The 72,089-nt window shown below is 37.0% G+C and overlaps 1 protein-coding gene, 1 long non-coding RNA gene and 1 other non-coding gene across 3 annotated transcripts; 1 reads left to right on the top strand and 2 right to left on the bottom strand.

The window, feature by feature from the left end:
• Nucleotides 1–31,382: 31,382 nt before the first annotated feature.
• On the bottom strand, nt 31,383–42,015 carry LOC145594236 (uncharacterized). The gene is made up of 8 exons (XM_081650571.1): nt 41,992–42,015; nt 41,363–41,847; nt 36,632–36,713; nt 36,264–36,542; nt 34,867–34,943; nt 32,466–32,497; nt 32,287–32,354; nt 31,383–31,939 (listed from the first exon to the last, which is right to left on the bottom strand). Exons 1-8 carry the CDS (start codon nt 42,013–42,015, stop codon nt 31,727–31,729), a joined length of 1,260 nt encoding a protein of 419 aa, XP_081506697.1. The 3' UTR covers nt 31,383–31,726.
• Nucleotides 42,016–56,082: 14,067 nt separating this feature from the next.
• On the top strand, nt 56,083–57,595 carry LOC145595525 (uncharacterized). The gene is made up of 3 exons (XR_014102971.1): nt 56,083–56,738; nt 56,808–56,918; nt 57,033–57,595. It is a non-coding gene; the product is annotated as an uncharacterized LOC145595525 (long non-coding RNA).
• Nucleotides 57,596–60,268: 2,673 nt separating this feature from the next.
• LOC145596273 (small nucleolar RNA R71) lies at nt 60,269–60,374 on the bottom strand. Its single transcript, XR_014103128.1, has one exon. It is a non-coding gene; the product is annotated as a small nucleolar RNA R71 (small nucleolar RNA).
• Between the last annotated feature and the right edge of the window lie 11,715 nt (nt 60,375–72,089).

Raw genomic sequence — 72,089 nt, 5'->3', positions numbered from 1 at the left:
TAATTAAGTCTATACCATAGAACTTAATTCCCAACATGTACTAAGTATCGTCTTTAGCTCGGTCCATTGTCGAAAATACTCTCAAATCTAAGCATTTAGCATTTGATAGTTGTTTCACAATAGAGTTCGTAAACATCTTGTTGGACCATTACTTTTGCTCCCACTAAACTTCTTGTTCATCAGAATTTCTATGTTTCTCCATAAGTCAATCCTCTTATTAAATTTATGAGAAAACACGTTCTAATTCCTTCATGCAATGCTTCCTTTAATCCCATGACGGATTCCATGTGCTTGCTTTCAAATCTAGCATTATTTAGATTTTCAAAACCCATAGACTATTCCATAGTCACTTCCAAAATTCTATTTTGGGAAGGCGGTTTTGGTATCTATTTTGCCATATTTCATATGCGCAATTTTGCTAGATCAATCACGAAAAGACTTGAGCATTCCGATTGGTGAATGGGATTTTATTAAAATCAACTCCTTGAAATTAATTATATCCTTTACAACCAATCTAGCTTAGTATTCATATACATTTCCACATTTGTTAGTTTTCTCCTTGAAAACTTATTTGCAATCGATGGGTCTTTCACCTTTCATGCAGATTAATCAAGTTTCAAACATGATTTTCAAACATGGAGTCTATTTCGGATTTTCATGGCTTTTAACCATTATTCGGAATTTGGATTTGTCGTAGCTATCCTACAAGACATTATTCCTTTACTATCTAATAGTAAATAGTATGCTTGTAAGTCTTAGGTTTGTTTCTAACTTAATAGAAAATTTATAGGATTCAATCAAAGCCTTTGATGAATTCTAAACCTATACGGGGCAATTGCATCAAACACTGAGTTTTAAGGCGCTTTCAAAGCCCTTTTATTATGTTGATCTTACTCCAACATCTTTAATGTTTTGTGAGTAATGAATTCTCTTTTAAGGCACTTGTAAAGTCCTTTTGAGTATTCTTGATCAAACATTCTCATGAAGTCCTTTAAGGTCTTCCGAGATTCTCAGTTCTAGTTTGTTGCTAAGCTCGATGGTCATCGAGTTCATTTTCCTCCCACTTGTTGTTTTGGAAACGTGTTACTTTCCAGAAAGACACCACTTAGAGCAAAGAACAATTTTTGTTCTCAATTATGATGTGGAGGTAATATCCGTAGTCTCACTTGAATGCTTATAAAGAGACATGTATATTGTCTTTGGGTAAAAGTTCGTTGTGAAACAAACAGTTAGCTCCTACTTGAGCTATCTTAGTCTTTATTGAGCCATTCAGCTCCCACTAAGTCACCTAGCTCCCACTGAGCCACTTTGCTCCCACTGAGCTAGTGAACTCCCACTGAGACTAAGAGCCTTAGACATATACTTGAAAAGACTTTTAGAAGTTATTTCTATACATAACTAAATATGGCGTCCTTTCTTAGCTTCCACATTTTGTTTAGTGTAACATTAGTCATTTGTGCAAATCTTTAAGAACTTTATAGGAAGGGTTGTGAACCATCATCATTCGAGTCATTTTCAAAAGACACCGAGGTCTCCGTGAAGACACACCATGTTCTTTGTGGAGTTATTTATGAAAATTTCCATTCAAACCTTTGAGATAGTCACGCTTGGCTCAAGCAAACATTGCTCGATCTAATCTAGACGTTTTGATATCTTGCCAAGTCGATTCTGTACTTCACTGAACTCTTGAGCTACTCAAGTCAAGTTTGTTCACATTTGATGAATATAGCCATATCCTTTCAAATTCTTTGTGAAACGTTGAAGTAATTGAATCCTCTTTAGCCTTCGGAGTCAATTGTCTATACCAAGAACAATAGCTCTCTGCTTTGTCGGTTTTAACAAGTAAGACTTTCTTGTCTTAGAACGATTCCAATTCGAGCAACTATCAAGAGCCTATCTAATAGAGCCTTGAGTACGTTCTTGTCGACGTGACATTGCTAAAGATGTTTGGAACGCAAATCAAGCCCATGACTTGAACTTAGTGAGCTTATCATGTTAGGGAAATGTTTGTTTATAATAAAGCATTCTTGACTCAACGCTTGGATAGCCATGCCATTCAAATACATCTCGCAACTATTACTCATTACTTTGATTGTGAGTCTTTCCGTGTGTAAACGGATCAATTGCTGATTATGGAACATAATTACCATTACTTGTTCCAGCCTTTGGCTTAAAAGGTCTTTAAACAAAACATACGACCTTACAACTGATGTAGCTCTTCTTGCTTCATTCTAAGCTTGTAAGTCGATAACTTAGCTTAACTTCAATAGTTTGAGGTCACTATCATAGTGGAACACTCAAGTAGTATCCGATACTAGTGAAGATAACAAATTGCTAAGTAAACAACAATTAACATGAACTCATGAGTTGAAATGAAATCTAATTCCTTTTCTTCGTTCCTTCTTTCCTATATTTCTTATCATACACTAGCTCATAATCTTACTTTAAGAATCATTTCTTTAAGTACCTTGACTCTCATACTTTGTTAGGCATAATCAAGCACCTAGTGCGCCATTTAAAACAAAGTTCCATCTTTTCCATTAATTCTTACTCGAATTACTACATCATGAGTCCTACTCAATTATGTATGATGCGAAAAGATATGTTGGTTGTCAAACATTGACAATCTTGAGTTTGCAACTCAATACCTCATGTTTTATCAAAACTACCTAGCATTTTGAATACATGATGTCCAACCATCCTTTCGGACTTAATTATAAAAGTCATTTATGAGAATTGTATTTTAGAAATGCTTTTCCTGTCTTTGAGAACTATTCTCAAGGATTTCCTTTACCAATCATGGAAACAATATTATTGATTTAGAGTACTATGAATATAAGTGCAAATTATAACCATTTATCAAGAACATAATAAGTTTGAAATTTAATAGCATTCATGCAAACTTCAATCTTATTAAACGTCTTATTTACGCATAAAAATTGTCCCTATTTGGCGAAAATAAGGCGATTCCAAGATCCGAATAAACAAAGAGTGGTTAAGCATGCTTTGGCTTGTCTTAAACACTCAATCTTCTCGGTAAGCATTGCCTTGCTAATGGCTCTAAGCCACTCTTGGTTAGACAATCGTCGCATCTAATGCATCTTTGACGATGTGTCTCTTTTGCCACGGTATGTGAGGACTCCTCACTCATACCGATGAGTTAAACCAAAACCAGCGTGCACACCAGGTGTGCCTTATGCCCCTTATAGGAGTGATGGCACCTCGCTTTGGCGTAGCCTACCATCACCATCGTCCGGTTAGTAAGTGTTGTTTTGGAAAGGCAAGTATTACTCAATATTATTAGGGACCTAGGATTTCTATGTTGGTTGATTTAAGTGAACTTAACTAATCATCGCAACATCATGAAAACCTAAACATGCATCTAACGAATATTTCACACACATATATATAACTATAAAATATAAAGCGAAATAATAGATGTATATTGGCAACTAGCATGACCCCTTGAAATCTTCATATCGTCAAAAGGTCTTCATTTGCATTTCAAGGCTTTGTCTTCCAAGATACGCCGTCTTCAAGACTTAACCAAACGATGCAAAAACTAGTGTCTATAACTAGGAATAATCTAAATATTAAAGTACAAAAATACTTAACGGTGCGTAGACCGTATTTAGATTTACAAAAATACATAACGGCACGTAGTCCGTATTTTCTATCCTAGTCGGGTCCCACTAGTTGCCATTTCATAAAACCTGTGTGAGAGAGAGAGAATATATATATTCCATTCATCCATTCACTATTTGTGAATGGCCCATGCAATTTACAAAATTAACAACAAGTAAAATGCATTCAAACAACGCGCGCACTAGTAACTAATCTAGGTGGTTAATCCGATTAACACGCCTAATTAAAACTAGTTAAAGTTGTTTAACCGATTATATAAATTACGTCAGTAATAATTGAAGCTCCCACTAAATTCCGCATTTCCTTAATTAATCCAATTAATTAAGTCGGTAGCACCCAAACTTGTCAAAATGAAATTTTGCCAATGTCGCTCAAAAACCGAGGCCTAGCCTCCCAAAATTTTAATTAAAATAAATAAATGGCAAAATAATTAACATCAAGCCTACTACGGCTAGTCACCTCACCGTACCAAGCATACGCACATGCCAAGACCACGAACACACGACCCACGGCACACGGCCGCGAGCCGCTGCCACAGCACAGCCGCGCGTGGTTGCTGCTGCCGCGCGTGAGCTGCTGCTGAGCGTGGCTGCTGCCGCGCGTGTGGCCCACCATCAAGGCGGCGCAACCACCGTGGCAGCCACATGCGGGCTGTTGTGCAGCCCGACTCGCCATGGTGGTGCATTGCCTCGTTTTGCGTGCCACTACCTTGGGATTTGATCCCTTTTTTCCGCGAGACAAAAATAATTAATTCTAAATTAATTTTAGAACTAATTTGGTGAGCAAAATAAAATTTTAAACAAGTCTAACTTAATAAAATTTTCAAAGTGCAATAACTAAAATAATTCCAAGAACCATCTTTAATTAAATTGGTTTAGCTTGGTGCAATATAAAATTGAGGCAATTTCTCACTTTCAATTTAATCAATTTAAATTAAACTTGAGAATTTGACAAAGTAAAGGGAAGTTGGAAAAATATGAACTTTAATGTTCAAATGAAAATTCCAACATCTAAAATTTGTGAATCCTTGAAAATTATATCTTCCAACATGAAGATAACCAAATTTCTATCACAAAAATCGAAACTTTATGTTTCTAATCAACTCAAAATGATTAAAACGAAACAACAAAGTTCAACTCAAAATAACATGGAATTTAGTGTTTTTTCAATGTTTCAATCACTTATCACAAATAAAGATTGAATTTTTAACACTTAGGAAGCCTCAAAATAAAATTTTCACACTAAAAAGCTATTAGTTTGCAATTATGTGAAAATAAATCAACCTTTAAGCATCAAATACTACCAAGTAAGTGTGCTTTAAGGGGACATAAAAGTGCAGAAAATAATGCAAATAATCAACCATATAATCAACAATTTATGCCAATAATTTCAAAGTTAGAAAAGACTTAAATTTTTTCGTCAAAAATGAAAAACCCTTCGAAAAAGCCATTTCTGGTCAGAATTTGGCTAAAATCACATTCCCAACAGGATAAAAACCTTTCCAGAACACGTTTTCCACCCAAAATTCACTAGTCTTGGGCGAAAATCTGGGTTCTGTGCCAAATTCGACATTAAAAACGGGATTAAATAAATAAAACCGAGCTACTAATTTAATTAGCAACATAAACCAGAAAATTAAGCCAAAAAATAAACCTTGAAAAACATGATTATAAAAATAAACGAGCGGGCCTCCGATACCGCTATTGGGGTTTGGTGAGTCCGACTCACCGCGAAAACAACCCCTCCCGAGGAACCACTCGCAATAATTAAAATCACAAAGCATAAATAAATATTAACAAAAAAAAAAGATAACGAATCTTGCCCTCAAAGCGAGCTTCGCCCAAAACCCGGGGCTCTTACTTGAAAGCTACTAGCACTTCAAGCGCCGCGCCTCCGACGGTATCCACCCACAAATGGGCGAACACAACTTTAACGTCTACTACCTTGGGGTTAGCAAGGTACGACCTAAACCCGAGTGTTATGTGAGTTTAAGAGTTTTCCCAAAAATTATGGAATGCTCTTTTTAACTCCCACTCAAGCACTTTACTCCAAATCCCAAGCTTGGTATTTATAGAGGAAAGTATGAGTGGGAATTTCTATCCCATCAATGTGGGATCATGAAATTCCACAAATTAATTTAAAGCTAAATTAAATTAAAATTGCAAACTAATAATAAATCTACAAGTGGCATCACCATGTGAGATGGGTTGGTGAGGACCACATGGAGAGTAGGGGACCATACTTGCTCCCCACTCAATAGTCTCCTTGTGCCACATGTCCTCTCCCACTTACTCCCATATTCCAAGCTTCCCCTTATTTATGGCCCTATGGCCCGAGCCAAGCCACGAGCCAAGCCCGAGCCCGGCCCGTACCAGCTCGCACCAGACCCGAGCCCAGCCCGCACCAGCTGCTGCTGCGGTTTGGTGCGGCTGCTGCTGCGGTTTGGTGCGGCTGCGACTGCTGCCGTGGCACGGCGCGGCTGCTGCTGTGCCTAGCCGGGGCTGCTAGCACGGTGTGCTAGCTCGTCGCGCCCCTAGCATTCGGATGCTCGGGGCACTTCGATGCTAGGGGTATTTTCGGGAATATGGTCGATTTATTAATATTTTGCGCGTCTCGTCTTTTATCATTTTAGACTCGACTTCCGACGATCGGTTTCGACGCTCTAAGCTCGAATTACCGACGTCTAAATATTTAAGTCTCAGGCGACGAATTAATTTCTTCCGAATTAATTCGTCGAGTTGGTTCGCATATATTTGCTTGGGTGTGACCCGAAAGGTTCAGTCAAGATTAAGCTGTAATACTAATTATATTAATATTACTGATCAGAAGCGGCCTCCACCCAGGCATTCCGATCACTTGACCTTGCTGAATATATTAGCTTTCTAATAATTCTGAACCCGCTATCAGAATAATACACTTGTTCGAAGGACACCATTCCTTTCATAAACAAAGGACGAAATAAAACAAAACCACGACAAATAAAATAAAATAAATAAAATAGAAATAACTAAAATAAAATAGAAAATAAGAGATATAAAACTAAACTAAAAATAATTAAAACTACGCAAGCAAATAAAATAAAATAAAAATAGGAAAATAGACTAAAACTAATAAAATAAAGAAAATAAACTAAAACACGCCAAAATTACCAAAATAAACTAGAAACTTTATTAAAGAGAAAACAAGAGAATAAAAGGAAAAATAAGGGAAAAAAACACGAAAATAACCTAAACACTACCCCTAGGAGTGACATAATTGTCACTTATCAGTGGCTTTTGGAATTCATGTATACATATGCTAGGGGATATTTCTTGATATGAAATAACTAAGAAAACTCAAGAAAAAGGGAGGAGAAATCAAGTAACAACAAGTTCAAACCAACAAACCAAGATAAACCTATTTCAAATTCACAAAGATAGATGAAATAGGGTTCTAAATCAAAGCTAACACCAAGTAAAGCTAGGATTAAGGTGTAACCACAAAGATTACAAGGTAGCAATCACAAAGAAAGCAAGATAATCACAAGATTATGGTAGAGAGAGAAAGTCTCTTTGATTACAAAATCAAGCAAAGTTCAACATTAATTAATTGCAAAACGTCTTAAAAACAACAGTAATAGTGCGCTTAAACGGACAGAAAAACGGGAAAAGGTTCGGCCGAAATTAGGGTAAGTTCGGTCGAACTTGTGGGTAGGTTCGGTCGAACTTTTGGAGTTCGGCCACTCCTGCAAAGATGCAAAAATCAGGTCTGAAACTGCCTGGAAGGTTCGGGCGAACCAGCTTTGGTTCGGTCGAACTCCCCTGCTCTTGGACAGCTCAACTTCAAACGTTCATAACTTCTTTGTTTCTTGCTCAAATTTGGCATGTGACAAGTCAGTCGTTAGAAAGCTCTTGAACACTTCATTCACCTCAAACTTGAATCACCTAAAAATTCCTTGTAACGAAGTAGATATATGGCTGAATGAAGTAGTTGCATCATATATTGATAAGCTTCTTGTCTTCAAGTGTGATGATGGTTAGCCCCAAAAGGTGACCTCCAAGGAGCTTGGCCCGACTTCGTGTCACGATACGTGGCACGTCTTCCACTTCTTCCACTAAGTTCCATGAACCCGCGTTAAACTCCTCCTCTTCAAAGGAATTGACCTGAATTCCGGATCATCATCACCAATATCATCTTCAAAGAGAAAAGGAGCAAGATTACCAACATTAAAGGTAACATGAACATCAAATTCTCCCGGTAGTTAGAGCTTACAAGCATTTGGTCCAACTCTTTCCACAACTTCAAAGGGGCCTTCGGATCTTGGCATGAGCTTGTTCTTTCTCTTAGCCGGGAATATTTCCTTCCGAAGATGGAACCACAAAAGATCACCTACATTGAATTCCCTTTGCTTCTTGAATTTGTTTGCCCTTGCCTTGTAACTCTCATTTGCCTTCTCAATTCTCTTCTTGACATATTCATAAAGCTTTTCATTATTTTAACTCTATATTTTTCCTCAAAGCTCAAATCCTCTTGAGGGATACTAGGCAACAAGTGAAGTGGTAGGCGGGGATTGAAACCATACACTACTTCAAATGGTGTTTTCCCGGTAGCTATGCAACGAGACCGGTTGTAAGCTAATTCAACTTGAGGTAGCTTAAGATCCCAATCTTTCATGTGTTTGTTAATGATAGCTCGGAGAACGGTTGACATGGTATGATTGGTCACCTCGGTTTGGCCATTGATTTGAGGGTGACTAGAGGTACTAAACAAGAGCTTGGTTCCCACTAACCTCCACAAAGTTTACCAAAAGTAGCTCAAGAACTTAGGATCACGGTCCGACACAATACTTTTTGGAATGCCATGAAGCTTCCCCACTTCTCTAAAGAACAAGGTAGCCACATGAGAAGCGTCATCGGTCTTGTGGCAAGGAATGAAGTGAGCCATCTTGCTAAAACAATCAACCACAACAAACACGGAATCATTTTTCCTTTGAGTGCGAGGGAGAGCAACCAAAAAATCCATGCTAAGATCATCCCAAGGGTGACTAGGGACCTGAAGAGGAGAGTAGAGTCCTTCACGGAATTGACTCTTAGCCTTGTGACAAGCCCCACAACGAGCTATCACATCTTGCACATCACCAAACATCTTGGGCCAATAAAAATGCTCTCGAAGAATGTCATATGCTTTCGCAACCCCATAGTGTCCGGCTTATCCTCCTTGATGAGCTTCTTTAACAAGCAACCGTCGATGAGAGCATTTCGGAACACAAAGCTTGTTTCCCTTGAAAAGGAAACCCTCTTGCACCATGAAAGAGCCATCGACCCCTTCCGCACACTTCTTCATCAACCCACCAAAATCCTCATCATCATGATACAACTCTTTAAGCAACTCAAACCCTAAAAACTTCGCATCAAGAATAGTGATCATACAATCCTCCTAGAAAGAGCAACGGCAATAACGTTGCTCTTCCCTTCCTTGTACTTAGAAGAGAAAGTGAATGATTGGAGGAATTCAACCCATTTGGCATGCCTTGCATTGAGTTTATGAGGACCATTGATGTACATAAGAGATTCATTATCGGAGTGTAGTACAAATGGTCAAGGGCTCAAGTAATGTGACCAATGATCAAAAGCCCTCACAATAGCATAGAACTCCTTGTCATAGGTACTATACCTCATTCTCTCTCCATCGAGCTTCTCGCTAAAATAGGCAACCGGCCTCCCTTCTTGCACAAGAACCGCTCAACTCCAACCCCACTAGCATCACATTCAACTTCAAAGGGCTGATTAAAATTCGGAAGAGCTAAGAATGGAGCCTCACACAACTTCTTTTTTTCACGTCTTTCTTTTTCGGGAGAAAGTCGGTACCCTCCACTCATTTCATGACGAAAATGACGGAAAATTTTTTCTTTTGCATTTTCGGTTGCTTGTGTCAGTGCACACACTCACTCAATACACATATACACAAAATCACAAGTCATACACATGTCATGTCATGCTTGGTCAAGTCATTGCTCAAGTCAATTGGTCGAGTCAATCATAGTCTATACGAGTCCCTTTTAGACGAGTCCCTTGGCAAATTTTATTTTGCAGGTCTCATCTACAGCCCACGTCCGGGGACAAGCGGACCATTAACAGCCCACGTCCGGGGACAAGCGGACCATTTTCAGCCCACGTCCGGGGACAAGCGGACCAACTTCAGCCCACGTCCGGGGAAAAGCCGATCATCTACAGCCCACGTTCGGGGACAAGCGAACCAATTACATCCCACGTTCGGGGACAAGCGAACCTTTTACATCCCACGTTCGGGGACAAGCGAACCAATTACAGCCCACGTTCGGGGACAATCGAACCATCATCATTTTAGTGATCATCTCCCAAGCGAAGAGGATTCACGGCGCAAGGTTCTCGATACACAGAGACTTGCAATTTCATCATCAGACAAGTTTATCCTCAAGCGTGGAAAATTGTCATCTCTCGACTTTCCTCAAGCATCGAAAGTATCTCATCTGGTGGGTTTCTTTAAGCATAGAAAACTGCCAACATCATCTGTCAACTTTCCTCAAGCATGGAAAGTATCATTTGGTGGAATCCTTCAAGCATAGGAAGCTACCAAACTCATTGGTCACTGATACACTGGTGTCAGATATGCATTCTATCCCTTTACACTTTTATATGTGGAATTAACATTCTTCTACAGGTATTGGCGTATACAGAGTGATTTAGGATCACAGAACGTCTTAAATCATTCTCCGTCCCTTTCGACTACTTTGACTATCGTTTTTGAAACTAACGTTTCTACAAACTTAGTCAAAGTGGGGGCTTCTGTAGACACCTAAAAATGTCTCCCCAAATCCAAACCCGTTGATGAACACCTTTCACCGCCATTATTGGTCGGGTTGATTATTTAATCTTTGGAGTGCTTAAATCTATGTTCTATCCAATGCATTTCATAAACCAATCCAATTTCTAGCTCATTTCCCTAAACCATAACTTACTATCCACTTTCCGTATCCACATCTCAAAACCGAGCCGAACTGATTTTATGACTACATGATTTTGATCCAATTATTATTTTTTTAGATATGCCTTTCAATAAGCTTTCCAACCCTTTATCATAAGCCCAATTCCTATTTGAAACGAAGAAGATATGAGCCAAACACTAAACTCGGCCCAAAACCGACACCGATCTACTAAAACGGTCATATCTTAAAGTATACAAATTATTTTGACCTGTTTTTAATTGGGTTGGAAGGTAGACTTGATAAGATTTCCAATGATATATTATATGCCTTATTCCAAGTTACGGATCAAAAGTTATGATGATTTTAAAAAAGGGTAAAAACCTAGAATCACCGCGCACAGTGGAAAAGCACCGTGTCACGGGAGTTTGCCTCGTCTTACGGTGCCTTCCGCCGTCTTACGGTGCCTGGTGTTGTGACACGGTACTGTGCATCGTGTTGCGGTGCCATTTTTGAAGCTCTTTCGCGTCAAATTCCACTGTGGCACGGTACCTGTTGCCGTGACACGGTACCTGCTGCCGTGTCACGGTACCTGTGCCGTGTCACGCAATCTTCTCGTGTCTTTTTCGCGTAAACCCTTCACGCGTTTTTACTCCCGTAGGACAAATATTTCCCGCGTCACTCTAATTTTCCCCGCGTCATACCAATTTCCCCCGTGATACGGTAGAATCTGCCGTGTCACAGTAGCCTTTTTTAGGGTTTTTATCTTTTTAGGGTTCCATGTGTTCCCTGTGCTCATTTTCCCTATAAATAGAACCCCCCTTTCTGCAGTTCGGGCCATCAAATCCTTCTCTCTTCCTCTCTTTTCCACCAAAAATCATTCTCTTCTCTTTCTCTCATATTCTAAGCCTCAAACCTACATTCCTGATTATATCATTCTTCCCTTAAGCACTCCGAGGAGAACATACAACACTTGAGGTTCCGTCTTTAAACCAAGGCGTGAAAGGTACAAATAACTAAGGGTTTGGACCAAATCAACTCTACTTTTATTTAATTTAATTATTTCAATTTGATTTATTTTTATTGAAGTTATAACAATTTATTCATGATGTAGCAATTTCAAGGAGCGCGCGTAATGTGAGTAATTAATTAATTTAATTACTTATTATTATTTTATATTGCTAATATCATGATTATTATTATTATTTGATTTGACTAACGCTATTATTGTCGAATTGCTTCCAATATTAATGTTGGTTTCCATTGTTATTATGATCACCATATTGCATGTTTATAGGGAATATGTAATTGAAAATAACGCCTAATAAGATAATTTGGACAACCGGTTTATGTTCCTTTAATCTTGTTATTTAATCAAGTGGTCTCAAATATTTTAGAATTATATGTTGCATTAATATTCAACCAATTTAGCATAATAATAGTTTGGAACAAATTGAATATTTTATTTGTATGCCTTTGAGGTCGCAGGAATACTTTTCAATATAAGAATCGAGTAGAGGCCAATACGGGCGAATGCGACTCCATGACTCACTTCTTACCATCATCCCCGATCCTCCTTTCGTGGTTTCGAACCATATAGAGTTAGTAATCTCATGGATTATGAATGGGGTGTAACCTTCACGGGTCAATCGTTGTTGCCTATCGTTGTCCCTTTATCATGGTTGCCTTATAATGATCCGTGAACGGTTTACAATGAGGCGAAATATGAAGCCCTGCTAGCCGGAATCGGCATGTGTAAGGCGGCAGGGGCAACAAAAATTGACGCCTACTCTGATTCACGGTTGGTCGTTAGCCAATATGAGGGAATATTTTAGGCAAATCACCCGGCTATGATCAAATATCTTCAGGCGGTCAAAGAGGAGGCGGGGTCACTTGAGGAGTTTCATTTGAATCAAGTACCCAGGTCTGATAACAACCAGGCGGATGCACTGTCAAAGCTTGCATCCTCCGCCTGCCATGATACGTCTCGGTCAGTCTTTTGGGAAGTACTTGAAAAAAGAAGCATCTATGAAGATCCCATTGGAGTCCTAGGCCGAAGCTCTACCTGGATGGATGGCATCCGGGCATATCTCTAAGACGGGACACTTCCTGATTCGCCACAGGAGGCAGCCGTTCTGAAAAAGCGAGCCGTAAGCTTCGAGTTGAGAAATGGAGAGCTCTTCAAGGCGGGGTTTCTTAAGCCTCTTTTGAAGTGCGTAACCCCAGAAAAGGGGAAGGAAGTTCTCGAAGACTTGCACTCGGGATTCTGCGCCTCCCATATAGGCGGCAGATCTCTAGCCGTCAGAGCCAGACGGCATTATTTTTGGCCCACTCTAGAGGCAGACGCCAAGGAATTGGTGAGAAAATGTGACAAGTGCCAGAAATTTGGCAAACTTATTCACCGTCCGGCTACTGATCTGACGGCCATCCACAGCCCAATCCCGTTTGCAAAATGGGGCATGGACATTTTGGGTCCTTACACGCCTACCCCAGGCGGAAAGCGTTATATCTTGGTGGCTATGGATTACTTTACCAAGTGGGTAGAGGCTGAGGCGGTAAAGAACATCAAGACATCAGACCTCATTTCCTTCATCTGGAAGAATGTTATCACCCGGTATGGGATTCCTATGTCTATGGTGTTTGATAATGGTCCTCAGTTTGAGACGCCTCAGCTTAAAACTTGGTTGGGAGATCAGGGGATCTCAAGTTATTTTGCATCAGTCGGCCGTCCCCAAGCAAACGGCCAAGTTGAAGCCTTCAACAAACAAATCTCAGACGGTATAAAGAAGAAAATTGAAAGAGCCGGTGGCTTATGGGCTGAGGAATTAATCCATGTCCTATGGGCCATCCGGACAACAGCAAAGGGGGCAACCGGGGAAACCCCATTTCTCATGGTTTACGGTGCTGAAGCCGTCTTGCCCATTGAACACTATGAGCCGACTCTCAGAGTCATGCTATATGATGAAGAGGCAAATTGGGAGGCAATGCGCCTGGCATTGGACTCACTCCCAGAGCGCAGGGGCAATGCCGCCTTGCGTCATGTGATTTACCGTCTGAGAATGACAAGAGCCTACAACAAGAGAGTACACAGGCGTCCTTTGAAAGTGGACGACCTAGTGTTACGGAAAATGGAGGCAACCGGTAGGGCCAATGAGCTTGGAAAGCTAACTCCTAATTGGGAAGGTCCCTACCGGATTTATGAAGAAGTAAGAGACGGCACCTACCGCCTGGAAACTCCAGACGGCAGGCGCCTGCCTAGAACTTGGAATGTAGATAATTTGAAAAAAATACTACTTCTGAGATTTTGTAATAATTTTTGTAAACAAGAAGTACATTAATGAGAAGTTGCTTTCTGTTTTCATTTTTGATTGTCTTATACCCCGTCTGAATTTCAAATGGGTTACATGTTTGTTTCTTTGAGTTTGATACATGGAAATCGAATTAACGTCTGATTGACGAGAGGCCAATGGCCAGATAATTAAGCTAAGCGAAAAAATGCTTAGTGGCTATAAAGTCGGTCTCAAACAAGACCAGAGGCCAATGGCCAGACGGCTGCTTTCCCCATAAATTCGCCTGTCCCTACATGGACTAAGGCGTCCGGCGACACCCCTCCGGGTGCAATCGTCGCAGAGAGAAGCCAACTTGCTTACTCTACGTACCAATGCAGGCGGCCACAATTGGACGGCTGAATCAGCCATTCATAGCCGTCTGCCTGAACAGTCTAAGGAATGATCAAGGTTTGGAACCCGGATGTCCAAGGACATCAGTCGGCGACCGACTGCATTTCTTACTTAGCGTTTTTTCGCTTTTAAATTGTACACATCCTCGTTTGGGGCAAAAGAGTTGTGCAATGGCTATATGAACTTCACCTAGACGGACAACACCATCTAGGTAGAAGCTGAAACGCCTGTTAATGTACGGATGTGCACTTGGTTTGGGGAAATCACTACTGTGATTGATTGACTTACAAACGTACCATGCTCTTTGCAGCATCAGACGTTCCCAAGTCAATCAACCAACTCCATTTGAAACCAACCACACAGCCGTCCAGGGGCAAGGACAGCCGCGTACTTTTGATAAGATAGGCTAAAATTCGCCGGATGCTTTCGATAAGTTAGGCAAAAGTTGAAAATGCAAAAAATTTGAAAAGCGCAAAATAATAAAAACCGACTCAGTCGGTGCATTCATTAAATTACCACCCAGCCAAACGGCTGTGATGGATTAATTGTTATCCGGACCCCGTCCGGGAAAGAGAAATTATTTGACAAACACGGCTCCTCAGCCGGTAAAGATACACATATACTCGGCGCACAGGCCGAAAAAGCAACTAATGGCATACTGCCGCAGATAAAAATAAAAAAAAAAAAAAAAGAAAGTTGGCACACAGCCGCTGAAATCACTACCCTGCAGACGGCCCCTCTTGGTCTTTCCCCCCTTCTTCAGGAGCCTCAGTCTCTGGAGCTTCAGGCTCAGGATGCTCGGTTTCAGCCCAGGCGAGGAAGGATTCAGGCTCTGGCTCACCCTTCTCTCTCAAGTATATAACTTCATCAACATACTTGTGAGCCAGAGCCCAGACGCCATAATTCTTGTTGGGATACAAGGCGTCCCAAGCGATCTTCATCATCGCCTCATTATCGGTGGCCATCTCAGCAACCAGACGGTTTTGCTCCGCCTGGAGAGTTGCTCGGAAGTTCTCCTGAGCTTTGGCTGCCTCCTCTTCCAACTTAGCAATTTTGCTCTTCAGATCAGCATTCTCTGAAGAGACTCCCTGGAGCTTTTGGAGGTCTTCTTGGGCTTTCTTGAGGTCCTCCCTGAGTTTAGGAAGGTCCACCTCCGCTTGCTTCTGGGCCGTCTCGGCTTCCTCAGCCCTTTTGTTGGCCGCCTGCAGACTCGTCTCCAGCTCTGTAATCCTGGCCGCCTGTGTCATTTGGGTTGCTTTAGTTTCAAGATCGTTAACTATACATGAGTACAAAGCAACATTATCGGCGTCTGTGGCGGCCTGCTTGGACCGTCTTACTTCGTCCCGTTTGCGGGTGTAAGGACGCTTGAGCCCGTCTACCCGCAGCAAGGCCTGCAAAAACAAACAAGGTTAAAAATGCAGGCGGAGAAAGACTTGGAAAAAGTAATTGAAAAATTTTTCAAGTATACTACCTCAGCCAGGAGGGTCAGAATACGTTCAAGGTTGAACGTCTCAATCCCCGGGATAGTATCCTTATCCCGTTTGCTGACAGCATCCAGCATGGCCTTGGCATGCTTCTGGGCGTCTGGCCAACGGGGAGATTGATCTGCACCATAATCAGCGTCAGATTGAGATACTAAAGCAGCGCCTATCTGGTTTCGATCGTCTGAGGATGCCGTCTACTGGGAGTGTGATTTCACTCGCAACGGCCATCCCAGCTCAGGCGGGGATTCAAAAGGGTTCTTACCTGCAGAGCCGGCTAGACGAGAGCCGCTGGCAGGCGTAGAGAACCCCCGGTTGCAGGTAGAGGGTTGGCCAAGTCAAGGCCAAGATAGCCAGTCACTGTTTCTTTTCTCCCCCCTATCCGCATTTGTCTCCCGACTGGGGCGTTGGGAGTTGCAGTGGAGGTGGCCTTCTTTGAGGACTTGCTGGGGTTAGAGGCGGTGGTCTCCTCCCTAGCCCGTTTGAGGGTTTTCTCAAACGTCTTGTCCACTTTTCCTCCCTGAAAAATAACAACTTAATGTTAGCAGACAAAGAAAGAAAACTTTGAAAGTAAACTCACAAAATGGTCAGGCGTTTACCTTGGCCTTAAGCTCCCGCACCTGGGCCTCCGCCAAGTCACGGCGGATCTGCGCAGAGGACCGTCTGGGGGTCTTCTCTTCTGGCAACATGTTCAAAGCTTCTTCTGCAAAAACAAACGGGAAATCAATTAGTACATCATCAAAAAATATTTCCGACACAAAAGTACTACAGACGGAAGGTTTTCAGGCGCATACGTCTGTCGAACATGTGCCCTAGCCCGCAGGCGGCTAGGAAGCACTCATCCCTAAGCCAGGCACTTTTAGGGATCCAGTTCTTGGGGACTTTTATTGTCTCCCTGGTTGATAATGTGGCGTCTGTGAGGCCGAAGAAGTCAGCCTCAATTATTTTGTCATAGTCCTCATCTGGGATCCGGGGAAGACACCATTTCTAACCCAGAAGGTCAGGTTTCTTATTGTATTGACGGAGCTCGAAGTTCTCCCGCCTGGTGGGAGCCGTCAACAGATAGAATCTGTTCTTCCAGCCGTCGAATTTTGAGACCTTGTCTAAGGTCATCATGTACTGAGGAAACGTGGTTAGAGTATACCACACTCTGTACCCGCCTGGGTTTCGGCTAAGATAATGCATCTTAGCAAAGGCTTCCCAGCCGGGGTGAATCCCTTGGCATTCACAGGCGGCAACATACCCCAGAATATTTGCCCAAGAATTGGGGGTAAGTTGCCAGACTCCGAGGCCATAGCCTCTCAAAATTGCCTTCACCGCCTCGTGAAGGGGGAAGCGAAGACCCGCCTTGAACGTCGCTTCATAACAGCCGAAGTAGCCGTTTGCGTTTCGTTCAGTGTCTTCCCAGGAAAGCCAGACGTCTCTCCCTCAGGCGTTTGGCCGCCTAAGCCTTTGCTTCTATAGTTTGGGTCCTGTGCCGTCTGCATTGTCCGGGCCATTGTGTCCTGCACAGACGCGCAAATGGTCGGAATCCAAGCATGAGGGTGGTCCCAACACCCTGAGACGACACTACCAGTCCTAGACTCAGCCGTCCCTGGTGAACGGCTGGATTCTACCCTAGGTTGTGCCGTGTGTGTTGGTGATGAATCCATTTATTGCAAGTAATATGTACAAGCGGTAAAATGAAAAAAGAGCTGAGAGAGTTAGAGACGGTACCTTTAGATTTGAGATCTGAAGGTAGACGGGACCGCCTGTGTTGGGAAGACTGAGTTTCCTTTAACTTGCGCCTGACTCAGACGGATGACTTCTGCTCTCTCTTTCAAGAATCTCTCTAAGTTTATTCTGAAAATTTTTGTGAAACGTACCAAAAATATGAGGGTAAACGGCTATATAAAGAGGGTAAATGAAGGGGTATTCCCGTAATTTACCCAGAAGGTGAACAGTAAAATTTTGGCGGTAAAATTACCACCATTCAAAGAGTGACACGTGTCACAGATGCCACGTGGCGTGCCACGTCACATCTGTGAGGGGCAAATTTTTAAGGTAATTTTACCCCGCCATGTGGCCCAATCAGAGGGCGACACGTGTCAGCCCAGGGATGGTCCAAAAAGGACTTATCCCTGCTTGACACGTGTCATCCCAGATATTTGGGAAAAATGTCGGCCTTCCAGGCCCAAATCCCGAGAAAGCCGCAATGCGTTAGGGTTATGTGACCTAATCAGGGGCACAATTCCCAAGGACCCTATAAATAGGGAGATTCCCCTCTTTTGGAGGGCACGTTTTTCCATTTTATTACCAACTGTCCCTTTGATAGAGACAACTGAGCTAAAAATCCTAGCAGATCCCCACCTAAATTTCTGCACCTTTTTCTCTCCTTTCAAGTTACTAACTTGATCGTCGGAGGCGGAGCACCAACCAACAGGTGTCTCCGTTTGTCTTGCAGGTACAGGCCGCTCCGGACCAGTCTTCAAGCTGTAACTCTCTCGAGGGACAAAAACACCCAAAACAAAGTTAGTTACCGGAAAACGGATTTTTAGAGAGAGAAAGTAGAGAGAAGTAAGAGCATATTTTGGGCATTGTGCCTTTTAGAATATTGTGTGTGTGTTCCCTTCCATCATGAAATGATGGGGTATTTATAGGGAAGTGGGAGATCATGCTCCTAGGGTTTCATAACCTAGGAAGATTGGCTGCCCTATAAGTGGTTGACATGTGAATTAAGGCGGTGAATACTTAAGCCATGAATTCGATGATCATCTAAAAGAACATGGTATACTTTCAGAAGGGACACCTCCATGAACTCCACAATAATGGAACGGAGTATCCGAAAGGAGAAATCGAACCTTGTTAAACATGGTACGATCAACGATGGGTCTTAACGATCTTTTAATCTCTTTCATCTGGGGACATGCACTTCTAACTGCGGCTCTAACATTAAACCGCACTCCATCAAAAGTTGTGGAAAAGACTCTATATGAATTATGGACGTAACAAACCTCCTAGGTTGTCTCTTCTCAAGATTTGGAACGGGGTTGCGAGGCATATGTCAAAAGATTGATTTCTGACAAACTTCACCCAAAATCTAACAAGTGTTTCTTTGTGGGATATCCAAAAGAAACCAAAGGGTATTGTTTCTACAACAAATCCAAGAACAAAGTGTTTGTTACTCGCGATGGTGTCTCTTTGGAGAAGGAACATCTTTCCAAAATGACAAGTGGGAGGAAAATCAAACTCGATGAAGTTCAAGAGGACAAGCAACAAGGACAAACTGACAGTCAAAGTGTTGATATTGGTCAGAGTCAAATTTTTATTAGTGACATGCTAGGATTTGTTATTAATCATGTTAGTATCATGCTTAGGATCTTGCTAACATTATTATTATGCTCTGATGAGAATATTATATGATGATGATGATGATTGTTGTGTCAGCAATATTATTATGGTGCTTAATATATTATTGTTATTGCTTGATCATGCCTTTTCTGCGGGTTTCAAGGGAATTTGTACTTAAATCACACCTAATAAAATAATTAATAATTGATTTAGGCTTAATATGATTTTGATTCAAGTGATCGCCAATAATAGATTTATTTGTGCATTATTAATCAACTAATACAGATTAAATTAGGGCTAACCAAATGATTGTATCTTGATCGGAAAGCGCACATGAATAAAAGAAAAATAAAGTAGAGGAATATTTAGGACGGCTCAATATCTTTTAGGTTGCATTCGTACCATCATCCCCGAATATTCAGTCATAGTTCCGGACCACTATGGAGTTAGCTATCTTTGTGATCGTGAGTGGGGTGTAATCTTCACACCTGTGAACGGTTTACAAGTTCCTAAAACTTATTGGCGACTCTTTTGCTCTAGCTTCCTTCTCTTTGGACTCCATAATGCTTAAGTGTATGATCACAGTAGGGCTCAAAGTTGGGTGTTTGAAATATTCTCTATACTTGTCTTTAGGCTTGTTAAGTGATTATAAAATTTGTTTGACCTTAGGGAGGATTAGTCAACGACCTACTTTTCCCCACGTTAAAATAGTGTCGTTGCCGGAGAACGGTGTCTATGTTTTAGTATTTTTGATTGATTGAGTCTGAGTGTTTGTATATACTTTTCTTTTATTTGACTCTTGTTTATTTTGAGAAAAAAAAAAAAGCCATGTCTCTTATTTCCTCAATATGATAATGAGTCTTTTTGTGAATATTTTAATAGACTTGAGGAATTTCTTGACTATAACTGTTGTAGTCTTTGGGAGGCTTGTGAGATTTGTTTGACTTATTTTAATACCACATGTCCCTCTCTTCTTATGTCAAAGATCCTATTGGGGACCCTCCTTCCATTTATGATATTCAAGCTCATCACTCATCAATTATTGAGAAAAAGGGTGATTTTTGTAGGGTTTTATAGGTACTACGCAGCGGAAATAAACATGAATCATATTCATACAGTACCTAATCCAAAGGATCTTTGCATAACACATAAAGAACACATAATTGTACCTTTGAAGCGTGATTCCACGTGCGATCGAGCAAGAACAAAGGGAGATAAAGAACCCCAAGCGTGATTCCTCTACTTGGTCCACGGGCACAAGTTAAACCTCCACTAATGCTAGTTAGTCGTGACTGAACGCTTCAATCAACCTTCAACGGAGAAGAGAGACACGAGCTAACCATGAACCACCACGACGAACACCACGAGCCACCATGAGGGGCACCGCACGTACGGACGTGAAGGGGAGAGAAAAGGGCCGTGAGTGAGGAGAGTGTTTAGGGTTTTGGGATTAGTTGCCTTGATGTCAAAATTCACAGTGTGTGAATTATGACTGCTTGCTACAAACCCTAGGCATGGATTATAGATCTCATCTCTAAATAAGAGCCCATGTTAAAAGCCCAAAACCCTTATCCTAAACACACTACTCTAGCCCAACACTCTACATGGTATGTCATAATCTCATGAGGCCCATTAATGGGCCTCTTACTTGTTTAACCCAATACCCTTGTTGTGTGACCTCATAGGATCCATTCTATAAGGCTTTGGGCTATTTAACTAACCCAAATATCAATTATCATATCTAGCACCAGATATTGACGACCCTATAGAATGAACTTATTATCTCCATAATAGTGATCCTTGATATATCTAGTAATTGCACTTATCGAAGACATAATTCCTTCAATCTCCCACTTGTCTGAGACAAGTGCGCAATATTCAAATTCCTTAAGTCAATGTGTGTCGATTTGATAATATGATTGCATCTTATGTCGTGATCATATTAATCTACAAATCTTTCTTGAAATCTGAGTTAGAATTACAAAACAAATGGTTACAATGTAATCCATTTGAGCACGGCCATGCATTTTCTGAATTCTCCCTCTTCAAGGGGCCAAGACACATTCCTAATTAAATAGGTAGACTCTATCCAATCTTGTGGCAACCAAAGCTCCCACTCAACTCATGAAGTAACCAGGAAACATCCTTTATAATCTCCAGTTACGGCTAGACGTTTGAATGTACCACAGTTAAATCAATCATTGAATGGAATCAGTGTTCCACTCATGTCAAAGGAATCCACTAATATATCCGGAAGCTCTATACTTGAACTTCAAAGTAGGTCTATAGTTCGATCATGCATCATTCATGCATATCCATGTGATTGACCGAGCATCACTACACTCCTATAGCCAATGAAACTGCGCTATCCAATCAATCTTAACATGCTAGTCCATTATTGGAAATCATTTATGTCCAGTTTAATGATTTCGAACTAGGAACTTAAATAATATATGAATTTAGTTCACCTTGTGGGTTTCATTCAAAAGGTCATCAACCTAGTGAGCCCATCAATTCATAATTATTTTGGACATTTTATTTAATCTTGAAACCACGATTAAATAAGATTGAAACTTTGTTTCAATTGGTAGACATAATTCTGCAAGCTAATGTATTTACTTTTGTAATATGCTTTCTCAAAACATACACAACTAAAATTACATAACTTGCTTCAATCCAAAAACTTTAGTATGACTCTCATACCTTGGTCATGGAAGGGGTTCAATAAGTAGAGTTCATGAGACATTCTCATAAACATGAATTTTGCAATTTCTAAATCTTATAATCATTTTCATCTCCATACACTAAGAATTTTCCTTCGCCCTTTCGCAAGGAATGAACTTAGGAATTTCTAATTTGTATTCCAACATTACATTGGATTTCGATTGAAATCTATCATCACTTGTTCTTTAAAACACGCGAATCAAATAGACGAGTATAGTCCATGGCATGTGCATGATGCATCCTTTGCGAATTGCATAAGGATCATCACTCAAAGTCTTAATTTCATCAACCTTTCTCAAGGTATTGAATCATTAAGCAACGTGCCATGTCACATGGGATTGAAACTCTTTTCAATATAATGTTGAACCTTATAAGAATCTTATCAATATAAGCTTCTTAACCAAAAACCAAACATCGTTCGAGACCTATCTATATAGATCTTGAATCCCAAATGTACTCATCTTCTTCTTCAAGATTTTCATACAAAATGCATTACCCACCACTTGACTCTTCAAGCAATGAATAATTGCTCTTTATACTAGACCAAGAAGACTTCATAGCTCCCACTAAACATCTTGTACATACAAGACCTTTTCGTCATTTTACGAGAACATCAAACGATTTGATTAACTCATAAAATTAGGAACATAACTCCCTGATGCTAACTTCAATCCATTATGGATCTTTTATGCATCCCTAGGATTATTGGATCTCCAAACTTTTGATTGTATCATATACAAATCTTATTTCATGAACAATTTCAAGAAAGTGTTTTGAAATCCATCTACCTAATCTTATAAGGTAAAAATCACTAAAATATCTTTAATAGATCTTCGCAACATGACTAATGTAAAAGTTTCATCGCAGTCATAGTCATACTAAGAATTTGTTGAATCCCTTAACAAGTCTTTGCTTTAGTTAGAAAACATTTTTCTTTCTTGTCTGCTTTGCTTATATTGGGTTTCACCCAATTTAGGCAAATTACTCAATTGTAATACACTTGCTTACAGACTTAGGATCTATTTCAGATTCATGGTTTTTAAACCACTTGGAGTCATAACTTGTCAAATCATCTTTATTACTTGCATAATCATCATGTTCCAAAATAAATATTTTAGAACTCTTAGTCAATATGAAATCATATTTCTTTGGCTAAGTTTTACATATGCTAGTCAAAACGACAATAGAGGATTTGCACTTGGAATGTACTACCTTCGACACATGGTTATTAATCCCATTACACTTAATGAGACCACGCGTTGTCATTTGTAACATGAGGTGAATCATGCTCACATTGTTGCTTTTATTCGATAACTTCTCAAATTTCTTCGAGATTTTTGAAATCACTTTTCTTGAACTCTTTCAAGGCTCTCGAACTTTTCGAGATTCTTATGCTCCCACTTACCTTTTGAGGAGGCATTATTTAGCATAGGGTGAACCAACCATGGTTTTGAACCATGTTTGTTTGTTGCTTTTCTCGAACTCTTTTGAGATTTACACTACTCCCAGTTGACCTTTTGGAACAATTTCCATAAGGGCACCTACTTGAGCAACAAACATTTTGTGCTAAGTATGGTTTGTGTAGTAGTACCCCTTGCTGTATATAGGAATCGAGTGTGCATTAAACGTTTTAATACAACTTTTATTCCTTACTTTGTAGAAAGACTATATAAGAACTTTTCTTATCCATATCACATATGAAGCCTTTGCTACATTCTGATTTGACTTATGTAATTTTTGTGTAGTTTTGTAGCTTATCTTAAAAGTATATCCCTTGAACAATGGTTGGAAGATAGGTAATTTACATCCATTATCAAATTATATCTCATATAGATTGATGACTTCCTTCATAAACACTTCACAAGGTTTTCTTTCGGAGTTTGTTGTAAAACGATTTCACAACTCTTGGATGTTTATCAATGTCTTGGCTTAAATTCTCATTATTACGATCATATTGCAATACTTTGAATGTGTTGCCAAGTACATGTCTCGACTTAAATTTCCAATTACAATCATATTGTAGTGTAATCATTATCTTGTCAAGTTGATACTGAACTTCATACTGAACATTTTGAACTTTTCAAAATATTCATTCTTATGCTTCAACTAAGCACAAGTAGTGATCATATCACAAATGAAGTTTCATTGTCTGTCTCTAGCCTTTGAACCTTTGGTTTTCTTACATCGATATGTATTCGACCTCGAGTTCGCATCATCATTTCTCTAAATGGTGACTTAGTCATGATTTCAAATTAGAATGATAATTACATATATCAATGGATTCATAATCCGATGATATTGAAAGTCCATCCCTTTGGATCTTCCGCATGCAATTTTCATTTTCATTCGAATTAATTGACATTTTTAGAGACAACTTATATATATATATATATATAGAAATGGTTTAACTATTTCTATCATATAGAACTTTAAACCTATTTAGCAATTCAAAACACATTATGACTCAAAGAAGCATAAAATAACATTTATTCCACGTTTTGAATCTTCGATGTTTAGTCATTACTAGCATTGAATGGTGTTTTGATAATGTCAAGAATGAATAACATTTATTAAATTCTAGCCAATTATTGGCGGTGAAATACTGGTTCTACTTGTAAAGTTGCAACTTTTGCTTCCAAACTTGTAGATTCTACTTGTGAAGTAGCAACATTTGTTTCTAAACTTGTAGATTTATTTCTCCTTTAGCCATAACTTCTTCCTTTAGTTCAACCAAATTGTGCAATGAGTGATCTAAACAAGACATCATATGTCCAAGAAGTAGCAATATGCTAAATCAATTTCTATAATATAATTCTTAAATTGGAACATTTCCATTCTTTTACCTTCCAATTATATGAGGTAGTTTCTAATCAATTGGAATTGGTCCATTTAATTTGAAACATTTGTTGTTCATAACAACTTTTAGCATGTAAGTAGTTTTAGGTTTGAGAAGTAGCAACTTGTTTGCATTTCTTGGCCTATAACATCTTAATGCAATCCTCATATATTCCTAAACCTTTCCCTTTGAGCCACTTAGAACATTTCTCTTAGGTTCAAAATGATACCTTGCTCAACTACTTTAACCACTTTTCATGATTCTGCTAAGTCTATTCTATCATTATTTATATTTGAGTTTAATCAAGCATTAAACTCTATATAAAGTAGATGAAGAATACTGTCATTTGATCAACTTTTGATCATTGAGATTTCCAATCACTTTCTTATATTCAATCATATTGAAGATAAGAGATTTTATTGGACTTTTATACTTGTCTTTTGGAGGGTTTGTACCTCTCATCTCATTATATCCCTTGAAATACTTTTCAAAATGAAGATGTGTTGGTATTTTAATCAAACATTTTGAATAAAACCAACCTTAGACATGTGACATGAATTTCTAAAACTTGCCTTTTAGAACAATCTTAGCAAAATTGGAATATAGGTTTATGAATTATCTTTTAAACTTTTTGAGAACGTTTCTCAACTTTATTTTCAATCGAGGAGATTATATATAAGAATAAAATTAGAACGACATGTTACTTATAAGTAAACGCAAAATTCAAATATGTTTATTAATTTTAAAGTACCAAAAGCGAATTAAATTGGTAACTTTAAAGCATTTATTCAATGTTAATTGATCCCAATTGAATTAAATTATTCCAAGATCCTTTATTCGTGCAATAATTGACCGGACTTTGGCCCTGCCATCAACCATTACATTTTCAAGGTGAGTAAACTCTTTACTGATTACAACTCTTGTAATTCTTGGTTGAATAATTAATCATCACATGTTTAATTATTACCCTTAGCTTCAAGGTTCTAAACTTTATCTTTAGGTAACCTTGTTTAGTATAATCAATTAAAAGTGTAGAATTTGTCCTACCCCCACTCCCCAATGAAAAATATGATGCCCAGCTTTGGCATGACCCATCATAAATGTCAAAGGTTTCATCGGGTTTTTAATTGGAAAAGCTGCCTCAATATTACTAGGATCTAGATTTATTATGTTGTGATTATATAGTGAACTCTAGCGCATCATCACAAAACATCAATAAAATCTAACATGCATAAAATACTGAATGCCTAAATAAGACATAGCATGGCCCCTAATCCTAAGAAAACTAATAAAGTAAATGCTCCCACTTGAATCATCATGGATCGCATCCACCTTGCTCCTTTGGGCCTTTACTTCATGGGCTTCTTGGATTAACTGCAACCTGTACTTCTACTCTATTCTATCTACTACTTAAATAAAATAAAATAAAATTACAAAAATACTTTATCGGTACGTAGACCGTACTAAGATTACAAAAATACATCACGATGCGCAGATCGTATTTAGCAATCTACTGGGCCATACTAGTCATTATATAGCAATAAACAACCTCATATATTATAAAATTGCCACATAATAAATCACTCATCATGCTTTCCTAAACTACAACATCGAATGTTCACAATTAAGGAAACATGGTATCTAAATATCTCATATTTTAATTAAAGCAATTAGATAATATCATATATTATTCATGATCATCAATAAAATATCATATATTCTAAATTAGTCATGAGATAGAACCAAATCTTATTTTAATCTTAAAAGATAAATCATATTTATCCTCAAAGATTATCTTAACAAAGTTAGGAAATTCTATCCTAATTACTAGCTAATCACAAAATTTTAAATCAATTATATCCAAAAATAATTATGGGATAATCACATTATTTAAATCAATTATTATCCTTTTGGAATATGCTCAGAATATCCTAACAAATCTTATCCAAAATTAACAACCTTAATTAAGATAATTATCAAAATAACAACTTTAAATATGGATAATATCAAATATAACAACTTTTGAATATTTGATTTTATCCTAAAATAAAAGATTTTATCCAAATAAAACCAATTTTATCTTTTAAAATAAAAGATCATATTTTCAAAATATTTTAACTTATCCAAAATAAAACTGATTTTATCCCAAAATAATTCATAATTATCTTGAAATAAATTTTCAAAAACTGATTTTTTTTTTTTTGTGAAAATACCGCAACCACCAACGCCGGCCACCGTGGTTGGCTAGTCGAAGCTAGCCACGGTGGCTGGCTGCCGTGACAGCAGCCACTGCCTCAAAGGGCAACAGCGTGGAGCTGCTTCTGCTGGGCTGCAGGCCACCGTGCGTGGCCAGCCAAGGCTAGCCACGGTGGTTGGCTGCTTTGCAGCAGCCACTGCCGCGTAAGGCAGCAGCAGCACCAGCGGTGGCAGCCGCGGCAGCAGCCGTGCAACGGTTGCACGCTGCTGCCCACAGCCACCATGGACCGCCGCCCTCCCTAAACCTCCCTCTTGGACCACCACCTGGTCGGCAGCCGTCGTGGCTGCGCCACCCAGCCGCGATTGCCGACCAAAATTTTTTTTTTTTTTTTTTGTGTTTTAATTTAATTTAAATAACATTTATCCTAATTAAAATAAATCAGTCCATAAGATTAAAATTAAATCACATTCAACTTTAAAATTAGGGTTCATCATAAAATTAATCCCAATTTAATTCTAACATTTAAAATTAAATCTATGATCATACATAAAACATTTTTATACATAAATCAACCCAATTAAAATTATGAAACATAAAACAAATCGAATTAAATCAAAATCAAGCACAAAAATCATATTTTAGGGCTAGGATTTTCGAAAATATTCGAAATTAGGGTTCTAGGGCTCGAAATTTTCGAACATATTAGGGCTTAATTCGGTCCTCTTCATGGCTATTTGAGCATAATTAAATCGCATTTAATCTATTCCAAAAGTTTAATCACATTAAAAGTAACAATTGAACCATAATTAAATATTCTCCCTCTTAATTGAATTAAAATTGTGGATTATCAAAGAATTATTGGCAATATGCGTAAATGCAATAGGCTAACTGATACCACTGTGGGGTTTTATAGGTACTACGCAGCGGAAATAAACATGAATCATATTCATACAGTACCTAATCCAAAGGATCTTTGCATAACACATAAAGAACACATAATTGTACCTTTGAAGCGTGATTCCACGTGCGATCGAGCAAGAACAAAGGGAGATAAAGAACCCCAAGCGTGATTCCTCTACTTGGTCCACGGGCACAAGTTAAACCTCCACTAATGCTAGTTAGTCGTGACTGAACGCTTCAATCAACCTTCAACGGAGAAGAGAGACACGAGCTAACCATGAACCACCACGACGAACACCACGAGCCACCATGAGGGGCACCGCACGTACGGACGTGAAGGGGAGAGAAGAGGGCCGTGAGTGAGGAGAGTGTTTAGGGTTTTGGGATTGGTTGCCTTGATGTCAAAATTCACAGTGTGTGAATTATGACTGCTTGCTACAAACCCTATGCATGGATTTTATTTATAGATCTCATCTCTAAATAAGAGCCCATGTTAAAAGCCCAAAACCCTTATCCTAAACACACTACTTTAGCCCAACACTCTACATGGTATGTCATAATCTCATGAGGCCCATTAATGGGCCTTTTACTTGTTTAACTCAATACCCTTGTTGTGTGACCTCATAGGTAGGGCTGTCAAAAACTGACCCGACCCGAAAACACGACACGAACCCGACCTGAAAATAGCGGGTTAGGGTTGAGATTTTCGCCCCGAAAACTTAAATGGGTTGACACGAACCCGACCTGAAATTAAATGGGTTAGGTTAAGGTTGAAAATTCTAACCCGAAAACGACCCATGTAACCCGAAAATATTTTTGAACTTGGATAAGTAATGTAAAAAAAAAAAAACTCCTATAGAACCTAATGAAATCAGCCAAAGGCCCAAGCCCATATATAGCTCCATATAAAAACTAAAACCCTAAATACTCCTCTACCTCTCCTCAGCCGTAACCCGTAGGACTTGGTAGAAACTAGAAAGTCCATTTTCTCTCTCATAGTCTCATGTTTCATTCTTCTCTCATTTTTCTCTCTCTTCAATTCACAAGAAATCAATTTCTAACATCCATTGCAAGTTCAAGTGTTCTACTGTTCTTCCTTAACGTCTTCCTCTCCTTCACGCAAATCAAGTTTCAAGTTGCAAGTGTTCAACAACCTTCATCAATTTATAATGTAGTTTGCTGATTTCGATTTTTTTTTTTTTACATTATTGTATTGTTTTGCTTTTATATTTTTGTTGTTGTTCATGTTAAATTACAAGTTTGATACACTTAAAATTATATTTTTAATTTCTATTGTTGTTTCGTTGATATAAGTTATGCGGTTTACCAAATTTATACGATCTTCTTCATATAATTTATACGATTAACCTAATTAAAGCACTGAACCAAAAATCAGATTATTATTTGAAGAAAAGAATCAGATTAAAGCATCTTGTTTTAAAACCAAACAAAAAAGCAGGTCAAATAAGGTCATTTTCGGGTTGACCCGAACCCGAAAATATCAGGTTCAGGTTGGGGTTTTCAACCCGAAAAGTTAAATGGATCAGGTTCGGGTTGGGGGGTAACTGACCCGAAAGTTGACCCGAACACGAACCCGACCCGACCTGATCCATTTGCCAGCCCTACTCATAGGATCCATTCTATAAGGCTTTGGGCTATTTAACTAACCCAAAGATCAATTATCATATCTAGCACCAGATATTGACGACCCCATAGAATGAACTTATTATCTCCATAATAGTGATCCTTGATATATCTAGTAATTGCACTTATCGAAGACATAATTCCTTCAATTTTGCCACCTTAAAACATTTTGAGTAGAGTTTGCCTTAGTTTTCTTCTTCTTCTTCTTCTTCTTCTTCTTCTTCTTCTTCTTCTTCTTCTTCTTCTTCTTCTTCTTCTTCTTCTTATGTTGAATTTGCTTTTGATTCTTCTTTTTTTTGCATCTCTCCTCATTTGCGTGCACTATCTTTATTCCACGTTCTCAACCTGTCATTTGCCTACCTTCTTCCTTACGACATGTTTAGTATTTCATTTGACAAGCTCTTGCGTTTGTTGCAAAATTGTTTACTAGAGAGGTCACGCTTAGACCATAAGCAAGCCTTTCTCGGAAAGTAACACGTGTTTTATTACTTTCATTTTCTTTTCTTTTTAGTATAGATTTTCTCTCATGGGAATGTTTGTGTGCCTTTTGCTAGGTACATGACTTCTTATACTGTTTTGCATTGGTATCGGATCAAGCATCAAGGAAGTTAAAGCACGTGACACTCCGCTTTCTTAGCATATGGCATCAGAGACATCGTATTGGAGGAAATTGGCTTTGAAAAGGTTGAATAGGGTCATTTGCGGGTATTTACACCCACCTATATTCGGTATTCTATTTCCTTGCTTTTTCTCTAATAGTTGGTGACTTGTTGGATATATATTGGTTTGTTGAATTGATTTCTTTCTTTCCACTCCCATGGATTCATTGGTTTATGGTTTGAGCAAGTTGTCTAATTTAAACTTGGGGTAGGGTATTCTATCATGTTTAGTGGAATTTTAATTCTTATATGCCATGCACATTTTTATATACATTTCCATGTCTTTATTTTGAAAAAAAGAAAACTCTAAAAAAGATTTTTGTTTCCATCAAGGCAAATTTGTAATTTTATATTTTGTTCTTGCTTTGGACATAAAACTTTTGGATTTGTGTTCTTGAATGCTTTTTTTCCTAAATGGTAATGGCGTGCATGTTTTGAGAGTATGATAGGTGATTAGTGACTTTTACTCGTATATCACTTTTAGGGTATACATAGGCTCGTTATTAGGTTTGTTTTCTAATAATTTCTCTAATTTTTGCGTTTCTCTCTCTTTCTCCATCTTCCCTAATAATTTCTCTCTTTTAGGGTATACATAGACTCTTGAATATATTTTTTATCTTTTAATAGTTTTTAATTTAATTTCATAGTATTAGTAAATAAATTCTCACCTCTGTTTATTTCATATCTATTTAGTTTAGCACTTGATTTTATTTTGGTTTATTTTATATTTTAGTTTAGCATTCTCACTTCTCTCCTCGATTTTATTGGTGTGTATGTGTTCAGGTCATGGATTTTAAGATAAAATGGTTGCTCGGGACTCGAGTCAATCAAGTTCAACAAAACTTCTACTTGCTGCCCGTCACCACTCCCTCACCTATCCTCCACCACACCAAAATAGCAGCATCTCCTTCAACATTCCCCTGCTCCCTATTCCCCACCAAAAAACTACTAACCAAAACAACCTCCCTGCTTCAGTGCTTCCCCTCCAAACAGCCACGTGTCTCCCTTCACCCTGAATCAACAATCTCAACCTCCTCCTACCACAGAACTGCGCGCACCACCTCTGCCAAACATCGCTGCCTCAACCAAATTTGCACCACCAAGACAACATTCTGCAATACACCCGCAACAAACCCCATTGAATCACCCCTTGCCATCCTCGTATCAATTCCCAACAACAGCGCATCCGGCAATTTCCCAACAAAAAACCGCCACCATTACCTCGCCATTCAACCACAAACTGCCAGCAACAACCTCTAACAGCAGCAGCCCAAGAATCGCAGCAAATTAGCCCAAAGTTAAAAGTTTAACAAACTGACTTGAGCTTAGCCTTGCCCGAGTTCCAGTTGAGCCAAATCAGGTTCAATCTCAGTTCACCTCATTATCTACTTATCTCATCAAGAAGGAGCATGATGAATTATGGCCAATGAAAGCCCATGATACATACACCTTTTGAGTCATGAATCCTACAGGATAAAGAATTACATAACAGGCCTTTGGGAGTCCAAGGAGCATCATTCCAAAAGTTAATGGGGGATAAAAGTCCAGCATTACCAAAATACCAACAGTACAACTAAAATCAAAACAAACAACAAAGGAAAGTTCATAGTAAGCAAGTCGACTAAGATGGCCGAGATTCCAGTGAAAGGCCTTCTAGGTGCTTGCTGGTAACTTAGTTAACTTCCCACACCTACTTGATAATCCTCTTGACAATCCGAAGTAGAGGAGCATGAGCTCTTGCTATTGTGAAAACATTACGCGATGATGACTTCATCGGTGTGGTATTAGATTTCTGATTGACGATGTCATGGTAGATAGCTAGCCGATTAGGAGATGTATGTGTTGGAGGAACTGACATTTGTAGCGAAAATTGAAACCCAGTACCAAATGCAGGCTTCTGCACCTGAAAGGATATTGCAACCCCAACAGATTAGTGTACAGTACATAAACATCCCATTTGAGGTGAAGTTATTTTCACCGACCAGTGAATGAGTGATGGGAAGAACATCATCAGACCACTTAAACAAAATTGAATTTCAAAAACTTATTTACTAGAAGTTAAAATTAACTAGTCCTTTAAAGGTTAGCCAAAAGTAGCAAGTGTGAAATTCAAAGAAAAGAGGAAAATCAACTAAATTCCCAAATGCATAACCCAGGATGATAGGGGAGTGATTTTTCTTTTTTTTCAAAAATAAAAAATAAAAAAAAATAAAAAACATGCTATTTAATGGGCCAATTTGGAATCTTTACCCCAACATAAGAGTGTGAAGTTGATCCAGAAAGCATTTGCTTCTTAGAAAATATCTTCCTTGACAACACTAACAAAACAAAAGCTATTGCATTAGATAAGAGATTATTTATAAATTTTGTTTCATATCTCACAACTTATAACAGGTTGTTTGGAAAAGGTAGTGGACAAAGGTACATACCTTCAGACTCAGAGGTGAGCTTGAGAAGCAAACTTGACCAATCCACAATGCAGCATCATATTCACAAACAAAGTGCACAAGTTACCCACTATGTCAGATTGGCTGATCAATTTAAAATTAGACTACAGCAATTTGAGCACACAAAATCTAAATGACAGAACTGAAGATTTAATTGCAGTATTACTCCCCTTATACAGCCTATGTCCTAATTATTTATATTTTGTATCAAAAGAGTGACTAGAATGCTTAACTACCTTTATTAGCCAACAATGAATAGGAGAACTACCATGTAAATATGTAATATTTACCAAAGTTTATCCCTCAAATTCAAATTCCTTCATCAATAAGGCCAATGCTATTAAGTTTATTGAATAAAAGATTTTTTCTTTGTTTCGATGAGTAGCTGTTCGTCAAATGTGTAGAATGCAATATTGCCAAGAGAAACACACTCCAAAATTCAAATTCCCATCCTCAAAGCAGTAAAGGTGTCATTTGGATCGAGTTCAATTTGGGTTATGGCTCAGATGTAGAGTTTTACCAATATGTATAAACTCTATAATATATCAAATAAGTCACATACTCCCTCTTTTATTTATTTACCCATTTATCTTAAACTATTTCACCCACTGTCCTCTTTTTTGTTTGCAAAAATGGGGTAGTGTTACTTTTTTTAATTTTCTGATAAATGAAGTTGACAAGACAAAGGTGGTGGGACCAAATGATTTTATGTGAGAGTAAAGTTGTGGTTCCTATAAAATGGGGCAATCTTTTAAAAAACCCCAAAATGGAAAATGGGGCAATCTTTTGGGAAACCCCAAAAAGGAAATGGGGCAAACAAAAAGGTATAACATGGAGTATTTCTAAGAGGGGTGAGTGGGTGTACGAAATGAAAGGATAAGAAAGAGGTCGGGTAAAAAGTGTAACTGCAGTGGGGTAGAGGGATAAGATGGTAAAATATGTTTTCAAACAATAGATTCAATAACTATATACTAAAGGCAAAAGCAGAGAAGACACATGTCATCCTCTGGTTATATTGGTTATTTAAATTTATTATATATTTTCCTGCCATTTTTACTTTTATTTTTGTTGCCAAATCTTGATGAAAATAAATTTATATTCTGCACTCTCTCTGTTTCAGATTTAAAATTTTAAATGCAACACTGATTCATCTTCGAGTCGTTTCATAATAATTGCAACACTAATATTTTTGGCAAGGATCCACCATAATTTTATAATTTCTCTCCCCCACTACCCCACTTTCACAAATATTTAATTATTTTTTTCCTACTAACTCGACATATATAACTTCATTATTATTTCTCACGCCTAACAATATTACTTCATATTATAAAAAATCCTCTTTTGGGCCCCACCCTATTAATATTCTTAAACTTTAGGAATATTCTAATGTTGCATTTGATATGAAACAAACGGAGAAATATTTTACTTTTAATTTGGCAATTACAATCATTCTACTTCATATTTTTTTCTTTTTAAGTTTTATTTTTGCTCCAATCAGTATTAACACTTAGCTTATTGTATATAGTTATTAATTCAATTTTAATAATAATACTATTTTTCAATAACAATAGATATTTATAAAAAGTAAAAAAATAAAAAAAAAATTAAATTAAAAAAAAAAAAAGAAAGAGAAAGTTAGTTAATTTTGTATAAAACATTGCGCTAGTTAGGGACGGATGGGATACATAAGTACTTTATACGGGTAGTAATAAGCATATATTATCATTCTAATAATCACTAAAAAATATAGATATTTTTTTGCAAATTATTGTTAACATTGTAAGTCATAATTAGATTAAGTAAAATCTGAATATTAGTTAACCGGTCAAAATAAAACACAGGAATATTAGTTAACTAGTCAAAATAAAATACGGGAATATTAGATAACTGGTTATATCAATGTTAGAAAACATCAAGTTTGGATAAGACATTCACACACTTTAGTTTGGGTTACAAAAGCTCTTGTGATATTCTCTACCATTATTCAACACAGTTTAGTTTGCCGAATAGTGCAATTTCTTGTTAGATGAGAGGATATCATCATGCTAGTCTGTTAGACAGTTTGACAAGACCCAACTGCTTTGAGCTAGGTAGCCACAACTTATCTTATTAGCTCTCAAGTTACTTAGCTTAATTGCAAGAGATCGGCAAATCCAGTGTCAGCTTTCAAGCAAGAGAGGGAGAAACAGGATACTCACAAAAGGGGACAAATTTGTCAAAGCATATTTGAATAATATGCCATATTTCCAATCATGATTTTCTCTTAAATAAAGGGTTTTACCAGCTAAAACAACCAAACTATTTAGGGCAACTAAATAGTAGCAATGAATATATCCAAGAACATAAAAACTCAACAAGAATAATAATCAAATCTCTTTACCAGTCTGCAATGTCACTGCTCGCTCCCCAAGGTCCCACATATGTAATGTCACGTGACGCTTCATGCTTCAACATTATCTTTAGAGCAAGGAGAAATGCAAAATAAAATGTAGGTTGATAATCCTTAATATGCAAAATAAAATGTATATAAATGTAGGTAGATAATCCTTAATATGTTCTAAATAAATGTAGGTAGATAATTTCAGTCACATGTTCTAAATTTTAACTCGTATATTCTAAATTTTTATTCACATGTTCTAAATTTTAAATCAATTTTCATATACTCCCTCCGTGTTTTTTGAAGTGTTACAATTTGACCGTCACATAGTTTTAGGCAATTTAATTGACTTAAACATAATAAGTGGGATAGTTGGAAGATTAAAATATTGTAAAAGAAAGATAGTGAGGTTAATACTTTATTGAAAAGTAATGAATGTGAGGAAAGATATAATAAAAAAGTAGTGGGTTTGGGAGGGAATCATGAGAGGAGAAAGATATAATAAAAAAATAGCCGGAAATGAAAAATGTAACACTTAAAAAAATACGGAGGGAGTAAGTATGAATTCTCACATATGGATCTATTCTCACCGGATCCCTCCCCTACACACACACACACACATTGTGGTGTGTGTGTGTGTGTGTATATATATGTGTATATTTACTTGAAACAATTTCAAATTGCAAATTTAAACAGATGTGAAGTACACATCTCTTTTTTAAAGGGAAATCAAATACAGTACATACCACATAAATCACTTGTACGCTAAATTACTATTGAAAAATGTAACACTTAAAAAAATACGGAGGGAGTAAGTATGAATTCTCACATATGGATCTATTCTCACCGGATCCCTCCCCTACACACACACACACACATTGTGGTGTGTGTGTGTGTGTATATATATATGTGTATATTTACTTGAAACAATTTCAAATTGCAAATTTAAACAGATGTGAAGTACACATCTCTTTTTTAAAGGGAAATCAAATACAGTACATACCACATAAATCACTTGTACGCTAAATTACTATTGACTGATCATATAACCTTAAGTGCATGGGTCGCACACTCTGGTATAAATATGGACCATTCAACACTTTATCTTGCCCCAAACTTACGGAACTTTTTACAAATTGGCTAACCCAAAAACTTGGAACATATGTGCCAAAAACAAGTATTTGAATCCAAAACGACATCATCACCCATGTCAAACCATGTCTACAATTTATGTTGGATTAGTCACAATGTATTATTTTGATACTAACTTTTTTTTTTAATAATACCTAGTAATATACAATTACGGACATTAATGGTCAAAGTGCAAATGTGTCAATTAAACTGTTGCATTTATAAAAAAAGAATTAATACCATAGGTGGTGAATATTAAGAAGTTGTACCTGATGCCTTAAAATTCCAATGACATTAAATGCATTCACAAAATTCTCCTCATCATTCATGTAAAGCTCTAATTGTGGTGCCAACTCCCTCAATATAAACTGCACGATTGGGGTATTCTCTAGATCAGAAGACGGAACCAGCAGCCTATCCCAAGACACAAAGAGTAAGGCGCCTAGCTTAATGATATCTCCTAACTCAATATAACTTAGGCAAAGATCAAATATCTTCAGTTGTTCAATACGTGAAGCCAACAATTTGATAACGTTAAGAGGTTCTTCCTGACGAAACAATTAACATAAATCAGTTTTTAAAAGCCATAAAAATGTACAGTAGTCGGTATTATTGATTCAGGGACAATAATCATCACCAATTCCGGCGATCCCAATAATTCAATCAATTTGTAGTATGTTTGTTGACGATTGATCCAACGTATAACATAGTCATGAAATCTGGTAACAATGAAAGAAAAAAGAGTTGGTCACAAGCTACAACAACTTTCTATAGTAATTTCTACCTCCTTTATTAGTTTGCAATTTTTTTTATTTTTTTTTACGAATGACAAATAATACTCCTTTGTTGTAACTAATAAGAAACATAGGTTAAATATAGTATCCATCTATTTATGTATTATACTATAAGACAAGTAAATCAATGTGAGGATGACACTCTCATTCACTTGTCTTATATAGAATATTGTCCATATTTTTTTATCTACATAGTTAAGCACAATTATTATAGTAAAACTTTAAACTTAAATCTATCCATAACAAGCAAGCTTCTATACATAGAATTGATGATCTTCATAATTTCCTACCAAAAGTGTTGATTTTATTTTTAATACTACGTAAAAAAATATATACTTTTTCCTGTTTTTTTTTTTTTACTTTACCTCAAAATTTAACAATTACTCCCTTCGTTTTAAAATACTTGCTCCACTTTTCTTTTCCAGCCGTTTTTACATACTTGATCCATTACCTTATTTAGAAAGCTTTTTACAATATTTAATTAATTTCTCTCACCTAGTGGACCCAACATAAAATATTTTATTAATTTCATATTATCTTTCCTCCGATTCTCTCCACTACTTTTACTTTATACATTTTTTTTATTCTTCCACCCACTCCACTACCTCCATGTTTTATTACTTTCTCCAATTTCTCCTAAAACTCCGCGCATGAAGAAATAGAGCAAATATTTAAAAACGGAGGGAGTAAAAGTTTTAATTCTCCACAAGTATAAAAATATAAAAATCATATATTATGATAATACTTATTAAGAAATTTTGTAAATTATTACCTTAAAAATAAAGACTTTGTGAATTACTACCCCTAAACAAAAAAGTTGTGAATTACTACCCCTAAACCAATTAATTCTAATAACTACTACCTTTTTCCCTAATCAGCCTACTTAATCATTTAATGACATCATTATCCGTTAATATTGTAATTAATAGCTTTTAAACCTTTATTAGTTAGATAAACCCTTGCACCACCACACCACCTCCAAGCCTTCTTACCACATCCGACAGCTCCCTCACCGTGAATCTCGTTCCCTTTTCCATCCCCCACTGCAAAAACCACCCCTCCCATTCCCCCACTACAAAATTCAATCTAATCCCCACTCGTTCCCCCGCCACGATTACCACCTCCCTCCTACTTCTCACCACAATTTCCACCCCCACCCCTTCCCCTACCATGAAACTCTTCACTCTTCTGTTTCCCCACAACAAATTCCACGTGGCTTGGGGGAAGTGGGAAAAGGGAGGGGATGGGTTTTAAGGGTTAGGGCAAAGGGAGCGGCAAGAGGGAAGATTTCGTGGTGGATGACCAAGAGGGAGATGAATTTCGAAGAGGGTGAGGTGCCAGAGGTAGTTAAGGGGAGTTGCCGGAGGTAGTGCTAGGGTTTATATAATTAATTAAGGTTTTAAAGCTACTAATTAAAATTTCTTCAAAAAATTATGTCATTAAAATATTAAGTAGGTTGAATAGGGAAAAAGGTAGTAGTTACTAGAATTAATCGATTTTAGAAATAGTAATTAACAACTTTTTTTTAGGGTAGTAATTCACAAAGGCTCTCTTTTTTGAGATAATAATTCACAAATTTTCCTACTTATTAAAACGAATTCAAAAAGATCCCACATGAATATGTTTTTCCTTATATATTATTCACAAAAGACAGTGAAATGAGGGGTGGTAAATAGTGTAAAAATCAAAGCAGGTCAATTAAAAAATAACGGAGGATGTATATTATAATTCTTAAATGTTAATTATAGTATAATCGTTTCACAATTCTCAAAGATTACAAATAACTTTAATAGGCCATTCATAACCTATTGAATGTCTCTTACAATGACCTTCTCTTTTTGGGTTTTTATATATAATAACCCTCTTACTTTCTATTTTGTATGATGTGCCTCCCTTTTTTAGAACTCTACAATGTAACCCCAAAATACTTTTAGTTTCTATACGGTAACCTTGTCATTATATCTTACCGTTAACAAATTCCATTAGTGTGACCCACTCTCCTCTTAATAATATTACCTTCATTAAGTTTTTGGTAAGTTTTTTTTTTGTTGGAAATGTCAATATTAGTTGCAACTTCCCCAAATATTTCCCTTTTGGTAAGCTTTTTTTGTTGGCAATGTCAATATTACCCTTATTTGAAAATTAAACGTTCACTTAGATAATTAATAAATTACACTAAAAACTTAATCTGAATGTTAATCTAACAAACTCACACCAAAAATTAAACATTTTACTACCTAACACTCAATTCAAAGACCCTAGTTTGTGAACATTCTACCTCCTTTCTTACCAACTTGGCTCATTCTCTCTCATCTCAATCTCATCAACATTGTCGTCGTGGGTATGGTGGTTTTGCGGCAAGAAGGGAAGCAACACGTAGTAGTTATTGTGGGTTTCATGGATGTGATTATCATGGGTTTGTGGGTGGTGTCGGTGATTTTTAGTGGGTTTGTGGGTGAATTTGGTGCTTGTCGGTGGGTTTGTGGGTGGTTTGGGTAATTTCGTGGGTTCGTGGGTGGATTGGGTGATTTTCGTGGGTTCGGGGGTGGTTTCGATGGTGTCGGTATTGGTCTAGGTTTAGGTGGTGGCGGTTTCGGCGGTTTCGATCGATCGGTAGTTAAGTTTCGATGGTGTCAATCAGTATAGGGGGGTTTCGATGGTGGTGATCAAGGTGGTGGGTTTAGGGGGGTTTTGGTGGTGGTGGGTGGTCTGGGTTTACGGGGGTTTAGGTGGTGGTGGCCTGGTGTGGTGAGTGCCTTAGGTGGCTAATAAATCAAGTTGATTTTATATCTCTCCTCTTTAATCACATACCCTTTTATAGTTTTATCTCATTATTACCATTAAGAAATTTTAACTAGGGATCTGTGTTGCACTTCAAAGTTGCAACTAAAACTTAACAAAGGTAGTATTGTTTAATCGAATAGTGTGTTAGAAATTGTTCCATTAAAAGTTTTGGGTCTATTTTGGCCCTTAAGGGTCCAAATTAAGCTCAAATTTTGAAAAAAAAACACGTAAACGCCTCTTTTTGCGTTTTAAGAAATGTCTCGAATTTGTGTTTTAACTAAATGTATTTTTGGATTTCTCAAAAAAGGGGGCACTTCGTAGAAAACGAAAGTTAAAGGTTTACTATATAGAAAAAAACCCTTTCTTTTTTATACATAACAAAAAAAAAATGAAGCAAAAATCAGTCTTAATAGGTAGAATAAATGTTAAATTAGACTTTAGGCAGGAAAAGATAGGATCAAAATGTATTACTTAAAATTAGGATTGAAGAATGTGGTTTACTAGATATAATAAAATAAAAAATACGTGCAATAATATTAGGAAAATGCTATACATAGCCCTTAGGGCTACATATAAGCATTAAATTTACACTAGAAAATCGTAAAAAGTTAGGAAATCATGAAAATATAAACACTAATTACACTGATTTACGCATGTTTTTGTCATGAATTCCTAATTTTATACAATTTTCAAGAGTGTATTTAATGCTTATATATAGCCCTTAGGGCTACATATAGCATTACCCATAATATTATATTGTTCTATTTCTATACATTATAATATTGTTAAATAGAATATTTACTTTCTAATTTACATAATAAAATCAATAACATAATATCAAAATAGACACCAACCTTTTCCCTCCAAAACCTCTTTTTTTTACCTTCACTTAAGCAATTTTATGTATAGCTAGAATCTAACTATTTCCTATTTTTTCATTATATAATAATGCTTTCTATAATTCAAGATTTAAATTTATCCAATGTATGGTTTTACAACCAGTTCGCCTAATATATACCAAAAAATGTATATCATTGATAATATACAGTAGCAAACATGAATCATTATACTACGTATAAATAAGGAGATGGGTCGGTGGGTGAATGTATACAAAACAAAAAAAAATAAAATTGTGTAATAATAAATCAAATGCTTATAAAAAGATTTAAATTAGTTAGAGAGATAATATTTATCTAGAAAAACTTTTGTATACACCCGGTTTACACCAATAAGAGTGTGCATTAAGCAGTATAAGTTTGTCTTTTTTGGGGTAACTTTAAACATAATACTACAATTTTTATATAAATATACAACAAGAAAAGTTTTATAAAGGTAATTTAATTACATTCAATCACTAATAATTGATTTTTAGTCCTTTAAAATGTGATTCTTTACTAGTAAAGTGTATATAATTTTTATTTGTATTAGGTTACTTTTATTCATCACTTTAGGCTTTCTTTATACTATAATTATTGTACACCCAATTTAGCTATTATTTAGACAAATATATAAACTGCATTTAAAGTTAGCAGGTAACATAGTATTTGAAAATATAGTGCGAATGCTTCGAAAAAGTTATGAAAAGACTTGTGATTTTCGTTAATATTTATGCATTCAATATCAGGATAAAACATAGTATGCTTATAAAATATACTCATTTTGTTAATTAACTATATTCCTTGGCATTCTTATTGAATTATATAACAAATTTGCATGCGTTAAATTTACCTTTAATTTATAATTGATATTCAAACTCATAATTATAAACTATATAAAAATGCTAGTTTTACCTAAATGCGAAAAGTGCTTTCTTGAGCACTACGTCTTTGGCGATAGCTCCGCGGCATAAAAGAAGGTGAGTAAGGCTATAAGACAACCCATGAGCAGCGAGTTCCAATGGCAGGCATATACCCTTATATTTTTCATTTAAATCAACATAAATGTGGAGTTGAGAATCAAGAAATGCAGTAACACAAGCAGTAGCACACTTTTCGCAAAGGCGCTCCAACACTTCGGATGCAGGGAAAGCCTTAAGTTTGTAATAATTTTGAACTATGAAAGATGCAAATTGATCCTTGTCATTAATTTCAATTTGCTTAGAAATTTGTTTTGAGAGAGAGTCGTATTCGGCAAGGTAAGCAGTCTCTTCTAATTCAAACAATTCAGTAAGACAGCCAGCAGATCCAGCCAATACTAAAGCATAACATGGATCCTTGTAGTGATGGTGTTCCTTCAAGTATAACAAAGTTTCAGCCTTGAATTCTTCATCATCCTTCTGTAACACACAAACAAACACCATACCATTAACGATCGAAATCCGTCCATTCTTATTCAGATTTAATCCCGATTCCAAAATTCCGCTAATTATTGATTCAAATAATCAAGACAACATAAAGTTATATCCAGATCTGGAACTTACCTTGTAAACATCGTCTTCAGCCATAAATTACAACTTGTCTTTGCAATTCTTGAATTATGCTTCACAAAATAAGAATTATCTCTTAAAATATCGACTCTAAGGAGATCTGTCAACCTTTACTTGATAGAGAATTAAGAGCTAGGAGATTAAAGAGAGAGAAAGAATGTACTGTAAAAGAGGGTTAGAGGAAGGATGAGGGTGGCGTAAGAAATAGAATGAAAGGTTAGGAGGCTGAGAGTTTCAAGGTTTTGTTTGACGAGGGGTTGAGTGTTTTATTAGCAATTGGGCTTAGAAATTAAAATGGGCCGAAAGTAACTCTTATTTTAAGGCCTGTTCGGTTTATTTCCAATCAATTTAGTTTAGGTATTACACCATTACAAATTTTTCCCTAGACTCTAGTTTATATAGCTTTTCCTACACCCCTTTTTATACTACATCGTTTTATGAACTAGCACCTTTTGCATGTTTTTGTTTTTTACTTTTTATTTATTTATTTATTTCCTTTCCTTCTTTACTGTGCATTCAAACTAATGTATGGTTGGTGCACCCGGGTGTACCATGCGCATGGTGCACCCGGTTAAAAAAAAAAAGGCGGAAAGAACATTAGGTGTACGAAAAAGAACATTTAGTTTCTTGAAAAAGAACATGTTTGTTTTTAACAAAGAACATGCATTACTAAAGAACATAAAGACATTACACAAAGAACATGATAAAAACTTTATTAAATTTCATGAAAAATAACACATTAACGTAAAAATTCTCTACCAAAGATTTCAATTTCTCAAAAATAGTTTTTTCTCTCTCCAAAAATTTAACTTTCCATGATAATTTTATTTTTCCCTCTCTAAATTATTTTCAACTAAAAATAATTCAACATTTCATTTTAAAATTTAATTTCAAATTTCAAAGTTTAAAATAACATAAAAGAACATAAGTTAATTATACGTTCGTGTCAAAAAAAAAAAAAGAACATACGTTAAAGAACATACGTCAAAGAACATAAGTTAAAGAATATACGTCAAAGAACATAAGTTAAAGAATATACGTTAAAGAACATACGTTAAAGAACTTATTACCTCAAAGAACATAGGAGCCATCTTTCCCAAAAAAAAAAAATTAAAAAATACGAGCCAAATTTAAAGAACATACGAATCAAAAAGAACATATTTTGTATCATTGAAAAACATGTTATCAAACATATATACTACGTATGTATGTTTGTCAAACACAAACATGTTCTTTTATCAAACACAAGATGTTCTTTTTCAAACACTAGTATGCATGTTCTTTTTCAAACACTAGCATGTTCTTTTTCCAACGCTAGTATGTTCTTTTTTTTCCCCATATTCTGTAAAATATACCTAATGTTCTTTCCGGGTGCACCATGCGCATGGTGCACCCGGGTGCACTATACTATTTTCACATTCAAACAAGTATAATATTACAAACTTCATTTGCTTCATTTTCTCTCTCCTCTTTTACCAATTTTATTTTCTCTATTGTCTTTCACTAATATCATTTTCTCTCTCCTTTTTTTTTTTTTTTTTTTAAAAAAAAAACATTATTTTTCAATTTTCTCTCTCTTCTTTCATGGAGATCAATGTAAGTAATTCATACTTTTAATGATAGTTAGTCAATCAATTTTGATAATGCTTTGTCTTGCGATTATAATTGTACCATTATAATGTTTTGATTTCATAATTTTTGTTGTTTTGATTTTAATTTTGATAATGCTCTGCTTTTGGTATTGTTATCGTTGTTATTAGTTGATTAATAATCTATGTTGTATTGTTCTTCTGATTTGATTGTTATTTATTTTTGTTTGTATTTTTTTTTTATTGTAATGTTATTATTTGATAGTTGTTTTTCCAGTTTTCTGAGTTTCATATGAGTATCTATTGTTTTTTTAATTTTGCTAATCGATTATTTTTACCGATTTTGTGCGTCGTATAAAAATAATATTAGTTTAAATATTGATCACTTCTATAATAATAAATGTTCACTTCTATAACAATAAATGTTCATTTATGTTTAATGTATTTTTTTTATAAAGTAAACTACTTGTATTTGTTTATTGTAGTTGTGTTAGAATATATATGTTTTTTTAATTTTGCTAATTGATTATTTTACCAATTTTGTGCGTCGTATAAAAATAATCTTAGTTAAATAATGATCACTTCTGTAATAGTAAATGTTCATTTATGTTTAATGTATTTTTCTATAACTTAAACTACTTGTATATGTTTATTGTAGTTGTATTAGAATATATATGTTGTACATGTGAATTTCAATTATTTTCATTGTTTTGTAAACACTCATATACATTTTAAGTGAATATATTTTAATATTTGCTCTGACATAATAATGTTCATTTATGTAATTATAAATGTTGATCATATATTTATTTGTGATTATGGAATTATATGTTGGACATGTGACTTTTAATGATTATCACTATTTTGTAGTTTCAGAAATAATGTTCAGTTATGTAACGATTGATGATCATTTTTATTTTTACATATGGTAATCTAACTGTACTTGACCAAATGCACCATTATAATTGAACATTATTGCTAATGTATTTGTTTATTTATTACATGTTACATTATTGCAATGGGAAAAAGAGGATATTATTATTTTTGAAGAAGCAAGTAAGTCTGAATTGTGGGGAAACAATTTAAATCTGCTGAAGATGTTTTTGAAATGTGTTCAAATTCCAATTATGTGATCAAGCCAATCAATGATCAAGTTGCTTCTAGTGCTCAAAAGATCAAGTGCTCAAATTCCTCTCATTAGCTTCCAAAAATATACAAATTCCTATATGATCAAGTGACTCCTAATATTTATAAGAATACCTTTAACCTTTTGTTATGAAGTACTATTCTTCTTTATCTCAAAAAAAAAAAAAAAAAAAAAAGAAAGAAAGAAAAAGGATACTATTCTTCTTATTGAAATATTAATTTTTTTATTCATCTATAAGTGAATATTTTAGTATTTGAAACTAATTATTTAGTTTCTATAAGTGATCATTAAGTTTTTGTAAAGATTCATTTAGCTTTTGTGAATGATCAAAACTGATAAACATAATAATTTACATAAATCTCGTAATTTTCATATAAAATTGTAGGAATTATTCTGTAAACAAATAATATCTATCAAACTTTAAACGTAAAAAATTAAAAGGAAAAATTGCTCCCATAAATCCCAACTTTGCCTCGTCCGCCGAAAATAATCCCAACTTTCGTTTATTATCTATTGCACCGAACTTTGGGGGGTATTAATTTTCGTTGCACCCAACTTACCTGCAACCGGCTAATCCGGTCAACATTTGTGTGTTACATTGTTTTTGGACACGTGTCACTACATGAATGGTCAAATTAAAAAAAACTTTAAAAAAAAACAAAACTTAAAAAAAAACAAAATTAAAAAAAAAAAAAGAAAACCCAGCCACCCCTTAACGGCAGCCACCCCTTAACGGCAGCCACCGTTAATGGCAGTGGGGAAGGGGGCGGAAACGACGGGGAAGGGAGGTCGGATTCGGGTCGGAAATGAAGGCGAAGGGGGCGAAAATGACAGGGAGGGGGAAACGGCGAAAATGAAGGGGAAGGGGAAGAGGAATAGGGTCGGAAAACGGCGGGGGAGAGGGGAGTGACGGAGGAAATAGGGGTAGGGGAGGGGTTTTCGGGGGTGGGGAAAGGGAAAGGGGGAGTTTTGAGGGAAGGGGGAGGGTTGAGCGGCGGTTTCCGGGAGTGAGGGAGGGGTTTTCGGGGGTGGGGGAATGGTTTTCGGGGGTGGGGGAAGGGAAAGGCTGGGTTTCGAGGTAGGGGGAAGGTTGGGCGGTGGTTTCCGGCAACAGGGGAGGGGTTTCCGGCAGTAGGGCGGCGGTTTCCGGCAGCGTGGTGTGGGTGGGGGTGTGGTGTGTATGTGGTGGCTGGCTGCTGGTATGGGGTGGTTTGTTGGGTTTTTATTTTTTTTTTATTTTTTTTTTGTTTTATTTTTTTTTTAAAAAAAAAATTTAAGCCAATCATACGCTGACACGTGGCTAGGTGACCTGCTACATCAGGTTAGATGACCTGTTGGGTGCAACGAAAATTAATACCCCCTAAAGTTGGGTGCAATAGATAATAATCAAAAGTAGGGATTAATTTGGGCGGACGAGGCAAAGTTGGGATTTATGGGAGCAATTTTTCCAAATTAAAAATCAAACAACATAGAGTAATTATGTTAACAAATAATGTCTATAAATTTATCAAATAGCTAAGGACATATATCTATCCATAAGTGGACATATTATATTATGCCTTTGCAAATCTTTTTGCAGCTATTCTATTATTCGTTTTTAGACTCATGATTTATCTTCAATAGCATTAGTTGAGCAGTGTATTGCATCCTCAACCTTCCGATTTGGCCAACCTGTTAATGAAAACAATTGTTATTAAACTAAACATTAAGTGCTATATAATTGAACATTATGTGCTACAAAATTGAACACTAAATAATATAACTTGTTTATTAAATTTTGCTCAAAACGTTAGCTTCAAAGGCACAAACCTAGATTTCTAACTTATTGTTCTCTTGTTGCCCAGTTTTTGAAGAAATTTTAAAGTTGAATTGTTGGTTTATATATACTTCCTTTATGTTATGATAAGAATGTATAAGTATACTAAGCGTTATATTCATCAACATTTAGTTATATATATTTGAACATACTTTTTTATTATGTATGAATATGTGTCTTGAGTTTGTTCCAAAAAAAAAAAGTGTGTCTTGAGTTGTAGGTATATCATCTCCTTTTCGTTAAAATGGTTTAAAAATTACAATCCAGCTTTGTTTGTTATGAACTTTTATAAATGTTCATATATGTATGGTGAAATGCTCATTATATTTAAAAATAATGAACATATTAATAAATGTAAAAGCACAAATATAAACTATTAAATGCACATTTAAATGTATGGTATTTCAAGTTTTGTATGGATTCATAATATTTTATACAAATCATTGGTACATATTAACATGTAATTATAGGTAAACATGATGTGTAAATAATTTCATTATATGGAAATGAAAATATAGTGCTTTGAAATTGTTCATTTTACCTATGCATCCGAGATATTATTTTTTCCACTGTAACACTCGACGCTTGTATATCTTTAAAGTGTTGGACTACAATAAGACATTTTTGTTCATGGACTTTTTTTTTGCATTTTTGTTTTTTTTTTTTTTTTTTTTGCATTTTTTCTAATATACTGTAGAGGTGGTTTATCATATCACTGTTTTACATTATATATTATTTATTAATAATTTTTTTAAAGAAATATTTGTAAATTTAAAAAGTTTGAGTAAATAAATACTTACATTTGTGAAGAATAGTTGTTTTTCTTCTATGAAATAGATTACTCTGAATTGAAATTAAAGCACAATCACAAGCAAATTCTCAAAAAAATTAGGATTTGTATTTATAAATTAATTTTTTTGCTATAAACATGAACATCAATACCTACTCTTTTGATTTCCGCTTTTTTTTGGTGAACTTTGCTTCAGTTGTTTGATTTCGTTAGTTTTTAATGTCTGCCATTGTTGAAGTTTTAGAGCTTAAGATGAGAGAGAAAATGGAGAGGGGAAATGAAGAGAGATTGAGATGAAATGTCATTTTTTTTTTTGTGGGGTAGGAGAGGTTACTGACAGCTTTTTAAATTAGATAGTGGTTGTATTGTGAGGAGTAGTGATACGCTGCGTTTTGTAGGGGGTGTAGGGATAATTCCCTACCATAGGGTCTAGCCATAAATAATTATTACACCATTACTAAACATTTTTTTTTTTGAGAAAGTTGAAAGTTGAGAAGATTAGGAGTTTTGGCAAAAATTAGTGAAAGGAATAGTGATGTGCCAAATTTGCCCTTGAAATTTCCCTTGCTTTTACCGACTCATCTTTCTTTTTCCCCCTTTTCCTGCTCCACTTCCATTTGCTTTCTCTTTCTTTTGCATCAAGCCATCAACCTTAGCTTTCTCACTCTATCTCTCCTTTTTCTCCCTCAATTTCAAAGCAGCAACAATGGCAAGCACCAAAGTCCAGAGGATTAAGACCCACCTTATTGTTAATTTATTTCTCAACTCTCCATTCAGTTTTTCTTTTACCATTTTTCTTGCTCCGGCGTTCAACCCTGCTCAGTCTTTCTTTTTACCATTTTTCCTGCTACAGCGTTCATTCCTACTCCAGCGTTCATTCTCCATGGAAGCGGTTTACTATCATAATTTGATTATCGTCAATTCTTTTTTTTTTTCCTTGCTTTGAGTAATAATTGTGTTGAGCAGATTTGAAGTGGGTACTTGCGGCGGAATAATGACATGTATCTGCTGTATTATCCGCGGTCGATTTTAGATTTGTTGTCAAGGAGATAAAGTAAATTGGTATTCAGATCCATGCATGTAGTTCTTCATCTTCTTCGATAAGGATGAATAGTGATGATGAAGAAATTGATGAAGAAGATGAATATCACATTTTCCATCCCCTCCATTGATGCAGTTTGTGAGGTAATTTATTTTTAAATTATTGACTTTTGCGTCTCTTTTCCATGCAAACCTTGATCGTCTTTCAAGTTTTCTAACAAAGAATTTTTCTAATGTTTTCTAACTTTGATAATTTGTTATTTGGGAGTTTCTTTGACTGTATTTTCTATTGCTGCTAATTGAGATTATTTTGAAATTGGAGTATCCTACTTTCACCCAATTCACAGATTTTCATGAGATTAGTTGATGGGATCTTTGGGTTTTTTTATTTTGGTTCTGAAATTCTGTATTTGGGATAATTTTTAGGAAGGGTTGTGATTGATTTATTTAATTTGGAAGATTTTAGGGTTTAAGTTGCTTTTTTAAAGGTCTAAGCTCCATCCATCACTCTCAATGTCTAAGCTCCATCTTCACCTCTCTTTATAATTTTTTTATTTTTTTTATTTATTCCTAATTTTCTCTCTCTTTGCTCATAAAAACATCCCAATTAGTCGTTGAATCTGCATGCAACTAGGGGTTGAGTGTTTTGTTAGCAACTAGCCTCTTGGCTCGTGCAATGCATGGGTTATTCATATAAAATTGTATTGAGAGATAAGTGAGGAAATATCAGTAAGTCATTATAGGGTATAAGAAATTAAAATTTTGGAACTTTAATCGAAAAAGAGGCTTAAATAGCAGGTGGAAGGGCTAAAATTAAAGAGAGAATAGGAAAAGGTTGAATTAAAGGGGAGAGATGACGATGAAGAGATGAAGTGTGCATGAAAGATGAAGTATAAGTTTAACACTAGTAGAAAATACTAAATGGCAAGCGGTTCAAACCCCCTAATGGCAAGCGGTTTTGAACCGCATGCTATTGGGGGGCTTGCCATTAGCCTTTTAAATGGCAAGCGGTTCAGATTCGCTTGCCATTTGTAGAGAATGGGAAGCGGTTTTGGCGCCAAACCGCTTCCCATTACGCCTTAAAATTTTTTTTTTTTTTTTTTTGGTTTTTTTCAGTTAAATCGATCCATAAACAAAACATATGTATTAACAACATTATTTTTCGTTAATCAATCCTGTAATTTTACAAATTTCTGTTTTTAAACAAAAATAAATAAATTAACAAAAAAATAAATTAATAAACAAACACCTGTTACCACCACCACCAGCCCACACCACCAGCCACTACCTCTTACTTCTTTAACCCGTACCTTGCCACCAGAACCACCTTCACCCACCTAACCCACCCACCAACATACGCGTACCCAGCCACCAGAACCCCTACCCACCTAACCCGAACCCACCCACCACCCCACACCTCCAGCCTCCCTAACCCACCCACCCTAACCCAGATCTATCACCTAAACGGCTAAACACACCCCAAACAAAACCCACAACCCACCCGCCACAACCGCCTTTATCCTGTATCACCACCACCACCAAGCACCATATAACCCACCACGACCTTAAAAACAAAAACAAAAAAAAACAACCAACCTACCACGACCTCTACCCAAATCAGACCTGGGGCCATGAAAACCTCGATTTTCGCTTGAAACTATGGTTTTAAAGGTCAAATTCGACCATGAAAACTCTAGATCTAGAGTTTTCATAGTCGAATTTGACCCAAAAAACTTGAAAACCACACGCTTGAACCATCGCCTCCTAGAATTGGGGTTTTTGGTTTGAATTTGCTCGAAATTTTACTTGATTTTACTCGATTTTACTTGAGATCCGAGAGAGGAGAGGAGGGAGACAGAGAGTGAGAAAGAGATCGCAAAAAAAAAAAAGTGAGAAACTAATAGAGAAATGAAGAGAATGAGAAAGAGATAGAGGAGAGTGAGAAAGAGGAGATGAGAATAGATAATCGTGAAGGAGGGAGGGGATGAGAGGAGAGAGAAAAGAGAAAAGAGAATATGAGGATGAGAGAGGAGGCGTGAAAGAATGAAGGAGAGGAGGAATGAGGCCCGTATTTAGTTTTAGGGTTTTTTTTGGAATGGCAAGCGGTTTTGGCTTGAACCGCTTGCCATTATACATAATGGCAAGCGGTTATAATGGCAAGCGGTTCAAGCCAAAACCGCTTGCCATTACATATCTGAGGTCTTTTTTTTTGGGTGGGTTTTTCGAAGCGGATTTTAAAAACCGCTTGCCATTTGAGGCTTCCTATTTAATTTTTTCTACTAGTGTAATGAAAGAATTAAAAAAAATGGTGTAATAAAAAATTAATAGTGTAAGATGACATGTGGCACTATGGTTAGAGAAGTGTAATAGATAGGGACATGTGTCTTTCTTAGTTTCTTGGTTATAGTTTTTAAATACTAAAGTATAGAGTATAGATTGGGCTTAGAAATTAAAATGGGCCGAAAGTAACTCTTATCTTAGGGCCTGTTTTTTCACTTTAATTTCAGTTTGATTCTGTAGGGAATATTTCAAACATTATCCCAAACTTGAACCCCACTGTGCTCATACACTTAAGCATGGTGGCGTCCAAAGGGAAGGAAACGAGAGCAAAAGAGTCGCCAACAAGTTTTAAGAACTTGTAAATCGTTCAGGAGGTGAATTAAGGTTACACCCCTTAACGATCCATGAGATCGTCAACTCCAAAAGGTCTTGAACCAAATAGGGTTCGGGGATGAGGGTACGAATCCAATCTAAAAGAGAAAGAACCCGCCCTACAGAATAGGCCTCTACTTTATTCTACTCGTATTCATGTGCGCTTTCTAACTAACATGCAATCATTAGGTTAACCCTAAACCTGTTTAATCTATGTTGGTTGAATATTAATACACAAATAAATCTATTATTGGCGATCACTTGAATTAAAATCATATTAGCCTAAACCAAATTATTAATAATCTTATTAAGCATGATTCCAAGTACAAATTCCCTTTAAACATGCATAAAAGACGTGATCAAGCAATAACAATAATATATAAATCAAGCAACATAATAATAACCATAATAACCATGTTAATAATAAAGCATAATAACAATAGCAAGATCCTAGGCATGATACTAACAAGATTAATAACAAACCCTAGCATGTCGCTAAACAATAAAGATCAAAGCTTTAAACCTAACATGATGCTAACATGATATTAGAAAGAATAAAAGGCACTCTAAACATGATACTAGAAAGCAATAATAACATCCTAACATGATACTAGGAATTAATCAAATCTAAGCGTGCTTTCTACATTGAAAATAAATAGGGAGCAAGCTAATTACTTACTTTGAAGCCTCGTACCTCTTTCTAATAACAAAATACAAGCGTTAGTAAATTTCAAGAAAATAATAAAATCAAATAATTAAATTAAATAATTGAAAGAAAGAGTTAAAAAATTTAAACTGGATTTGGGACCAAACCCTCAGAAATTATCAACCTTTCACGTCTAGGGCGAAGGCAACTTCGAACTTGGCTAGGTGTGTCTAGATCTTGTGAATGCGGAATTGTGTTTGTTAAAACTAGAGAGAGAGAGAGCTTAAAGAGATTGCTACTTAGAATTAATGATTGTTGATAAGAGTTGATGATTGAAAACGGAGGTCCAGGGACCCTATTTATAAGAAAATAGTCCGGAAATAGGTAGAATTTGATAAGAAATAAAACTCCACGTTGTCGCTGCAAAATTAACTTGTCGCTTGGCGACAAGCATTGTCGCGTGGCAACAGGCCTTGTCGCCACACGCGACAAGGCTTGTCGTTTGGCGACAGCTTGGATTTTCACGCGCTTTGATCAACACGGAGTCCACCTAGTGATCAAAATTGATCTGTAGAGTCCGTACGAAGGCTAAAACTGTATACATAAAACAATATTTTATTCCAAGTAAAATTCATAAAAACACCATTATCAATCCTAAGTCCATTAGGATTTAAGAGAACCTTCTAGAGAGTTCTAGAAGACTATAATCAATCCTAATAGCCTTGGGAATGATAATGGACATTTGGCCCTCCTCTAGATCATTGGGCTGCATGTAAAGACCAAATCGAGCCCAATTTAGTATTTTGGCCATAACTTCCTCAATATTCATCGGAATTGGGCTTATAATATATCGTTGGAATGCTCTTTGTGAGCCCCATCCAACTACACTATTATTGGACCCTTATCATGGATCAAACTAAACTAGATTGGCTATTTTCATAAAATAGGGTTGGTTTTCGAAAACAGAAAGAAGGATTTTAATAAAAACTAACCGCAACACTTGAATTTTCACACTTTCACTTCATTCGATAATTTTTCGACGCGAAAGGTATTCATCACTGGGTTTGGTTTTGGGGAGACACAAATGGGTGTCTATAGAACCCCCACTTTGACTGAGTTTGGAGAAACTTATGTTTCGAAAACAAAAGTCAAAGTAACGATAGGGACGGAGAATGATTCAGAACGTTCTGCGATCCCAAATCATTCTTGTAACGCCGATACCTGCAAACTAGCGTTAGTTAAACAGATAAAGAGAGTTAAGAAACGCGTATCTTGCACCGTCGAGCACACGTCTCTAAAGTAACCGTTTTTGTTGCTGTATTTTGTTTTGACGACCTTCCACAAGTTAGAGAACTCCATCCCGCTTGAAGACTGCTACGCTTGTAACTGCCTCCTATTTCCGCTGTGATAATCTTCCGCAAACCAGGGAACACTATCGAAGATTACTTCGCTTGAAACGATCCTCTTCCGCTTTGTGACCATCTTCCACATCTTAGGGAACATGATCGAAGACAACTTCGCTTGAAATCACCTCCTTTTGTTGAAGTTGTGATAATATTATGAAGAAAATTATCGAAGATCAACGCTCGCCGATCTTTAAAGTTCGCTTGAACTTTGCTTCCTCTATGCCAGTACGTCGGCGCTTTTGCTGCTTGTGAACCATTACGTCGGTGCTTCTGCTGTTTATGAACCATTATATCGGTGCCTTCGTAACGAGCCAATGTTTAGGCACTTTAAGCGAAGTGAGACGATCTTTTACCAGGTCGATCACTGAATTTAATCATAATCGAGCCGATCATTAAATCATGTCACATTTCTTAGAGGGGCTAACTGGCGCACCAAGGAACCCAAATTGCTGCATAAGGTCCACATAACCATATTAGGAGGTCCTACGCTCTATCGCTGCACCAGCGCTTGCTGGAAGCATCTGTCGCCGCAATTTCTGCTTGTCGCCGCGCGACAACCTTGTCGTTTGGCGACAGGGTCGAGTTTTTTAAATACCCTCCCTTTCTTCTTCATTTTCCGCTGCTGCTGTTCTGTTTCGCGATTTTGCTCAAAACTTCAAATTACTCGTTCTTGCTCAATTCTCAACCGAATTCACTCAAACTTGTCGCAAATCGAAGCTTATCTCATCTATTTTCCTGATCTATGTAAGTTTAACTCAAACTCAACTTGGTTTTTGCTAAATTATGCGTTCTTTGTTCACGAATTTTTTGAAAATTCAAACATGTTCTTACTTAATTTGCTTCGTTTGTTGAATTCAATGCCTTGAATTTACTTGATTATGCTTGTATATTGCCTTGGGAGTGTTTTGAGACTTGTTTGACTCAATTTGGTGAAGAAATGAGCGATTCAGCATTGTTGGACCTCTCGAGGTCGTGAAGAACAATGTGACCTGTTCTTTGCATTCTTGCTAGTTTTTCTTATACAATTTGTCACAATATTTGTCATAGTATTGCAAGAAATTGTTTGGTTGCTCGAAAATGCTATTTATGCTTGAATTAAATTTATGCTTTGTTTTAGTACTACGTACTCTTTTTTTTTAACATAGTATCATGCGGCTAGGCGGACCTTAGATACTATAAAGCCTTAATTTTTTTTTATTATTTGCATAATATAGCATGGCTAGACGACGCGGCTCTGGTTCTCAGTCGAGAGACACACGCCGAGAGGACGAGCCTGTCGGCGATGGTGAGGACCCTTCTACCAGAGTTGGTCCTCTCCCAGAGTGGGATGAGCAGACACTTTTCTTCGCTCCCGAGCACCATCTTTCGGAGCGAGTACGACGCGAGCTTGAGAGTGGGAGAAACTGTAGTCACGGCTCCGGCAACAACACCATTGGCGCACTTTATGATACATATTTTAGTAGAGACGAGCCATTGCGGCAGCTGTGGGAGTCCTGCGGATTGACTCCTCTTCTTCGGGCTACTCGAGCCATGTACTCCTACGAGGGGAGTGACCTTGTTGTTCGTGCTTTGGTGGAGTTATTTTGGGACACCACCAACATGTTCGGGATGAGATGACGGTCACTCCTGCTGACTCCAGTCTTATTACGGGACTGGAGTTCCGTTCTACTCCTCTGCCATTTGCCGGCGACATCACCGTCTATTCGCCGATAGTTCTAGAGCTATTGGGTCTGATCAGAGGTGAGAGTAGGTCGTTGGTCTACGACCCCTAATGAAATTAATTATTTATAACCTAAACTACCCTAATACAAGTATATGGGTAAGTAAAGGGTCGATCCACGAAGACTAAGTGAATCAATCTATGCTAATTAGACTACTAGGAAGGCTTGTGAGATAGAAAGAGATTCAACTAAACACAACTAAGAACAAACCAACTAAAACTAGGGAAAGTGGAATCCAATTACATCAATGCATTCAACAACATCATAAAATTAGATGAAAATGACCTCGATTAGGAACAATCAACACATTTAACTCACTCTCGCACAATTAAGCATGTTAATTATCCTACTAAACTAATTCACTTTCGTGCAACTAGCCTAGCAAAGGTATGGAAGAATTTAGGGCTCTCAAGCAACTCACTCTCGCACAATTGATTGAAAACACAATTAAGACCATAGAATCAATTAGCTAGAAAGATTCTAATCCATAAAAGCATCATCCATACACAATAATTAAGAAACAATTCCATACTAATCACAATCAATCATTCAATTTATTAACATAACCTTCATCCATTTCCCTAGAACAAAATCTAACCTAACATGATGAACAAAAACATGGAAAACAAGGCAAAATAAGAATAAAAGCAAGAATCAAATAACTAAACTAATTAATCTACTCAAATCAACAAATAAATAAGCAAAAACAATAATAAATGAAAGCAATAAAGGTGAGAGAAAGTTAGGAAGACTCATTGAATAAATGAGAAGAAAAATGCTTCTTCAAAATCTCAAAACTCCATGAAAAATCCAAGCTTTCTCTCTCTAAATTACTCCTAAACTAGAGAGACATAATCCTAATCTAACCCTAAGAGAGAGAAAATAAAGCAACTAAACTAATCTAATCTAGGGTAAATTAAAAATGTTAAGAGTTGTCAAAGTAATAAACCCCTAAAGGGTATTTATATACAAGCTAAATAAAATAAAAGAAAAAAAGAAATAAAACTAATTAAAATAACAAAGCTAAAAATAAAAAGAAAAGAAAAGGAAAAAGAAATTAAAAAGGGGAAAAACAAAGCAAAACCCACCAAAACACAATCAGACCCCAATTCCACGCCACTTTCTTCTTCAATTCGAATCAAGTGGCTGCTCTGCTCCTTGATCTTCATCATTCACCATCATCACCATTCAATCATCGCCATTCATCATCGAATCACAACCATTCAACATCATCGCATCTCATTGAGCATCGATCAAGGCCATTTGATTTTTTAAACACCCTCGTGAGGCGGTTCGATCGAACCGAGGGTGGGTTCGACCGAACTTTGTGTTGTTTCGGCCGAACCATGGTTGTGTTCGCCCACACCTCTAAAAATCAGAAAAACTCGAATGATTCTGATTGTTTTTGCATTTTTAATTCGACCGAACTCTTCAATGGTTTGCCCGAACTCAATTGATTTGCTATTTGCTCTGAATTTGAGGTTGTTGCTGTGCGATTGGGTGGTTTGATGTGGCGCAATTTTTGCTGCTGTAATTGATGTTAGGTGCTTGCGGTTCGTGGCTGATTTGTTGCAGTAAATTGGTGCGGTAGTACGTTAATTGCAGGGGATAATTAGGGTGTTGTTGAGGTTGAATTTGTGGGGTTGCGCGTAAAGGATGCGAGGAGTTTAGGATGGGTGGCTGGCGCGGCTGTGGTCGCAGGTGGAAGCGAGTCTGGTTGGAGGTGTTGTGGTTGCTGTTGGTGGTGTTTGCGTGGGGAAGTAGGGGAAAGTGAGAGATGGATTCATTTTATCAGGCTGGACCTAGGGAGTTTGTTCCTCTGCGGATGTCTATCCACTATCAGAGTACGTACGGCCCAATTGAGGAGATGATTTTGCCAGCTCTGGACGATCAACGTTTCGTCGAGCACTCTATCCCTCGTCACCAGACTCGGGTGAGTTACTCGTTTACTGTCTTTTTTGTATTTATCTTGTATTATTACTGACTTTTGCTTTTTTGACAGTTTTCTCATGAGGTGGTGATGATCATGGCGAGGTGCATAGACGCCTTCCGTAGCCAGCTGGTGAGGATGCAAAACCGGGCTACCTGTCGTGGAGACGACGTTGCTGAGGAGGTAGCTCTTTGTCTTTCCCTTATATCACTCATCTTTTATTTGCTCGGCATCTGACTTGATTTACTTTCGCAGGCACAACCTATTCATTCTCCTCGCACTCGGTCGAGACTCGAGGCTAGGAGAGTGCCGACTAGGTTCGGCTCGAGGCGTCGTCGTACTTCTTTCGGCGGTCGGGGTGGCCGATCCGAGGCTGCTCAAACTGAGGACTCGGGTTCTTCGCTTAAGGATGTCTTTGCTGGGCCGATGGGCCAAGGAGGCGTGACATCGGCTCCTTCGACGGGTGGTGGGACGTATGATGTCGGCTCGTCATCGCAGCAGCCCTTGCAGCCTCAGTCGTTGTCGATTGGTTATCAGGGTGAGCCTAGGTGGACTGGCCTTGAGCGAAGGTTTCCATCGGTTGGCGGGTTAGGAGATGGTGAGGGGCATACTCCCCGGACTACGACGTTCTTTGATATGATGGGCGTACCTTATCATCTACGGCCTCTAGCACCATAGCTTGTACCTGTGCTTATTTATTATTTTTTTATTTTTTATTTTATATTATTGTTTTGACTTTATAGGACTTTGTCCATTGTATTACATGACTCGTATATTGGACATTTCATATGTATATCTTATGCCTGTTTTATCTTTGCATTTTATTTTTCGTTTTATGTGTGTGTGAGTGTGTGCAAAAAATTGTGACTTAATTTTTTGCGCAAAAACTTCCGTCATTTTTATTATTAATGGAGGGTATCCGACTTTCTCCCCCAAAAGAAAAAATGAAAAATAAAATGATTTTGATTAAAAATAAGCTTAAATTTAATTAAGCTAAATTTAATCAAGGGAAAAAAGCAAAAATATATTGGATTTGTGTACGGGGTATTGAATGAAGGCTGAAACATGCAAAATCAAAGTCGAATCTAAGTCAGAAAAACACGGTTTGCATCACGCGTGACTGTCGCTGGCTAAAACGCATTGTCGCCACTTTTTGACTTTGTCGCCACGCGACAGAATTTGTCGCCACGCGACAAGCTTTTCGTTTGGTGACAGGCTTTTCGTTTGCTAACTGTGAATATGTCATCAAGTGGGTCGATTTTGGTGGAAGCTTGAAAAGATGATTGGTTGCAATTCCCAAACTTTTTGCCGTCTTCCTAGCTTGTCAAGGTTGACTTTTTACTATCCTTCTAGAGTGAAGAGATAATACGGGTGATGAGTGACATTTATGGCACTCATTTGATCTCTTTTTGGATGAATTTTATTTCATTTTGTAGCTCTTTTCCTTAGTTTTGCTCTTTATTTCTTTACTTTGTGCTTTTCGTAGTCAGTTTCTTTATTTTGTGCATTTTCTTGTTTATCGTTGTTTTTCTCTATTATTTGTTTCTTTTCATTTGTTTTTAGGTTATGATCGATCATCCAAAGATTTCCGAGCTTCCCTTCAACATTTATCATCACATTGGATGCCTTGTGCTAGCATTTTGAGCTTCAAGTCTAGAGGAACTCGAAAGGCAAGTTTCAAGACCGGTGCACGCATGCGGTGGGGGCATCATCTATGCCTCAAAACCACCAAAATGCCCATATACTTGCTGCCTACTTTGATGTTCATCACCATCACCAAGTTGTTTGCACAAGGATGATCAAGGTCGAAGAAGGGAAAGGAGGAAACCCTCCTAGGTGCGGGCGCACAGGGGGTCTGTGAGGCCGCACAGGAGGCGCGTGCGGGCGCACCCCCCTGGGTTTATCCTCGTGCGCCTCCTCTTCTCCCCTATGTGCGGCCGCACCAGCGTGGGTCTATTTTTCGACGTCATAACCGACTTCTCCCTTGTATATATAGTAGTTTCCTTCTATTTTTAGATGGAATTGATTAGATTTTCATATTAGATTTCATTCATAGATTTTTAATTAGATTTTTAGAGAGAGAATTAGAGCTTGATCATATTTTGTAGAGAGAGAAACTCTAGTTTGAAGAAAGAGAAATTCATGTTGATCTTTGATCAAGTTTTGTAAGGATTACTCATATTTGATTTCAATATAAGTTTGATTTTAGTTGATTTCATTTGTTTTTCATATGATTGTTGATTGTTTGATGTTTGAGAAGTTTCATTGAGTTTTGTATTGATTTTAGATTTCTATTATAATCATGATGAAATTGTTGATTAGTTGTGTTTTGATCTTAATTACTATGATTAGTGAGTAGTTTACTTGCTAGGGTAATGGTGAAGCATGTATGAGTAATGGATTAGTGTTAATTGGGGATAATTGATGGAGTTGATGATTTGATTAAACTTGGTTGATGAATCATGTGCATGTGTGTGATTAATTGAAGAGTAGCTAACTTTGATTGTTGCACTAGATTACATTGTAAGTTCACATTGATACAGACCATTGATATGTGGCTTTCATATACACGATTGAGGTATCTTGTGATGTTTTCTAGCTAGAGTTTATCGTAGTTGACGCTAGTTAGACCTCTAGGAGAATAGCTTGATATGCTCTTTTGGTTGCATGATTGATTTTCCCTCACATTGATTGACTTAGTTGATTTGACCTTCCAATTAGCCATCTCCATTACGAATGCATGTGGATCCTAGCCCTAGTGTTTATCATCTTGATTTTCTAGAAGTTTATTTGTTGTCATTAGCTCTAGTTTTAGGTTACAACCCCACTTTTGACTTCGGAATAGCTTAGCGCAAGACAATAGACTATCAATCACTATTCCTTTGGGTTCAACCCTTGACTTGCTACTATACTTGTATAGGGGTTGGTTGAGTTTATAAATTTTGTTTGACCGTTTGGGGAAGGTAGCTCAACGACCTACCATTTCACCATCGATCAAAATGGCACCGTTGCCGGGGAATGGTGTCGTGATTGTGTATTGTTGTTGAGTCTATTCCATCTTATTGAAAAATACAAAAAGATTTTCTTTTAGGCTACACTTGTAGCCGTGCTACTAATAATTTTGTTTGAGATTGTGTGCAAGTGAACATGGGAGAAGCTCATAGAGTGACATTGAAGGAGTTAGGCACTTCGGGCGCTTACAAGTATGAGAGAGGGATTGCTCCATTATTGATCCCGGATGGTGATTTTAAAATCAAACCGGCTATGATCACCTTGATTGAGAGGAAACAATATGGTGGCACAAAAAGTGAAAATCCTCTCAACTATCTCAAGGATTTTGAGAAGTATTGTAATACAATCATGGTAGCCGAAGTTGCTCAAGAATATATAAGGCTCAAGTTGTTTCCCTTTTTCTCTCATTGGAGGAACTTTAGAGTGGTTGGACAAGGAGGTAAAGCCAAGTTCCCTTAGGACGTGGGATGAAGTCACAAAAGCTTTCTTGTCCCGTTTCTACCCACCAAAGCAGACGGCGGAGGCTAGAGCCTTAATCCAAAGTTTCAAGCAATTGCCTAGAGAGAATATCTATGAAGCATGGGAGAGGTACAAGGATTACCAAAGGGAATGCCCTCACCACGGAATTCCAGCCTATCAAGTCATACAAATTTTCTATGGTGGTTTGAGCTTTCAAGGTAGATCGAGCCTTGATGCCGGAGCCGGAGGGCCGATTATGAACAAAACGGAAGAAGAGGTTGTGGATGTAATAGATGATGTAGTAAGGAACTACATGGATTGGCATGATGTAGAGAGGGAATCGGCAAGCAAAAGTGGCTCAATCGATCAATCTTATGTCGTCAACGATTTGTCCACATTGGTCTCGAAGTTAGGAAAGGAGGTGAATTCTCTCAAGACCAAGCTCGAGAGTCCTTCACAAGCTTCTAGTCTTCCCTCCAAATTTAAGGGGAGAGGTACATCTTCCTACTCTAACCCTCTTTTTGTTTCTTGTTGCATGATAAGAGAATGCTTGGTTTGTGATTTATGTGGAAAGAATGATCATAATGCTTCAAATTGCCCCAATGTCCCTTGTGATAGATATGATGGATATGAGAATGTTCATGTGAATTGTGATGACAATAATGATTTTGGACCTAGATTTAATGCTCAAAAGAATGTTGGGAAAATTATCACAATCATGGGAGCTATGATAATTATAACCAAAATAGTGGTTATGGTAACCATGTGAGCCAAGAATTTTGTGGTAACCATAATAACTTTTGTTGTAATGATCAAAGCCATGGCCAAGAATATGGGGATCATAACCAAGGTTATGGTAACCATAATAAAAAATCCGGCCAAAGTCATGGTAAGGGTAATTGGAGTAATCAGGGTAGGGGAGATTTTCAAAATGATGTTCAAAGTGTTGGGGTTTGGTGAGTTCGACTCACCGCGGAAACAACCCCACCCGAGGAACCACTCGCAATAATTAAAATCATAAAGCATAAATAAATAATCACAAAGAAAAGATAACGAATCTTACCCTCGAAGCGAGCTTCGCCCAAAACCCGAGCTCTTACTTGAAAGCTACGAGCACGTCAAACGCCGCGCCTCCGACGGTATCCACCCACAAAAGGGCGAACACAACTTTAAGGTCTACTACCTTGGGGTTAGCAAGGTCCGACCAAAACCGGAGTGTTATATGAGTTTAAGAGTTTTCCCAAAAATTATGGAATGCTCTTTTTAACTCCCACTCAAGCACTTTACTCCAAATCCCAAGGTTGGTATTTATAGAGGAGAGTATGAGTGGGAATTTCTATCCCATCAATGCGGGATCATGAAAATTCCATAAATTAATTTAAAGCTAAATTAAATTAAAATTGCAAACTAATAATAAATCTACAAGTGACATTACCATGTGAGATGGGTTGGTGAGGACCACATGGAGAGTAGGGGACCATACTTGCTAACCACTCAATACTCTCCTTGTGCCACATGTCCTCACTCACTTACTCCCATTTTCCATACTTTCCCTTAACCCACGGCCCTATGGCCCGAGCCAAGCCACGAGCCAAGCCCGAGCCCGGCCTGAGCCCAGCCCGCACCCAGCTGCTGCTGTGGCGCGGTGCGGCTGCTGCTGTGCCTAGCCGCGGCTGGCCGTGGCTACTAGCACGGTGCGCTAGCTCGCACCAGCTAGCAATGGCTCGGCTTGGTGCTTGCTAGCCACCTTTGCTAGGACATTTTGCCCCTAGCATTCGGATGCTCGGGGCACTCCGATGCTAGGGGTATTTTTGGGAATATGGTCGATTTATTATTATTTTGCGCGTCTCGTCTTTTATCATTTTGACTCGACTTCCGACGATCGGTTTCGACGCTCTAAGCTCTAATTACCAACGTCTAAATATTTAACACTCAGGCGACGAATTAATTTCTTCCGAATTAATTCGTCGTGTTGGTTCGCATATTTGCTTGGGTGTGACCCGAAGGGTTCAGTCAAGATTAAGCTGTAATATTAATTATATTAATATTACTGATCGGAAGCGGCCTCCACCCAGGCATTCCGATCACTTGATCTTACTGAATATATTAGCTTTCTAATAATTCTGAACCATTACTTTTGCTCCCACTAAACCTCTTATTCATCAGAATTTATATGTTTCTCCATAAGTCAATCCTCTTATTAACTTTATGAGAAAACACATTCCAATTCCTTCATGCAATGCTTCCTTTAATCCCATGACGGATTCCATGTGCTTGCTTTCAAATCTAGCATTATTTATATTTTCAAAACCCTTAGACCATTCCATAGTCACTTCCAAAATTCCATTTTGGGAAGGCGGTATTGGTATCTATTTTGCCATATTTCATATGCGCAATTTTGCTAGATCAATCACGAAAAGACTTGAGCATTCCGATTGGTGAATGGGATTTTATTAAAATCAACTCCTTGAAATCAATTATATCCTTTACAACCAATCTAGCTATGTATGCATATACATTTCCACATTTGTTAGTTTTCTCCTTGAAAACTTATTTGCAATCGATGGGTCTTTCACCTTTCATGCAAATTAATCAAGTTTCAAACATGATTTCAAACATGGAGTCTATTTCGGATTTTCATGGCTTTTAACCATTTTTCGGAATTTGGATTTGTCGTAGCTATCTTACAAGACATTATTCCTTTACTATCTAATAGTAAATAGTATGCTTGTAAGTCTTAGGTTTGTTTCTAACTTAATAGAAAATTTATAGGATTCAATCCAAGCCTTTGGTGAATTCTATACCTATACGGGGCAATTGCATCAAACACTGAGTTTTAAGGCGCTTTCAAAGCCCTTTTATTATGTTGATCTTACTCCAACATCTTTAATGTTTTGTGAGTAATGAATTCTCTTTTAAGGCACTTGTAAAGTCCTTTTGAGTATTCTTGATCAAGCATTATCACGAAGTCCTTTAAGGTCTTACGAGATTCTCAGTTCTAGTTTGTTGCTAAGCTCGATGGTCATCGAGTTCATTTTCCTCCCACTTGTCGTTTTGGAAACGTGTTACTTTCCAGAAAGACACCACTTAGAGCAACAAACAATTTTTGTTCTCAATTAGGATGTGGAGGTAATACCCGTAGTCTCACTTGAATGCTTACAAAGAGACATGTATATTGTCTTTGGGTAAAAGTTCGTTGTGAAACAAACAGTTAGCTCCTACTTGAGCTATCTTAGTCTTTATTGAGCCATTCAGCTCCCACTGAGTCACTTTGCTCCCACTGAGCCACTTTGCTCCCACTGAGCTAGTGAACTCCCACTGAGACTAAGAGCCTTAGACATATACTTGAAAAGACTTTTAGAAGTTATTTCTATCCATAACTAAATATGGCGTCCTTTCTTAGCTTCGACATTTTGTTTAGTGTAACATTAGTCATTTGTACAAATCTTTAAGAACTTTATAGGAAGGGTTGTGAACCATCATCGTTCGAGTCATTTTCAAATGACACCGAGGTCTCCGTGAAAACACACCATGTTCTTTGTGGAGTTATTTATGAAAATTTCCATTCATAACTTTGAGATAGTCACGCTTGGCTCAAGCAAACATCGCTCGATCTAATCTAGACGTTTTGATATCTTGCCAAGTCGATTCTGTACTTCACTGAACTCTTGAGCTACTCAAGTCAAGTTTGTTCACATTTGATGAATATAGCCATATCCTTTCAAATTCTTTGTGAAACGTTGAAGTAATTGAATCCTCTTTAGCCTTCGGAGTCAATTGTCTATACCAAGAACAATAGCTCTCTGTTTTGTCGGTTTCAACAAGTAAGACTTTCTTGTCTTAGAACGATTCCAATTCGAGCAACTATCAAGAGCCTATCTAATAGAGCCTTGAGTACGTTCTTGTCGATGTGACATTTCTAAAGATGTTTGGAACACAAGTCAAGCCCATGACTTGAACTTAGTGAGTTTATCATGTTAGGGAAATGTTTGTTTATAATCAAGCATTCTTGACTCAACGCTTGGATAGCCATGCCATTCAAATCAATCTCGCAACTATTGCTCATTACTTTAATGTGAGTCTTTCCGTGTGTAAACGGATCGATTGCTGATTATGGAACATAATAACCATTACTTGTTCCAGCCTTTGGCTTAAAAGGTCTTTAAAAAAAACATACGACCTTACAACTGATGTAGCTCTTCTTGCTTCATTCTAAGCTTGTAAGTCGATAACTTAGCTTAACTTCAATAGTTTGAGGTCACTATCATAGTGGAACACTCAAGCAGTATCCGATACTTGTGAAGATAACAAATTGCCAAGTTAACTACAATAACATGAACTCATGAGTTGAAATCTAATTTCTTTTCTTCGTTCCTTCTTTCCTATATTTCTTATCATACAATATCTCATAATCTTACTTTAAGAATCATTTCTTTAAGTATCTTGACTCTTATACTTTGTTTGCAACTACATACCTCATGTTTTATCAAAACTACCTAGTATTTTGAGTACATGATGTCCAACCGTCCTTTCGGACTTAGTTATAAAAGTCATTATGAGAATTGTATTTTAGAAATGTTTTTCCTGTCTTTGAGAACTATTCTCAAGGATTTCCTTTACCAATCATGGAAACAATATTTATTTGATTTAGAATACTATAAATATAAGTGCAAAGTATAACCATTTATCAAGAACATAATAAGTTTGAAATTTAATAGCATTCATGCAAACTTCAATCTTATTAAACGTCTTATTTACGCATAAAAATTGTCCCTATTTGGCGAAAATAAGGCGATTCCAAGATCCGAAGAAACAAAGAGTGGTTAAGCATGCTTTGGCTTGTCTTAAACACTCAATCTTCTCGGTAAGCATTGCCTTGCTAATGGCTCTAAGTCACTCTTGGTTAGACAATCGTCGCATCTAATGCATCTTTGACGATGTATCTCTTTTGCCACGGTATGTGAGGACTCCTCACTCATACCGACGAGTTAAACCAAAACCAACGTGCACACCCGGTGTGCCTTATGCCCCTTAAAGGAGTGATGGCACCTCGCTTTGGCGTAGCCTACCATCACCATCGTCCGGTTAGTAAGTGTTGTTTTGGAAAGGCAAGTTTTACTCAATATTATTAGGGACCTAGGATTTCTATGTTGGTTGATTTAAGTGAACTTAACTAATCATCGCAACATCAAGAAAACCTAAACATGCATCTAACGAATATTTCACACACATATATATAACCATAAAATATAAAGCGAAATAATAGATGCATATTGGCAACTAGCATGACCCCTTGAAATCTTCATATCTTCAAAAGGTCTTCATTTTGCATTTCAAGGCTTTGTCTTCCAAGATACGCCGTCTTCAAGACTTAACCAAACTATGCAAAAACTACTGTCTAAAACTAGGAATAATCTAAATATTAAAGTACAAAAATACTTAACGGTGCGTAGACCGTATTTAGATTTACAAAAATACATAACGGCACGTAGTCCGTATTTTCTATCCTAGTCGGGTCCCACTAGTTGCCATTTCATAAAACTTGTGAGAGAGAGAATATATATATTCCATTCATCCATTCACTATTTGTGAATGGCCCATGCAATTTTACAAAATTAACAACAAGTAAAATGCATTCAAACAACGCGCGCACTAGTAACTAATCTAGGTGGTTAATCCAATTAACACGCCTAATTAAAACTAGTCAAAGTTGTTTAACCGATTATATAAATTACGTCATTAATAATTGAAGCTCCCACTAAATTCCGAATTTCCTTAATTAATCCAATTAATTAAGTCGGTAGCACCCAAACTTGTAAAAATGAAATTTTGCCAATGCCGCTTAAAAAACCCGAGGCCTAGCCTCCCAAAATTTTAATTAAAATGAACAAAATTAATTAAAATAAATAAACGGCAAAATAATTAACATCAAGCCTACTACGGCTAGTCACCTCACCGCACCAAGCATACGCACATGCCAAGACCACGAACACACGACCCACGGCTCACGGCCGCGAGCCGCTGCCCCAGCACAGCCGCGCGTGGCTGCTGCTGCCGCGCGTGAGCTGCTGCTGTGCGTGGCTGCTGCCGCGCGTGTGGCCCACCATCGAGGCGGCGCAACCACCGTGGCAGCCACATGCGGGTTGCTGTGCAACCCGGCTCGCCATGGTGGTGCATTGCCTCGTTTTGCGTGCCACTACATTGGGATTTGATCCCTTTTTCCGCGAGACAAAAATAATTAATTCTAAATTAATTTTAGAACTAATTTAGTGAGCAAAATAAAATTTTAAACAAGTCTAACTTAATAAAATTTTCAAAGTGCAATAACCAAAATAATTCCAAGAACCATCTTTAATTAAATTGGTTTAGCTTGGTGCAAAATAAAATTGAGGCAATTTCTCACTTTCATTTTAATCAATTTAAATTAAACTTGAGAATTTGACAAAGTAAAGGGAAGTTGGAAAAAAATGAACTTTAATGTTCAAATAAAAATTCCAACATCTAAAATTTGTGAATCCTTGAAAATTATATCTTCCAACATGAAGATAACCAAATTTCTATCACAAAAATCGAAACTTTATGTTTCTAATCAACTCAAAATGATTAAAACAACAAAGTTCAACCCAAAATAACATGGAATTTAGTGGTTTTCAAAGTTTCAATCACTTATCACAAATAAAGATTGAATCTTTAACACTTAGGAAGCGTCAAAAATAAAATTTTCACACTAAAAAGCAATTAGTTTGCAATTATGTGAAAATAAATCAACCTTTAAGCATCAAATACTACCAAGTAAGTGTGCTTTAAGGGGACATAAAAGTGCAGAAAATTATGCAAATAATCAACCATATAATCAACAATTTATGCCATTAATTTCAAGGTTAGAAAAGACTTAAAATTTTTCGTCAAAAATGAAAAACCCCTCGAAAAAGGCATTTCTGGTCAGAATTTGGCTAAAATCATAGCCCATTATGTTTTGATTGTGCCATATGACTCGAAAAACAAAAATTTCCGTCATTTTTGTGGAGGGTACTGAATTTCTCCCGAAAAAGAAAGACACGAAAAAGAATCGACGTATTTGAGGGTGCATGTTGAATGAGCTTAAACAAATATATGCGTTCGATACTATCTCTCATGGTGTAAGGATTAATTTATCCTAGACCATCTTAGTTGACTCGATAATGAAAGTATTTAGGTAACTTAGGCGCGGAGGCTAAGCACTTCATACTTCATGATGCAATGATGAGTGATTTTGAATAATGTTGATATGACAAGGCATGCTTCAAAGTTATGTTAAGATTTCATGACAAAGGGTTCCTAAGGGAAGTACTATTTGGTCATGTATCTGTGATGTGTGTGAAAGTGACACTAAAGTTAGGCCTCAAAGGCTAAGTGTATGGAAAAATATTTTAAAAAGAGTCAAATGATAGTGACTCTTAGGCTAGGTAAGATAATGATGTAGAGATCAAGCCCCCAAGTCTAGCTCTAAATGAATGAGGATGAGCATTGGATATCCCTTGATATGATCATGGTGTGAGTGTGTGAATATGAATATGAATGCATTTTTATTACGCCCGCACCTCAATGTGAGGTTGCCTACGTATCCGTTAGGAATCAGGCCGAACGTAACTCTAGTCGAACCTCGCACAAGTGTGTGTATACCTCAAAAAGGTCTTTTTAAGGGTTGTAACGTGGTTAGGCTAAAGGTTAGAGAAAGAAGGGGATAAAGGCTCAAGACCCTAGATAGGCCCCCAAGGTGTGCAATCTCTGTATTTTTATGGTTGAGGTTTTCTCACTTTTGTTTCATATTTTTGCTCTCTCTCTTTTTTTTTTTTTGCTTTTGCACCTTTTTTTTTAAAAAAAAATTTGAAATTTTTTTATTAAGTGTGGGCAATCCCGATCATGCGGTCTATCACTCACTTGGCATTCATGTTTCTCGGGCACGGTACCGAGCACTCGATAAGAAACGCAATCCGAGACGTGTTCTTATCAAAGATATTTACATATCAAAGACATTGGAACACTTGCCCTGTTGTACACTTTTACTTATTTTTATCAATTTTAATCTTTTGAATCGCTCAAGCTTTCATATTTGGAACTTGCATAAGTTGCACACCATCCCATCCCAAGGTTAGGTAGATATGGGTTGAAAAAAGGAAGGTCTATCGTTAGAAGAGGCTCAAAGTTGTTTATCAAAAAAAGAATTATAATTTTGAAAGGTGAGAGTGATATGAAATGGCTACAAAGGGGTGCCTCAAATCATTAGTATACCTTATGCTTAGTTCGGTAATGATTTTTTTTATTTTTTATTTTTTTTATGCAATGCCATGATCATATGAAATATAAGAAATCCTCATTTTATTAAAGGGAAATTAAAAAGAAAAGTCCTACAAAGTAAAAACTAGAGGAAAATAAAAGGTGCCTATGCTAGACTTATTGGGGAAAGGGAAAAAGAAAAATAGAAAAGAAGGTCATGAAATCTGTCGTTGAAGCTCGCCTTGTATCTTTTGCTTTACCGTCACTCGGTCTTCTTGCCATTTAGAGGTATGGGAAGCTTGTTGTTGTCAATTAGATATTGAATGACTTCTTTTAATTTCCATTAGCTCTCAGTAGTATGACCCCTGCCTTGATGGTACTTGCAACGCACATTTGGATCCCAAATTGGTAATCTCTTCTCAAGTGGGGGATCTTGAATAGGTCCAGTGGGAGTAATGAGTCCCTTGGCATGGAGTCGATCGAAAGCAGTATCATAGCTAATCCCAATAGGAGTGAAATCCTTTCTTGGTTTCTTTCTAAGTCCTTGATTATCCATGGCTAAGACTTCATTAAGGTCAAGAGTGCCGACATTGTTACTAGAGTAGGTGTTTTCGCAAGAAGAAGGATGGTCGTTCTTCTTTCCTTTCCAGCCACTGTTGTTATTGTTACTAATCTTGGCCTTCTTGTTGCGCGGAGGAAGATAAAGGAGATTTGAATCAATGAGGGCTTGAACGCGATCTTTGACGGCAAAACATTCTTCGATAGTGTGACCACGACCTCTATGGTATTGACAATAAGATTTTGGGTCCCAATTGGGAAACCGTTTCTCAGGCGGTGGGTCTTGACTGGGACCAACGGGGTGAATGAGACCTTGATCGTGAAGATACTCAAAAGCTTCATTGTAAGTCATTTCGATCCTATTGGTGCGTATTCATCAATGGTCCGTCTGGCCCGCGGCTTAGGAGCATTAAGTTTTTCATTAGATCATTGACAGGAGGAAAGGAAAAAGGGACAATCCTCCTTTTTGTCTTTTCGGTGTTGACAATGAGAACTTTGTTCGATGAGTGTTATCCAATCTGCTAGTCCTACTATCGCACCCATAAGCATGACAATAGTGTTCCGTAGTTCATGAACGTCCTCTTCCAGACTTGACGAGTTATTACTTAAGAAGATTTCTTCTTCACTGGGCATTATTACAGTTGCTTTGTCAAAAGTGTTGTCTTGGTTAAATTCTCTTCTCTCCTTGACCAAGTACTGTGGAAAGGGAAATTAGGGATGAGTTTTTTATTAGTTTGACTCAAGCTCTATTCGACATGCAATAGGTAAGAAGAGAACTTGGAAGAAAATAGAGATGGAATGGACCCTCAATTCAAATGACGGAAAAACAACTCATGCATGAACCTAAGACATGGTCGTGGTGACATATGCAAAGTGTGTGCTAAGACTAGTGAATGTAGGTGACATGTTAAGACTTGTGTCATGACCATGTGGCTAGACTATGTGACTAGACTCAAGCAAAAACTAAGTTAAGACCTCACGTATGTACATTAAACTGGACAGGTTATGGTATTTTAGTCATACCTGTTAATCGGTGACTCTGATTAAGACAAAACTAACGCATAATGAAAGATAAAACTCAGTGCTACAGATCCATAGGTTTTACGACTCGTAGTTCTTCCTAGAACTCCGGCTATGACCAAAACAAGTTGACACTTGTGCAGTAGACGGAAAAAAAAATCCGGGTTGACTCAAAGGAACTATGACTTGATCCCCAATGCGATCATACTCTTAAGCATGGTGGCATCCAAAGGGAATATTTCAAGCATTATCCCTAGCTTGAACCCCAATGCGATCATACACTTAAGCATGGTGGCGTCCAAAGGGAAGGAAGCTAGAGCAAAAGAGTCACCAACAAGTTTTAGGAATTTGTAAACCGTTCACAGGTTGAAGGTTACACCCCTTAACGATCCATGAGATCGTCAACTCCAATAGGTCTTGAACCATGACTGGTGTTCGGGGATGAGGGTACGAATCCAATCTAAATAAGAGAGGACCCGCCCTATAAAATAGGCCTCTACTTTATTCTACTCGTATTCATGTGCGCATTCTGACTAACATGCCATCATTAGGCTAACCCTAAACCTGTTTAATCTATGTTGGTTGAATATTAATGCACAAACAAATCTATTATTGGCGATCACTTGAATTAAAATCATATTAGCCTAAACCAAATTATTAATTATCTTATTAGGCGTGATTTCAAGTACAAATTCCATTTAAACATGCATAAAAGGCGTGATCAAGCAATAACAATAAATATAATATCAAGCAACTGATAGGGGGTGAATATAGTGTCGTTGGGACTACTACCCCTAATCAAATTAATAATTTATAACCTAAACTACCCTAATACAAGTATAGGGGTAAGTAAAGGGTCGATCCACGAAGACTAAGTATATCAATTTGTGCCAATTAGACTACTAGGAAAGCTTGTGAGATAGAGAGAGGTTAAAATAAACACAACTTAGAGCAAACAACTAAAACTAGGGAAAGTGGAATCCAATTACATCAATGCATTCAACAACATCATACAATTAGATGAAAATGACCTCAATTAGGAACGATTAACACATTTAACTCACTCTCGCACAATTAAGCATGTTAATTATCCTACTAAACTAATTCACTCTCGTGCAACTAGCCTAGCAAAGGTATGGAAGAATTTAGGGCTCTCAACCAACTCACTCTCGCGCAATTGATTGAAAATACAATTAAGAACATAGAATCAACTGGCTAGAAAGATTCTAATCCATAAAAGCATCATCCATACACAATAATCAAGAAACAATTTCATACTAGTCACAATCAATCATTCAATTTATTAACATAACCTTCATCCATTTCCTTAGAACAAAATATAAGCTAACATGATGAATAAAAACAATGAAAACAAGGTAAAACTAGAATAAAAGCAAGAATCAACAACTAAACTAATTAATATACTCAAATCAACAAATAAATAAGCAAAAACAATAATAAATGAAAGCAATAAAGGTGAGAGTAAGTTAGGAAGACTCATTGAATTTATGAGAGGAAAAATCCACAAATTTGTTTTTTCAAAATCCCAAAAACTCCATGAAAAATCCTAGCTTTCTCTCTCTAAACTACTCCTAAAACTAGAGAGAGAAAATCCTAATCTAACCCTAAGAGAGAGAAAACATTCATTTGATTCAAAAAGCTTTGTTTAAATGTGTTTGGCTTTCATTTGATTCCAAAAGCTTTGCATGAATGTGTTTGAGTTTTATTTGACTCAATTAGCTTTGTTGAATGCATTTGATTTTCAATTGATTCAAAAAGCTTTGTTTGAATGTGTATGACTTTCATTTGATTCAAAAAGCTTTGTATGAATGCGTTTACCTTTCATTTGACTCAATTAGCTTTGTTGAATGCATTTGACTTTCATTTGATTTAAAAAGCTTTGTTTGAATGTGTTTGACTTTCATTTGATTCAAAAAGCTTTGTATGAATATGTTTGAGTTTCATTTGACTCAATAAGCTTTGTTGAATGCATATCACTTTCATTTGATTTAAAAAGCTTTGTATGAATGTGTTTGAGTTTTATTTGAC

The sequence above is a fragment of the Chenopodium album genome, chromosome 19 (genome assembly GCF_948465745.1).
Source record: "Chenopodium album chromosome 19, dcCheAlbu1.1, whole genome shotgun sequence".
Lineage (NCBI taxonomy): Eukaryota > Viridiplantae > Streptophyta > Magnoliopsida > Caryophyllales > Amaranthaceae > Chenopodium > Chenopodium album.
Note: the sequence above shows the minus strand (reverse complement) of the source record. Positions and strands in the feature narration are given on the sequence as shown.

Excerpts from the sequence above, each read along its gene's own strand:
- LOC145594236 (XM_081650571.1), bottom strand. The coding sequence starts at position 42,015 with ATGGCTGAAGACGATGTTTACAAG. Across the intron at positions 36,543-36,631 it reads TATTGGGATCGCCGGAATTG|GAAGAACCTCTTAACGTTAT; the intron begins GTGATGATTATT and ends TTGTTTCGTCAG. Across the intron at positions 34,944-36,263 it reads TTGGAATTTTAAGGCATCAG|ATAATGTTGAAGCATGAAGC; the intron begins GTACAACTTCTT and ends CTTGCTCTAAAG.